This window comes from Lithobates pipiens, unplaced genomic scaffold, assembly GCF_037356315.1.
Source record: "Lithobates pipiens isolate NorthernLeopardFrog02 unplaced genomic scaffold, aLitPip1_a1.2 Scaffold_16, whole genome shotgun sequence".
In the NCBI taxonomy this organism is placed as follows: Eukaryota; Metazoa; Chordata; class Amphibia; order Anura; family Ranidae; genus Lithobates; species Lithobates pipiens.
Genome location: NW_027507748.1, coordinates 416506349 through 416578437, shown reverse-complemented (window position 1 = coordinate 416578437; position 72089 = coordinate 416506349). Strand labels below are relative to the sequence as shown.

The following is a 72089-nucleotide window of genomic DNA, read 5'->3' as shown; positions in this document are numbered from 1 at the left end:
GTACGTGTGACTGTGATCACAGTGGTAGGGGGTCCGAACGTGTACTCTTGCTTCTTAGTATGGCTCAGCTGTTGGACCACCTCTACATCTCCTACCAAAAAGGGTATGTAGGTTGCTGTGAAGAGAAAGAAGAGGTGCAAGCAACATTTCTTTTAACTCTGTCCAGAGTTTCAAAGAGTTTCCGAATATATTCTCCCTGTATTACTTCTAGGTCCCCTCTTTCTAACATAAGTGGTTGTCTAGCCCAAGAGGTGGGAAATGACCTACCCTTAAGGACCTTCTTTGAGGGGATAATTTTTATTTAAACCAAAACTGCTGGCAGGACTTTCTGCCACTTTTTATATGTGAATAATTTCCAATCAATTTTAAGTGCTTTCACTAAATCTTGGCACACTTTTGAAATAAAGGCAGGACCATTGTCAGAATTTATTTGGAGCGGGCATCCCCATCTAGGGATAATTTCCTGCATGATGATTTTTACAACTGTTTGTGCATCTTCTTTTGTGGATACAAATGCTTTTGTCCATCTTGAGAACATGTCTACTAAATATTCCTGTCTTTTACCTAACTTAGGCATATGGGTGAAGTCAATCTGTAAATGTGTAAAAGGTGTGGATGGATATGTAAGGTGTTCATGTTTTGCATTGTGTGCATTTCTTGTTGTTTTGGATGCATGTGATGCATCTGGCAACATGTGATTTGGCCAAAGATGGAAGACCGGGGATAAAGAAATCATTGTCCAATAATTCACATATGACCTGCCAGCCTCTGTGCCCTACCCCATGATACCCCTTAAAAATCCATGCCAGACCTGAAGGGCCTACAACATCAGAGTCCTACTATAGCTTCTAGTCTAGTTTTATTTTCAAACAGACAATCGTTCATTATGGAGGAAGCAAACTGGCAGTTGTTATAATAAGTCTCTATGAATAAGCTAATAGATAAACGCATTGGGGGCATTGCCTGGCTGGAGTCTGCGCTGAGGCTGTCATTCATCTAACTTCATGCAGATGGGCAGCTTATGAAGCTTTTCCTTTGACACAGTTGTAATAATAAGCCATGTGTTTTGCAATATCCAAAGCCATTTTTCCAGCCAGTGATGAGCCAATGTGTTGCAGAAAAACTGGTTCAGACTAGTTGAAACAGAGTTGCTTAACCCTCAGATTGCATTTAAAAACCATTGCACCATTAAAAACCATTGTACAATCCTCTGAAACCACCTTCATTTTGCCATGATACAAGATTTCCCAGGGCCAATATATGTGGAGAAAACTCTTCCCATAGGATGCAAACAGCCATTAAAACTGCATTCTAACCATTCCCTATTCTATCTAAAACTAAGCAAAAATATAGTCTAGAGTCAGACTTTAACACACAGCAGGAATCTAATACAGGTGTATAAAAAAACAGCTTGGAAATAAATGTGCTATCTAGTGTGGATTTGACTTGAAACACAATTTACAGAAGTGAGTGAAGAAATGCTATAGGCCTTGTATTTTCAAAAGCTGATAAAAGATCAAGGAGTTTTAGAAAATAGGTGATTTAGTATCAGCAATGCAAGTAAAGAAAGTCATTTCGGTAAGAGCTCTTAGATGAATGGGCAATATGAAAACCTAGCAGAACAAGACTTCAAGAGACAGTTGAGGTAAAAAAGAACAATAACTCATAGTGTTCTGTATTTTCAAACAAAATAATCTGCTACTCTTGTTTTATCATAAAGAGTACTGTACATAAAAAAAAAAAATAGCTACATAAACACACGAATGATTAAACAAATGAGATAATAGATGAACACTCACAAAAGTGCTCAGGCCTCCAAAAACATAAATTAACCAAACTTGTTCAAGAATCATATGAGCGTTCCCTCAGTGATGAATGTACTCACCACATGTCAAAGGTGACCAAAACGAATGATCAATGGGCACTTTTATATGAATCACTGCTGTTGCCCTTAATTACACTTTCTCTCCACTGCACTACACTTTCTCTCCACTGCATCTCTATTGAAGATTTAGTGAAGAGCTTTAACCCATTGATTCCATGTAAATTTAAATTCCCTCTAGCTTATTTTAGAATTGTTATATTGTACATTGTTACAAAGATGTATGCTTTTCCTACGTTCTTAAATTCCATTTAGTTTCCCTAATGTGGTATTCAAAGATAATTTTTAAACATCTTTGGATCATTTATGTTTTGGGAGGACTGAGAACACTTTGCCAGATGGAATGAGAATATTTCTTGGTAGGGATACTGTGCTATTGTTTATGGGATTGCTATGACAATTCTAACTGAATTTTGTGCTTTGTATCTGTTATCTAATGCAATGGTCTCCAAACTGTGGTCCTATGCTCGCTTTTATCTGACCCTTGGGGCATTATTCCCCCTCAAAGCACTGATAATGGGGCACTATTCCTCTCATTGACACTAACGATGGGATACCATTCCTCCCACTGACACTAATGATGGCACACTATTCCTCCTGCTGGCACCAATGATGGGGCACTATTACTCCTAATGACATCAGTATTGGGGCACTATTACTCCCCCTAATAGCAACAATGGGGCATTGTTTACTCCCACTGACACCATGACATTTTCTACTCCTGCTGGCCATAGTCCGATCCCACTGAAGTTTGAAGGCGTCAGGAACCATGAATCAGACAAAAGACAGAAGATGCAGTAAAACTCAAGCATTTTAATATAATGGCAAAAATGTTACAAATAGTAAACATAGTCAAAACATAACCAGGGTAAGGTAACCAGAGTGGGTAGTCAGAACAAGCCAGTAAATCAGGAAGCCAGAGATTAGCGTAGTCGGAGGCAGCAGACAGGATCAGGAACCAGAATGGATGTCAGCCAGGCAAGTCTTCAACAGGAACACAACAGAGAGTCTCCAGATATGTTTGACCAAGGTGAAGGCATGGAAGAAATGAATGACCCTTTGGGACTGGTATGAATATTAAGGGGTACCCAGCAACTAAATTGAAAAAAATAGCGTGGGGGTCCCCCTAAAATTCATACCAAACCCTTATTCAAGCATGCAACCTGGCAGGCCTGCAGGAAAAGGGGGGATGAGAGAGCACCCCCCTCCTGAACCCTACCAGGCCACATGCCCTCAACATGGGGATGGTGCTTTGGGGTCCCCTCAAAGCACCTTGTCCCCATATTGATGGTGACAAGGGCCTCTTCCCCACAACCCTTGCCCGATGGTTGTGGGGGTCTGCGGGCAGGGGGATTATATCGAAATCTGGAAGCCCCCTTTAACAAGGGGGCCACCTGATACCGACCTCCCTATGTGAATGGGTATCGGGTACATTGTACCCCTACCCATTCACTAAAAAAAGTGTCAAAAAAGTAAAAATGACAGGAGACAGTTTTGGATGATTCCTTTATTTTAAAAAAAGGATCCCCTGATGTCCACTCAATCACAGCACAGACAATTAGAGAAAAAAAATTAAGAAAAACCCCACCTCCATGGGAGGCATCCCCACGACTGCCCTCTTTTTGACTCTTATAAAGCTGAGGACGGGGCCACCCAGTGATGTAAACGAGCAAACCCGCCGCTCTGACATCACATGACATCAGAAGGGGCGGGCAACCCTTTTATATCACTGGCTGGTAATTTTTTCTCGGGACTGTCAGCACTGTGATTGAAGATGGATTTACATACTTTCACAGACAATCTCCTTTTCCCATCAGGACTTGAAACTCCACTATTTTTCTATTGGTGAATAGCCCATGGCCTTAACACAGCCATTTCCTTTTAAAAAAAAAAAGGAATTATTATCTAATGTCAAGCTATTCTGGAATGCTTTAAGGCCCACCCTCTGTCACATACCTGGTCATTGAGCCTGATGTGTAGAGGAAGTCCTCTCATACAACTTTGGCTCGAGGGCCACTGGTAGTAAGACAGCAGCCACAGGAGCACAGTGAGATATGAGTGCCTGTAATCAATCCAATAGGCTGCGCAGCAGCAGTCAGCAGGTAGAAGTGGCAGCAGAGCAGGCTGATCTCAAATTAGCTGGCACAATGCTTGGCTGGAGGCAGACTGTAGTAAGCAGCTGGAAGCAGGAATTAGATGGGAGCTTGCTGGACTGGAAGGTGAGGCAGGTTGGATGAGAAAGGTGCAGGGTCAGACAAGCCGAGTTGGTAACGGTTGGACAGATCAGGCATACATTGCAGACAATGAAGAAATAGATATGAAGGGTGCAAAGGGAACAATGTATGAATTAAATAGCAATTAAATCATATACAATGTGTATCTAATTTATAAAGTGCACAATAAAATGAACCCTCAGAAATGTCCATAATAAACATATGTGATCAAATCTTCTTGTGTCTACTCCAACAAAGTGAATAATAAAGTGCAAACGTGCTTCAATAAACCTGCTTAAAGTGCTTCAACAGAAGTGATAACAAAATGCGCTCACCAGATTGGCCACAAAGTGACCACAAAGCGTGACTTTTAGGAAGAAACCTACATTCATTATCTGCATTGTGGATTGGGATTCAGCTTCTCCATACACAATTGCTTGATTGGAATGGGATACATGAAGGAGATACAGCACTGAATTAAGGATTCCTTCCTAAAAGTCATGCTTTGTGGTCACTTTGTGGCCAAGGCAAGCACATTTTGTTATCACTGTTGGTGAAGCACTTTAAGCAAGTTTATTGAAGCACATTTGAACTTTATTATTCATGGTGTTGGAGTAGAAACAAGAATATTTGCTCACATATGTTTATTATGGACATTTCTTTTCTCATTACACTTTTAGAAGATAAAATGAGATACAGACTTAAGGTACAGTTTTATCAAAATTACAAATACATCAACTGATAGCTGATACAGGGAAAATAAGAAAAATCTAAATAGATATCATAGAAATAATAGCAAGTTGTAAACCCAATCACTAATAGTACTAGCTTCTGCACCACATTGCCCAATATCTCCAGTAGGAATGATCTTCGAGTTCGAGTCAAACTCATGTTCGACTCGAACATTGCCTGTTCGGCGAACAGTGAACATTTTGGGGTGTTCGCGGCAAATTCGAAAAGCCGTGGAACACCCTGTACAAGTCTATGGGAGAAATATAAAGTGCTAATTTTAAAGGCTAATATGCAAGTTGCTGTCCTAAAAAGTGTTTGGGTCGACCTGGGTCCTGCCCCAGGGGACATAGATCAATGCAAAAAAAAGTTTTAAAAACAGCCGTTTTTTTGGGAGCAGTGATTTTAATAATGATTAAAGTGAAACAATAACTTTTGTACCTGGGGGTGTCTATAGTATGCCTGTGAAGGGGCGCATGTTTCCCGTGCTTAGAACTGTCCCTGCACAAAGTGTCATTTCTGTAGAAAAAAAAGTCATTTAAAATCACTCGTGGCTATAATGAATTGTCGGCTCCCGTGATACAGGGAACACTCATTGAAAGTCATTGATAAAAAAAAAGCGTGGGGTTCCCCCAAATTCAATTACCAGGCCCTTCAGGTCTGGTATGGATATTAAGGGGAACCCCGCGTCAAATAAAAAAGCACCATGTTCCCATGTTGATGGGGACAAGGGCCTCATCCCCACAACCCTGGCCGGTGGTTGTGGGGGTCTGCGGGCGGGTGGGGCTTATCAGAATCTGGAAGCCCCCTTTAACAAGGGGACTCCCAGATCCCAGCCCCCCCTGTTTTAAATAGTAAGGGGGTACAAAAGTACCCCTACCATTTCACAAAGAAAGTGTAAAAAATTGTTAAATAAGACAAACACACTTTTGAAAAATTCCTTTATTAAAAATAAAATAAATAAAAAAAGATTCCCCCTCTCTTCGGTTCTTCTTGTTGGGCTGCTCCGCTAGTAAAAGAGCTAGCAGAAGATAGCGGAGGAGTCCGGCAAGAAGACCCCCAAGACAGAAGAAGACCCCCGAAGCTGTGCAATAAATTATTTTTAACCCTTGTGTGTTGTGTTTTATTTACATTTTTTTCACAGGTGAATGGGTAGGGGTACATTGTACCCCATACTCATTCACATAGGGTGAGGGGCGGTACCGAGGCCCCCTTATTAAAGGGGGCTTCCGGATTCTGATAAGCCTCCCGCCCGCAGACCCCGACAACCAATGGCCAGGGTTGTCGGGAAGAGGCCCTTGTCCTCATCAACATGGGAACAAGGTGCTTTGGGGTGGGGGGCTGCCCCCCCATGTTGAGGGCACGCGGCCTGGTACCGCTCAGGAGGGGGGGCGCTCACTCGACCCCACCCCTTTCTTGACCGGCGGGTTGCGTGCTCGGATAAGGGTCCTATATGGACCTTGGGGGGGACCCTAGGCCGTTTTTTCGGCGTAGGGCTTCCCCTTTCAGTCCATAACAGGTGACGGGGCCAGCGAGGTGTCAATCTCGCTGCCGAAGGCAGCGACATTGACTTCCTTCGCTAGTCCCGGCTACCTGGAGCTGCGTTCAAAATGAATGGACTTTCCTCCATGTGTGGGCAATTCATTCATTTCAAAAGTACGGCAGATAGTCCGGCGGAATATGTATGCCAGACCTAGTCCGTCGGAAAAGTCCCGTGTGTGGGCAGGTCCACTCGTTTGGAAATTTGGCGGACTTTCCGGCGGTTTGTCTGCCAGACTAAGTCCGCCGGATAGTCTGATCGTGTGTACGTGGCATAAGTCTGCAATCATGTTAACCAGCTCATTAAATCTCTGCTGCCTTTATCAGCAAGAAAATTTGATAAATAAGTCTGGATCTTTTCTTTTATGACTGGCTGTTGCATTAAAAACGTATTGAGTCTCCAAACTGGTTTTGTTCCTGGAGTGGAAGAGTCTGCTATAGACAGAGTTATCGATGCGTGATCAGACCAGGTTATTGAATTTATACCAGTTGATACAGTTTGTAAGAGAACCTGTTGGTCTACCAGAAAAAGATCAATTCTAGTATAAACCCCATGATTTGAGGGGAAGAAGGTGAAATCTTTCTCATTGGCGTGGCATCGTATAAGTTCTGTCTATAGATGGACTGTAACAAAGATGGCTGACACCTAGTAGTTTTAGTAGTCAAGTCCATCTGAGGGTCTGGGGTAATATTGAAATCCCCACATATAACTAACCGGCCCTTTTTACATACATCAAGCTTTTTCATCAGCTTATTAAAAAAAACGCACCTGTCGGTTAATAGGAGACTATACATTTGCTAAGTTGTAAACAATAGAATTCAGCTCGCATATCAGTATTATAAATCTGCCCAAAGGGTCTTGGACCTGTTCGAGTAGCGTAAAGGTGACAGTGTCCTGGATTGCTATTAGAACACCTTTCGTCTTAGTGTCTGCATTATCGGTGAACACATAGGGAAAGCTTTGGTGTGAGCACTTTGGTGGTGTCTGTTTACAGAAGTGAGGTTCTTGCACGCACACAATATCACTGTGGTGCAAAAGCACTTCTTTCCCCAGGAACTTTCGTTTTGTGGGATGATTAAGCCCCTCAGTATTAATTGAGATTATATTAAGTGGCATATTTGGGTATCAGGTAGTTATTCGGATAGTTCTGGACAAGATATAAAAGAGTTCCTTCATCCCATGCATGAAACAGCATTTAGGAAGCGTCCAATCCTTCCAAAGGCAGCAGTGTGCTGCAACGTGTACTTTGGGCATTAGTTCGGTCCTGAAAAAAAAATGTGCTCTGCCCGGGGACAGAGGCTTACAAGCCCATGCAGCCTTCTTTTAAATGTGAGATTTGGCACTTTTCCCCATGACTTGTTTCCAGTCTTGTTCCACTCTGTGTGGGGTGCTGGTGGTCATCCTGCCTCCTTCTCCATCCAGTAAGATGTCCCACTCTCTAAGCAAATCAATGCCTTTTTCTAAGGACGTTATGGTAAATGAACAGTTATCTCTTGTAAGTGAAAGTTTGGTTGGGTAACCCCATCAGTAAACTATCTGATGGTTGCGCAAAATCTTTGTCATGGTGTTGAGGCTTTTCCTCTTTTGTAGTGTCTACTGTGACAGATCACTGAAGTGTACTTGATGATATGGTGGCGGGACTGCCTCTTGCTTCCTCATGACTGCCATGAATTGCTCTTTGATATGAAAAAAGTGCAACCGAAGCAACACATCTCTAGCTGCTTGTTCAGATATGTAAGATGGTTTTGGCAGCCGATGAATCCTGTCAATTGTAACGTCGAGATCACTGAGGTCAGGGAGCAAGGCTTTGAACATTGTGGTGACATAGAGGAACAGGTCTGACTGTTGTACTGATTCAGGGATTCCTCTAATCTTTAGGTGGTTCCCTCTAAACCTGTCCTCCATGTCCACCATTTTTGCTGTAATCTCCTCAATGTCTGCCACTCTCTCATCATGAGCGTCCACTAAATCGTTAATAGTGACAGCATACTCCTCCATTTTTGTCTCAATATGGTCTACTCTGTTACCCAGATCTTGTATATTGCTATTGAACCGGTGTATACATGTGGCCATATCTGATTGTAATGTGCTTTGCAGTGAGAGCAACATGTCTTTTAACACTGTAAATAGTACAGGTTGATTCTGCGTAGGATAAGATTCAATTGACTCTGGCAAGTCCCTTGTGTCCTCCCCCGAGTCAGATGCCGGGCTGAATCCAGCCTCATCCAGCCAAAGCTTGGTTTTAGCGGGGCTACGAGAAGATGGGGTAGAGGGAGAGGGCGATTTCCCACCGGAGGAACCGTTAGTTGGAGAGTGGGTACCTTTTTTTTTGCTCTCTTCTGCTTAAATGTGGCCATCCGTGTCGAGTAGGCCTCGGTGCCATCTTGGTCCTCCCTTCTGCCGCTCAGCGGGTAAAAATTCGTTAGTTCGATCACGGTGTTGCCGGCGTCGCCCTGACATGGCCCTGAGTTGTGTGAGCTGTTCCGCCGTATGCTCATACTGAAAGGCTGCTTGGTGGTGTCGCTAGCCGTCTCTCTAGTCCCCGTTCGCGTGGAGCTCCGGGCTTACACATCCATTCAGCTCCTGTGTCAGGCCACACCCCATTATGGACATTTCTGATGGTTAATTTTATTGTGCACTTTACTAATTAGATACACATTGTATATGATTGAATTGCTATTTAATTGCATTTATTGTTCCCTTTGCACCCTTAATATATATTTCTTCAATGTTTATTAGTTTCTACTAATTTTAGGTTCAGCATTGGTGTAGCAGATATTTTTCAGGAACATGATGAAGAATTATGTTAATTTAGATCAGGCTTTCAGCCAACTTAAGCATGACATGGAAAAACAGATCCGATCTTGGTGGGAAATCACCACCCTTGTATTATTATATATAAAAGAAAATATTACTCCTAGAAGCCTGAGGTGGGATATAGGCCTTAATTACGGGATGGAAGACCCCAAACTTATGTTAGAATGGTATGAATTTTTCAACAAATGTGAGAAGAAGCTTATGGAGATAATTATCTATAGTAGAAGTATAAAACTTAATCTCCTGGCGACCAAGATCTCACAATCCAAAGAAAATCTGGCCCCATTTGTAGAATCACAAGAATACAAAGATAAATCCACACACCTAGAGAAACAACTCATCAAGTATGATAACGATATTAAAAAGAAAAAAGTAAAAAAAAAAAATCAAAGAGACATCAAGGACTATTAGGAAGGCAGTGTATATAGGTGACAAGGGGATGTGTTTAAATCCATATCCCGGGAACCCTCCGCGGAAAAAGAAGAAAGGTCCCTTATTGGTCAGGTTGGTCACACTCATCCTCCCCCTAAAGATAGGGAATTTGAGGCACATAGAAATGGCACTCTGGAATCTAGGAAAGGTCCTGGGCAGGATCTCCTTGGGAGAGGAGTACCCTCAGTGGGGGCACCTAGGAGACCGGATACTGAGTCTCCCCAGTATAGAGTCCCAACTGAGAATAGATGACACCCCTAGGAGACATGAACAACCAGGCTATTACCCACAGGAGACATCTGGTAATAATTATTCCTATCAAGGGGGCAATACTGATTACGATAGAGATGGCCCTTATTATAGAGATCCACTTCCACCACCACCCTACTATAGGCATAATGATATTCCCCAAAGGAGACCATTTAGAGGGAGACCCTTTAGAGGTGGAAATATATGGAGAGGTTTTCCCAGACCTCCTCCACAGGGGTATGATAATCAATACTACCAGCAGTCAGGGGAATGGAGGGATTGGAAGAAACCCTACAAGGCTACTTACATCCTCCCCACAAACACAGCAAACAGAAGGAGGAAAAGAGGCTGTAGAGGCAGACAAAAAAAGAAAGAGAGACAGAGTCGGATATATTTAATTCAGACACTAATTTGTCTGAATTAATTTGACTCATTTGTTTAATTTGACACTATGATAGACATTGAGAAATTTTCCAGAAAGCTTAACATAAAAAAAAGAAATTAGAAGCCAAATCTGGGACAACCCATGTCACACAAACCACTTAAAAGCACAATAGTCTGAAGAATATATCTATGTTTAATCCAAAACCATATAGACATAAATACATTGTTGTTTTTAAAAATATGGTACAGGAAGATGTTAGGAAGCTAAAAAGTGATAGAAAAAGGAAAACTATGTCGGTGTGTTACGGATTTTTAATAGTATCTTTGTATAACTTTTTTTGGTATTAATATCCATTTGTTTCCAAGCCTATGGTACCCTTAGGAGATAATGGGCTTGGGTATGTTCTTTGGGAGGTTATACACAAGTTGTCTATCGAGTGACATTTAATATCCATATGACTGGGTATAGGCGACCCTGTCCCTTACACAGCTATTTGGATATATAGATTGTGATATCACTCTTGTCCACTAGAGGGATCTGTGTTTTCGCAATACCTGAGGTATAATGTTTTGTAATACATTTTAAAATTTGTATTCATTTAAATTTGTTTAATTTAATTTTTAGATTTTAATTCATGCTAACCATGGTACTAGTGATACCCCCTTTTCCCTTATGTTCATATTCTATGAGACGATCTGCATAATTATTAGCTAGGATTATCTCCTAAGGCTGTATTCAGCTTGGGGCAGTTTTAATATTATTGTTTTAAAAATGTATTAAAAATATTTGTGATGATCTATTTGAAGTGATTGTACCTAGGGGTAAGCAGAATCCGCCTTTTATTTGTTTTTTGCTGAGTTCAAAAACGTTGTTATTGTTTTTGCCTATTGAAACCAGTTCATGATCCTGACCAATCATGGCCATTTTGCTGCTATTTAGGCTCCAAGAAAATTGAGTCAGACCCATTTCTTCATGACGCGTGCTCTAGCGTGAAATGCATAGAAGCGAGGCCTGACACCTACAATCACAGGAGCTCCATTTTTTTGTCTGCCCAGCTGAGATGCACCGCGCATATTGCGAGTTTTATACTGGTGTCGGACCAGCTTCTGCTTCCCCTTGAGAGGATTGTTTGTAACCTCATGCAGGACTATGTAAGTGTTCTTTTTAAGCCACAAAACATAAGCATAGTATTCACTGTGTTGGAGTAGACACAAGAAGATTTGATCACATATGTTTATTATAGACATTTCCGATGGTTCATTTTATTGTGCACTTTACTAATTAGATACACATTGTACATGATTTAATTGCTATTTAATTCATTTATTGTTCTCTTTGCTCCCTTCATGTATATTTCTTCAATGTGTATTAGTTTCTACTAATTTTAGGTGCAGCATTGGTGTAGTCAATTAGTATTTTTTTTCTTTTTGTTTTTCATTGTGGTGCAGACACCCTACACTTTCCCCCTTATAGATGGCAGACAGCAGAATGGTCAGTTAACAAGCACCTTGAGATCAATCACGCACAAAGACAAGCTGGGGTTGGGGCAGGTAACAGTCAAACACAGGTCAGAGGTAAGCCAGATCAAGATGAGAGGTCACATGGAATCAGGAACAGTACACAGAAGCTGCAGACCAAACAGCAATGAGCCCATACTGAAGCCTGTTTAAATAGCCTTCTTGGTGCCAGCATTAGTGGCAGATGCATGCATAGATGAGCGAGTGTGCATGCATATATGCGCAAGTGTGCCTTTGCTCATGATTATGCACATCTGCCAGGGCATCTGCTGATCTTTGCATTGTGCATATGTGTGCACTGAGATATACCAGAAGCACCACAGATATGCCTTCCCTGACACCCCCTTCCTGAACCCTTTTATTATATGCAAATCAGACACTGGATTGCTTCCCTTATACAAGACAAAGTTTTATCTAAATCTCAGATTTCCTTTGAGCACACTTGTCATTATACCCCCCCCCCCCCCCAGCTCTCATGTCTTTAATATACAGTATTCCCAACTCAATCAACTATCTGCACCTACTGCCCACACCTATGTAAAAAAATAGGAGGAAGATTTAAGAGCCCACAGATCTGCTGCAGACTGGCATGCCACTTGGTCTTCCATAACCTCCTGCACTAATAACATTACTATCCTTGAATTGGCTTATAAGGTAATGACCAGGTGGCACCTAGTTCCATTCAGACAAGCTCAAATATTCCCTGGAAATGCAGGACTATGTTTTAGGGAATGGCAGACTGTCCTACGTGTATGATGGATCTGCCCAATGCTGGGACATTTCAGGACCAGGGTATTTTAACTTGTACACACATTATTTCAAGCTCCATTCTTTAAGGTCCCATGTTGGCCCCTCTAATATATCTAAACATCAATTCAATTTGGTCCACTTTGTCTTACTGGCCTCCAAGTAAAAGATTGCTAAAGCGTGGAAAAAGCAATTTACCAAGAATTGAATTCTTACTAATAGCCATGATAAGTTTCTCAAAATGTAGAATTTGTGACATACCAACATCTGTCACTTTTCTGGCCGAATTTAGCCGCCACAAAAGAAACCTGCATACTAGTTTAATGCCTCCTATGGCATGCCCTCACTCTCCCCCTCCTTCTTACCTCTCCTTTATGTCATCTCTCTTCCTAGTTATACATTTCAGATGATACATAAATGTCTCATTAGCGGATACCATTGATCTTTTATTTTGTTTATACTGTTTTAATTCAGTTTTTTATCTTTTTAAACCAATTGTACAGGAATGATGACACATTTATGTGCATATTATCTATTTTTAGCCATTGATTTGTCAATATTCCATATGTATCTGTACACTCTGTTTATAGTAATTTTCTACACAGCAACATTAATAAACATAATGAAAAGAAAAGTGAGACCTTTTTTTAAATATCACTTTTTGCAGAAAAATGAGTATGCATCTTTCAGCTGCAGCTGTTCTCATTCAGTATACTTTTATATGAGGATGGAAAAGACTTTTACTAGGAACAATAATTGAAAGGAAATGTTCCTGTCTAGTCATGTAAAAATACATGGGATATTGTGGATCAAAAATGTATCTTACATTTATGTCTAATACAGTATATTTGTAATTGTCATGGTTATGCAGTGATCTTCCTGTGTTTGCTTACCTTCCCTCATGTCTTCAGACTAAGAAGCCAGCTACTTCCATCTGGTGGTTTTTATAACCTCTCCTCTAAGCATGGCTCCACCCCAGGCCCTATCAGGGAGCCCTATATAAACCTGTGCACTGCAGGCCTCAGTGCTGATCAACCATTGTGTATTCTTTGTGTGTTAGCTTCCTGTTTCCTGCCGTGTGCTCTGCTACTGTTTTCCGTTACCGACTTTGGCGTGTCTTGACTATCCTTGTTTGCCTGTGATCCTGACCTTTTGGCATGTACCCGACTATTCTCTTGTCTGCTTGTGGCCCCGACCTTGGCTTTGTCCCTCATCCCTATCCTCCTGTTGCCTACTGTGGGTGTGAGCTGGGGGACCCTGGGGGTCGCGACCTGGAGCCAGTTGCAGCCAAGTCCATCCTCACCACTGGAGGCTCTGGTGAACACCTGTTGGCTCTTAGGCCGCGTACACACGCGCGGACTGTTCGCCCAACTTTGTCCGTCCAACAGTTTCGGCAAACAGTCCGCTCAAAATTAGCATGGACGGACATGGCCACACACGACGAACGAACAGTTTGCTGAAACCGTGCGCGATGACGTATGTCACGTACGACGGGACTAGAAATAGGAGGTCCAAGACACAGCAAAGCACCCTTTGGGCTCCTTCTGCTGACTTTGCGTTAGTAGAAGTTTGGTTAGAGACGATTCGCGCTTTTCAGACTTCAGCTTAATTTGTCCGTTCACTGTGGCGCAGTCTACCTGTGAGGTTTGTATCTGTCTTTCGGTACGCGTGGATCAGTTGTACCTGTTATTAGGCGCTTCTGGTCCGCTCGTTTCTGGGTTTCAGGTCGTTCTTCATAGGTCTGGCTGTTCTTCAGTGCGTTCAGTTGAGCTTGTCTGTCCAGCCGACCGTTTCAAAGCCATGGAGTGTGGACGTACTCGGGAACGAGTTCGTGCTATATGGGGGCTTGGTGTTGGGGTTAATACTTTGACCCGAGCCCAGTCTGTGAACAGGGTGAGGAGGAGTTCATGGACAAAGAATTGGTTGCGCCAGCGTGACCAATTCTCTCATATGTCTTTACTCCGTGAGATCCGTGAGAATAATCCTGATGATTTCAGGAATTATCTCAGGATGACGGACCCCGTTTTTCACCGTCTGCTGGCTTTGCTGACCCCTTATATCAGCAGGCAGGATACCTGCATGCGGCAAGCCATCACTCCGGAGCAGAGGCTCGTCGCCACGTTGCGCTACTTGGCGACAGGGAGAAGCCTTCAGGACCTCAAGTTCTCGACAGGCATCTCCCCCCAGGCTCTGGGGATCATTATTCCAGAGACCTGTTCTGCCATTATTCGGGTCCTGCAGAAGGACTATATTAAGGTAAGTTTGTTATTTTAATATTGCATTGTATGTTTGTATTAATTTCATCATGACTTTTAATATCCATGACAGGAATATGATGTGAATGTCCCCTTTATATGAATGCATGCACTTTTTTTTATATTTTTTTTTTGGTGTCATTTTTTTTTCTTTAAATGTTTTTTTTTATTTTTTTTTCTTTAAATGTTTTTTTTTTTTTTTTGTGTCATTTTTTTTAGCATTTTACCCTTTTTTGTGTATACATCCTGTGTGTGGAGAGAGAGAGAGAGATAGATAGATAGATAGATAGATAGATAGATAGATAGATAGATAGATAGATATAGATAGATATAGAGAGAGAGAGATAGATAGATATATATAGAGAGAGAGAGAGATAGATAGATAGATAGATAGATAGATAGATAGATAGATAGATAGATAGATAGATAGATAGATAGATAGATAGATAGATAGATAGATAGATAGATAGATAGATAGATAGATATAGAGAGAGATAGATAGATAGATAGATAGATAGATAGATAGATAGATAGATAGATAGATAGATAGATAGATAGATAGATAGATAGATAGATAGATAGATAGATAGATAGATAGATAGATAGATATAGAGAGAGAGAGAGATAGAGAGAGATAGATAGATAGATATAGATAGATAGATAGATAGATAGATAGATAGATAGATAGATAGATAGATAGATAGATATAGAGAGAGAGATAGAAATATGGATTGTCAACTCATTAATTTAATTATCCCCCCCACTCAAATTTGTTTCATGTGTTGTATACTTAGTAATTAGTCCCCCCCCCCCACCCCACTTACCCACCTAATTTATGTCCCCTGGTCCATCAGAGGGCTGATTAATCTGTGAATTGGTCCGCCTATTTATATTTTTTTTGGTTTTGTGTCACTTTTTTTTTTTCTTTAAATGTGTTTTTTTTTTTTTTTTTTTTAGCTTTTTACCTTTTTTGTGTATACATCCTGTGTGGAGAGAGAGAGAGAGAGATATATAGAGAGAGATATATAGAGAGAGATATGGATTGTCAACTCATTAATTATTCCCCCCACTCAAATTATGTTCATGTGTTGTATACTTAGTAATTAGTCCCCACCCCACTCAAATTATGTTCATGTGTTGTATACTTAGTAATTAGTCCCCACCCCACTCAAATTATGTTCATGTGTTGTATACTTAGTAATTAGTCCCCACCCCACTCAAATTATGTTCATGTGTTGTATACTTAGTAATTAGTCCCCACCCCACTCAAATTATGTTCATGTGTTGTATACTTAGTAATTAGTCCCCACCCCACTCAAATTAGGTTCATGTGTTGTATACTTAGTAATTAGTCCCCCCCCCACCCCACTTACCCACCTAATTTATGTCCCCTGGTCCATCAGAGGGCTGATTAATCTGTGAATTGGTCCGCCCTACTTTTTTTTTTTTCTTGGCAGAAAACAAATTAGCAAGATTTCTGTTTAACTGTTGTTCCAAAATGTTTTTGAATTTTCTTTGTTATGAATTGTTTTTATTTAATGACTAATTTTTTTTTTTTTGTTTCAGCTTCCTTCAACGCCACAGGAATGGCAGACTGTGGCTTCCCAGTTCGCTGCCCGTTGGGACTTCCCCAACTGCGGAGGGGCCATCGACGGGAAACATGTGAGGATTGTGCCCCCACCCCATTCGGGGTCCTACTATTGGAATTATAAGGGGTTCCATAGTGTGGTGCTAATGGCGGTGGTGTCGGCACAATGTGACTTCCTTTATGTGGATGTGGGGAAGAACGGCCGGATGTCTGACGGAGGAGTCTTTAGGCAGACCGAGTTCTGCCACCGTCTTACCACTGGTGGCCTGGACTTGCCACCAGATGCCGAAAATGTGGAGGGGCTCCCGTTTGTTTTTCTGGCTGACGAAGCGTTTGGTCTGAGTGAACATCTCATGAGACCCTTCCCCCAAAGGACCCTCACCCCGGAGAGGAGGATTTTTAATTACTGGCTGGCCAGAGCAAGAAGGGTTGTGGAGAGTGCCTTTGGCATTATGGCCAGGCGGTTCCGTCTGTTGCTGACAGCCATCAACCTGGCAGAATATAAACTCAACTATGTTGTTCTGTGCTGCTGCATTCTGCACAATTTTTTAAGGAAATTTTCTGGTAACCAGTACCTGCAGCCTATTGGGCCTGAGGCCGGACTCAGGCTTCCAGAACTGACAGGGCTGGATCATGCCCTTCCTGGCTTAGCCCCCCAAACAGCACGTGAGGTGCGTGACCGCTATGTCAGCTATTTTAATGGTAGGGGGGCTATTCCAATGCCAGCTGACCAATAAAAAAAATATTTTTCTTGAAATATGTCTTGTCTGTTCAAATTTTTAAGTTTGGTTCTTGTTTGCTTTTCACGTTGCTTGTATCCTACATTGACCTAATTCAGGGATATGCAATTGGCCAACCTCCGGCTGGTGCAAAACTACAAGTCAATCATGCCTCTGGGTCTCATGCTTGTGGCTGTCAGTCTTGCTATGCTTCATGGGACTTGTAGTTCTGCAACAGCTGGATTTCCACTAATTGCATATTCCTGTCCTAGTGCATTTGTATAGCAAAGTGGTTTTTGACAATAGGAAATAAGGCCCTTTGTGACAGAAAACACAAAATGACTTTACAAACTGGTATTGAGTATTGAAAGAAGTAGACACACACATTTTTTTTTTTTTTTTTGATTTTTTAATAGTGCACATTCAAACCAGTGCCTCCTATTTCGATCTTTTTTTTGTGTTTTTTTTTAATTTTTTTTATTTTTTTTATTTTTTGGGAAATTGGTTTTTCAATTTTTTTTTTTTTTTATATATTTTTTTGTTTTTAAAAATTATTATTATTTTTTTTTTTTGGTAAACATAGAAACATATAAATATATCAAAAATACAATTATCACAAAAATTTAAAATAATAAAATCAGATTTTTAACTATTTACATAAAAGGGGTAAAGCCAAATTTTGAAGATGCACACCAAAAATTGGTAATGTCAACATGTGCTATGTACCATCATGAGTGATCAATGGACGTGTTTGGTGTGTGCAATCCCTTCCTCTCTCATACTAGAAGGAGGAAGGGTTTGCAAACACCAAATGCGTCCATTGCGATCCTCTGATGGCACATAGCACATGTTGACACACCGTGTGCATCTTCAAAATTTGGCCTCTAAAAAGCTTGTAAAAACCTTAAAAACTTTTGGGCAAGGAAATGAAGGACATGATCGATTGTGGTTTAGGGGAAAAGGGGCTTATATTCTCCCTAAAACATCGATCATGTCCTTCATTTCCTGCCTCATAGGGACCAGCTGCTGTTGAATGCCCAGGATTCGTTGTTGCGTGGCCAGGATTTCTTGTTGCATGGCCTGGATGTTGGTCTCCATTAAGTCGATCCTGGCATTCCAGACCATGATCTGCCCTATCAGCCTCTGGGCACTTTCCGCTGAAAAGGGCTCCGCAGCTTCTCCTACCACCACCAGATCATCACCTAAAAACATGTGTAGATAAAAAATTGGTTAAAATATACAGCCATTAATTGTTTACCTTAAGCTGGGTTGTCAGACACTCACTTTCACTTTGTGGGGTGTGTAACTCCACCTGCTCTTCCTCCTCCACATCTAGCCCTGGGCTGGGCTCATCCAGTGGAGCTACGGAGCTTGGTCCAGCGGAGGATACCGAGCTCCGTAGCTCCCTCGCAGATACAGGACTGGGCAGCTCCAATACCGACGCAGGGCTGGGGTTGGGGCTGGGGCTGGGGCTAATTGCCCAATCAGGCTGGCGAGGTCGGGGGGTCCTGGGCTGCTCCGCCTCTTGTCTGAGTCTTTGTTTTCCTATGAGAATGAAAAAAAAAAAAAAATACTTTTAAGCATAGTGATATTTGAGTTCAGAAATTTGAATATGAAACATTGGTTTGAAGTGGTGTAAAATTATTAGCTGGTTATTACAAGATCCTAGTTTAATACATCCTTAAAATGACTTTTTTTTAGTTAGGCTGTGTTCAGACTGCTGCGATGTGTGAACGCTGCAAATCTACTGTGGTTTCACGCATCACATGCGGAGTTCGCACTGCCCTATGTGACCTGCTGGGAGTATCAGTGTAAAGTTCTATTGACACCTCCAAATTAGTTATCATTTCACAGTGCAATCTTTAAACTCGGACAGGAATCGGACCACATGGTGTGAACACCCATGTGATCCGATTTGGCTGTGGACTAAAAAAAGGGCCATGTACAAGTTTGGTCCGGATGCAATGTAAATTCAGCCATACTACATGCATGGCTGAAATCGCATCACACAGAGATCACATGTGATTTGCACTGCAGTGCGGTGCAAATCACATTTGATCTCGTACATTGCAGCAATGTGAACCTAGCCTTTAACCAAACTGTGATACTGTATATCTTTTGTCCAAGTTTCACAGACGGACACACTCGAATCAACGCCTGGAGTACCTGTGTGTGATTATGTCAAAAATGTTCTATGAAGGCCCAAACTACACTTATAAATGTTTCCTAGTCCAGATGTTGAACCAGCATTTTATCTATCTATCCATCTAATTTTTTTAATTGAGTCTACATTGCACTGAATAAATTTATGAAACTTTATTAAAAATTTATATCCTATAAACTGAGCGTGACAATTCAGTTTATCATGAAAAAAAAAAAAAAAAAAAAATTAAAATCTAATCCAACACCAGATAAATTTACACCATACACAAATTCATGCTATTTACGCCCACATATACGAACAACCATATGCGCCATATTTTCATAAACTACCTACACGAACGATTAATATAAAATCCGCCAGATCTACAGTCACTATCTACACGAACGATTACGCTCAAATCCGCAAGTTTTACATACACTATCTACACGAACGCCTACGATCAAATCCGCCAGATTTACATACACTATCTACACGAACGCCTACGATCAAATCCGCCAGATTTACATACACTATCTACACGAACGCCTACGATCAAATCCGCCAGATTTACATACACTATCTACACGAATGATTACGATCAAATCAAACGATTATGTCCGACAGTCACGAGAAACGCGGAGTTTACTCACTTTTTTTCAGGACCTTTTTGATGCGGTCATATTGGTCCGGCTCCCTGGACTTGATGTCCGACCATCTTTTCCGCAGCTGGTCCTTTCCTCTCCGTACCCCGAATTTTGACTCCAAGGCTGTGACCACCTCGTCCAAGATGGCGCTTTTCCTTACATTTGGTTTTGGGTAAGGGCCATGTTCCCCATCATAATCCTCCCTTTGAAGGATAGCTACCATCTCCACCATCTCTTCGAACGCCATATTGGTGGCCTTATATCTCCTCCTTGCTTGGGGCCCACGGCTTTCCTCCGCGCTGCTCACGCTGCTAATTGAGCTTGCATCCGCCATTTTCCACTCTCATACACCCACAGCGGAAGGAGGGTAAAAGGGGCGGGGAAACACGGTCGCAAGGAACGTCAGGGGCGGGCGACGCAGGCGGAGCCTGAGCGCACGCGCCGTGTATAAAGCGGTACCACGAGGCCGTACGCTTGTCCGAACGGGAGCAGCGAGTGCTACACGCGACGGTAAGATAGTTATCATTTTATTTTCGGTTAATTTAAAGCCTGCGTTAGGGATATCCATATTGAATTTTATTCTTATTGATGTTTAATTGATTTCTATGTGGGTTGGTGGTTGAGTGGGCTTGGTGTTTTGTGTGGTAGTGTGGGGGTGGGTGTATAGGGGGTGGGGCTAGTGTGTGTGTGTGTGTGTGTGTGTGTGTGTGTGTGTGTGTGTGTGTGTGTGTGTGTTTGTGTGTGGGGGGGGGGAGTGGTTGTGTGTGGGGGGGGGGGCAGTAGTGTGTGTAGAGTGTGTGTGTGTGTGTGTGTGTGTGTGTGTGTGAGGGGTAGTGTGTGTGTGTCTGTGTGTGTGTGTGTGTGTGTGTGTGTGTGGGAGTGTTTGTGTGGGGGGGGGCAGTAGTGTGTGTGTGTGTGTGTGTGGGAGTGTTTGTGTGTGTGTGGGAGGGGTAGTGTGTGTGTGTGTGTGTGTGTGTGTGTGTGTGTGTGTGTGGGGGGGGGGGGGGGGGGGTAGCGTGTGTAGTAGTGTGTGTCTCGCCTACATTGTCACAATATAGTGTGCATTTGGTCTGACTTTTTTTTTTTTTTTTTTTTCTTTTCAGAAAATGAAAAAGTATAATGCAGACCCCTTTAAAGAGGAGGCCTTCCTCTCCACCTTTATAGATCTAGTGGAGTCCCACAGCAATCTGTGGGATACAAAACACCCCCAATACCCAATCCGTGCTGCCCGGAAGAAGACACTGGAGACAGTTTTGGCGTTTGTGAGAACCCGAGTCCCCCAGGCAGACACTACCTTTGTGAACGCCAAAATTCAGAACCTGCGTAGCGCGTATAGGCGGGAGCAAAGAAAGATCCTAGAGTCCCAAACATCAGGATCAGCAGCAGGTCAGGTCTATGTACCTAGGCTGTGGTATTATGACAGGCTGCGTTTTCTGGATGACACGTCAGAAGCCAGGCAGTCACTTTCGACTCTTCCGTCTACCCGTCCCTCCACCCTTCCCTCCGCCTCAGGTGAGCCATCCCTGGAAGATCCAGACCCTTCCTTGCTGGACGAGGTTGATGCGCCCAGCTGGAGCCAGGTATATTTTAGTTTCTAACGTTTGGATTGCTCAAATATTAATGATGTCAAGTTCAATGTTTGAATTGCTTCCAAATCTAGGATTTCATCACAAATTAAATTAGATAGAAGGATACAGTAGTTTCCACAAATGTGGCTCAAATCTTAATGAACTGATGGAAAAATGATGGTGTCAAAATGATAGCCTTTTGTATTTCAAGACAAATGTATTTGCAAGTGAGAACTGTAAAATTGTTAGTGATTGATGATTTCTAAATATAGACATATTTTAGTTATTGATTGCTTTGTTTTTTTACACAGGATGAGCTCACCCAGGAGGAGGCCGGGACCAGTGGTATGGAGGAGGAGGCTGGGACCAGCCACACGCAGGAGCTAGCTGGGCCCAGCAGGAGTAGGACTGAGAGCCAGGTCCCTCCCCTCCGCCTAGTCAGCAAAAGGCCCAGGAGGATGGGCCGTACAGAGGAGGAGTCCTTGGTGCTGATACGGCAAGCCACCCAGATTTTGACCAAACCCCCCAATCCGAAGGAGGCCTATGCCACTTATCTGGCTAGCAAGCTCCAAGAAATGGACAAACCCCAAAGAGACATGTGTGAGGCAATCTTCTTTGATGCCATACAACTGGGTCTGAAGGGTGAGCTCACACCCACCACGAAGCTCTACAAAACAGACCCTACTGCTCCTCATCCTCCTCCTCCTCCTCCTCCTACCACAACTCCACCACCAGAGGCACAGCCTCCAGCGAAGCGTGGAGGGAAGGCTAGACGGAAGAGTCGCAAGTGACTGCCTGGCTTCAGTCTGCTCTGAAAGAAGACGCAGGCTGTTGTAGTACCACAGTCTGGGGACATAGATCTCATCTGCTGCTGTTCCTGGTCTTTGGGATTCTAGGACCTGGTTGTGCTCCCTATGTACATGCTACGCAGGTTCGGAATTTTGGTGTCCACTCACTTGATGTGTGCCTGGGGGACAAAAGGCTTCACAAACGTCAAAATTGTCTCCAGTGTTGCCTCCCTTTTGATTTATTTTGGTTATGAGGAAAAATAAAAAATTTTGATTTAAAAAAAAAATTGTATGTTTTCTTTTTTTTTATTTTTTTTTATCAATATTTTTGTATAATTTTGGGTTAAAAAAAACAAAGTTTATTTGTGAGTAGGCAGATACATGTCAAAAGACTCTGGGGGTTATTTACAAAACACATGTTCATGTAAATATGCTAACTTCAAGTGCAATTTTTAAAGCACTGCAAGTGCACTTGGAAGTGCAGTCGCTGTAAATTTGAGGCTTAACATTTGAAATGAGGGGAAGCTCTGCTGATTTTGAACATGCAATCATGTGTAGGCTAAAATGATGGTTTGGGTATCTATCTATCTATCTATCTATCTATCTATCTATCTATCTATCTATCTATCTATCTATCTATCTATCTATCTATCTATCTATCTCTCTATCTCTCTCTATCTCTCTCTCTCTCTATATATATCTATCTATCTATCTATCTATCTATCTATCTATCTATCTATCTCTCTCTATATCTATCTATCTATCTATCTATCTATCTATCTATCTATCTATCTATCTATCTATCTATCTATCTATCTATCTATCTATCTATCTATCTATCTATCTCTCTCTCTCTATATCTATCTATCTATCTATCTATCTATCTATCTATCTATCTATCTATCTATCTATCTATCTATCTATCTATCTATCTATCTATCTATCTATCTATCTATCTATCTATCTATCTATCTATCTATCTCTCTATCTCTACTTGCATAGCCCTGCTTGGCCCAAAAAAATGAAAGTCCATCTTGTTTCAAACCCCCCACCCAAAAAAAAACCAAAAAAAAAAAAAAAAAAAAAAACAATAGTAGTTCCAAAAATATATAGTAATAGATTTTTTTTTCTGAAATAAATATAAATATATATATAAATATAAATATATATATATATATATATATATATATATATATATATATATATATATATATATATATATATTATATATATTATATATATATATATATATATATACCGTATTTGCCGGCGTATAAGACGACCCGGCATATAAGACGACCCCCTAAAAACCTGCACAGTTAAAATGTTTTGCCCGTACTCACCGTTTAAGACGACCCCCGATTCCGAGGCTTCCGACGCTTCATATCCCTCTTCTTCTTCGTTCTTGCTGGAGCCATTTCCTTCTTCCTTCTGGTGCTGGAGCCAATCACGGCGAGCAATGTATTCTAATAATGAATACAAAGCCTGCTGGGATTGGCGGAGGCTGTTACATCATCAGCCCGCGCCTCACTCTCAAAGCCAATCGGAGCAGGCTACTGTGTGTAGCCTGCTCGGATTGGCAGAGATTGCTGCTCCAATCCGAGCAGGCTCTGTATTCATTTGAATACATCGCTCACTGGGATTGGTTCAGTGGTATATACTGTATGTAGCCGAAGCTACATACAGTATTACCGGACATCTAGAAGGCATCCCAGCAGCTGACCCGGCGTATAAGACGACCCCTCCTTTTTGCTCAGTTTTTTTAAGTGTAAAAGGTCGTCTTATACGCCGGAAAATACGGTATATAATTTTTTTTTTTTTTTAATATAAATTGGGAATATATTTTTGATATAATTGGAAGATTAATCATAGGATGAGGATGAATAAAAACATGTAGTATAACTCTGTGTGAATATAAGCAGCAAAGCTACTTCACTTTTCTTGCATTACGAAGAAGAAAAGAACGGGCTATATTAAAAAAAACACAAAATTAGCAGCATGACGAATATGCTAGCTTCAATACGAACACTAGTTTTACAAGACCGAGCGCTTCCGCCCTGTAAATTCTTTCTGAGTATGCGCGGAACTTAGTTTGTCGAACAAGCCTACACACGGGCGGACTGTTCGCTGAAACAAGGTTTCAGCGGACAGTTTTTCGGAAATTCCGAAAAACCTTGTCCGTCCAACTGTCCGCTGAAACTGTCCGCTGAAAGCCCACACACGAGCGGACTGTCCGCCCAAACACTGTTCAGCGGACAAAGTTGGGCGAACAGTCCGCCCGTGTGTACGCGGCCTCAGACTCCGTGCCCCTGGGAATCTTACGCTCTATCCCCAGTGGGATCTGTCCCCCGTCTGCAGCAGTCAGCCGTAGGGTCCACAACCTTGCGGTGCATTCCTGATCCTTCGGTGTGCACCTGTCGACTCGCCTCAAGGTGACCTGACAGTAATGTATTTGTGATAATCACCAGGATCGCATACATATAGTATAGAATGCACGGAGCTCTTAACTCCAATTCAATGATGCTGAGTGCATGCAGTTAAGGAGCTTAAGTTTGGGTTCACGTATGTGCGGTTTGAAGTCCTGTTCACTATTGATGAGCCGAACACCCCCTGGTTTGGTTTGCAGCAGAACATTATTAAAGTTTATGGGGCACAACCCGGGGTGGATCTGGTTTGGGCAATGGGGCAATTGCCCCCTATGAAAATGCAGATAAGTGGGAAAGCAGCTCCGTGGGTGAGAGAATGGGAGCAGCTCCGCGGGTGAGAGAGTGGCCGGGCGGCTCCATTGGTGAGAGAGCGGGCAGGCGGCTCCACGGGAGAGAGAGCAGGCAGCTCAGCCAGTTAACGGGTGGGAGAGAGAGCGGCTGGGCATCTCGGTGTGTGAGCAGGCTGCTGGCTAATCAGGGAGCCAGCAGGCAGGGGAGCAGAGGTATGACATCATCTCTCACCGCCCCATGCCCGCCCTGCATCCCTGCAGTTCTGCCCTCACTGTGCAGGCAGCCGTGGGCAGCAGAGAGATTACATCATCTCTATGCTGCCTGACTTGTAATCTGCTGCCTGACTCTGGGACACAGCAAGAGACCACCTTAGCAGGAAAGTGACACAGCAAGTGACAATTGTAGCAGGCAAGTGACAATCTGCAACGTGTGTCAGGGGACAATCAGTAACGTGTGTCAGGTGACGTGGTAAGTAACGATCTGCAACTTGTGGCAGGTGACAATCTGCATCATGCGGCAGGTGACGTGGCAAGTGGCAGTCCGCAATGTGTGGCAGGTGATGTGGCAAGTGACAATCCACAACATGTGGCAAGTGACAATCCGCATCTGGTGACAGGCAACGTGGCAAGTGACAATTCGCAACATGTAGCAGGTGATGTAGCAAGTGACAATCTGCAATGTGTGACAGGTAATGTGGTAAGTGACAATCTGCATGTGGTGACAGACAACATGTCAGGTGACAATCTACAACATGTGTCAGGTTACAATCCACAATGTGTGGCAGGTGACGTGGCAAGTGACAATCTGCAACATGTGTAAGGTGACAATCCACAATGTGTGGCAGGTGACGTGGCAAGTGACAATCTGCAATGTGTGGCAGGTGACAATACACCATGTGTGGCAGATCAACATGGGGACAAGGTGCTTTGGGGTGGAGGGCCACAGGGCACCCCTTCCCCAAAGAACCCACCCCCCATGTTGAGGGCATGCAGCCTGGTATGTTTCAGGAGGGGGGGAGTGCTCATCCCCACCCCCTTTCCTGACCAGCCGGGCTGCATACTCGGATAGGGGTCTGGTATTGAATTTTAGGGGGACCCCCACGCCGTTTTTTCGGTGTAGGGGGTTCCCCTTAAAATCTGTACCAGACATAAGGGTCAGGTTTGCCCATTGCCAACCCATGGCAGTTTTGTTATTAGAGAGGCAAAATTGTTGCTTCTTTTTCACGCTCGCTGCAATAGGAAAATGTGGCATTTTCCATTGAAGCCAGCGCAAGATGTACAGTACAGAGATCCAGCACGTTGGGATCATGCTGGAAACACATTCTTGCAGTCAGTCTTCAAGGGATCTCAGATCCATAGAAAATTCAATAAGTTACATCAGCATCGGGAGCTTGATAGCTGCTGATGGAGGACTGATTGATTTTTTATAAATGTTAGACTATCAACGGAGTCTGTGGGCAGGCGCACTCTATGATCCGTTAAAAACCCTCTAGCAGCACTAAATGTGCATTTAGAAAGCATGCTGGATACGCGACAGGCCAGTAGCTTTATTGCATATTGGGCAAGTTTTGGCTCTGTTGCAAAGGTCTAGAAGTCTGCTCTTTATATAAGTTGTTAATAAGGGCTATTGGCGTTACCTCAAATAGTATTTGTGCTGTTAAAACTTAAATTAGTGACCCTTACCAATTCACAAAGCTAAATCTGTAATATTAGTGCAAAACTTTCCCTATTGTCTATATATATATGTGCTGGTGACACCAATAGTGTGCACCTGCCACATATATGCAATAGCCTCCACAGATAGGTATAAAGATATATATAAAAGGATCCTTAGGTCAAGAGTTATACAAAAACAAAAATAGAAAAATAGGGCCCATTGTGGGGTGCCTTGTGAATAATTGTGATTAGTTCCGCTACAATATAGAAAAAATGCTACACATTACAAGATTCCAATAGGCAGCATAAATTATCCATGTTAATAATACTTATACTTATTCCCCTTATAGCTCTCAATAAATAGTAGTGCAGTGCAGACCCTATGTGAACATATCACTGCGAATGCCAACTGGTGTAAATTAAACCAATAAGTGCATGAATCATCAACCCACAGATAAGTGATTCTTATATAGGCATTAGCAAAGAAATATATATGAAAAAATATATATGGAAAAAAGGGGATTTTTTAACCCCCTTTTTTTGACTTGTAAAGAAATGTGTGTGTGCAACTTATATGTGAACCATATATAGGTTATGAAAAATATACTCAGAGATATATATACATCCCATCCACGTAAGAAAAAGGAAAAATGAAAAAATAAAAATGAAAAAATATAAAAATATTAAGATAGAACTAAATAAAACATCAAGGTAGTCCACAATTATTCTTCTGGTAAATGTCCAACAGTGTGCAAAATTCCAGCTCAGGAGAAACAAAGAAGGTGACTTTCGTGATCATATATATTTTTTGGTGACTTCTGTGCTCGTTCCCCCTTTTGGGTCCCCACTCACCAGATCCACGCACCCCCTAGGGGGTTACAAGCATATAGGTTCTGCTCCGCTGTGCACTGTTGAGGGTTCCACCGGCCAGCTATATCCTCCACACTCTGCCACAGGGTTTGGTTCGTCGTGCAGGAAAACGGTCTATGCCAGGTGCGATAGTTCCTCAAAAGGGAGAAAAACCAGCTCTCATGGTATAGTATGTCGGATACCCAGGAAACAAGCTTTTTTAGGAAAAACTTTTACCACATTTTTTCCTTGAGTCTTTTGGGGATTTATTAAGTGGTACTCAAAAGGTCACAAAAAAGTAAAAAATAGTAAGAAATAAAAATAAGGGGTTCTAAAGACCACTTATTTTAAAAGGATTATTTTATTACAAAAAATGCATATAGAAAAATGTATCACAAATCAATCAAAAATAAAACATAAAAATAGAACCAATTTGAAAAGCAATACCACACACTTCAGCTAATGGGGGACGGGACACATATGCCTACAGGACAAAGCTGGTAATATGTCCCTGTTAGGCAAATGTTAAAAGAGAGAGGCCAATGTTAACACCTCACTGATGCCCCAGTATAGATGTGCATAGGTGGGGACTAGCCCCTGCTCTCTAGATATATTGTACCCCCTAAGGCTTGCTTATACAAAGCACAGGTGCAGGTAAAAATAAAAATGAAAAAATAAAAATAAAGTAAAAAGTATATGAAATAATGTCCAGCGCGCCTTAGCGCTGATTTGGGCAAAGTATCCGACTTTGTGAAAGACACAAACCCTGCGAGCGAGCGGCGTGCGTTCCAGCTGCGCTTTAACGGGTCAGACAAGCCGGAAGTGACGTAGTGTGCGCGGTGACGCTGTACGCGTTTCGTCAGAGACGTCTTCAGCAGCGATGCCCCTAGATATTCCAGCACTATACAATGCAGAAGCTGGCGATGGTTTCTTAAACCAATCATACCTTGGCACTGAGGACTTAAAAATTGTTTAAAGGCATCGGTCAGCCTGCCACCTTCTCCACCGCTCTTCCTCTGAATGAAGCCTCAGCAACATATTGTCCAGCACCAGGAAATAGTAACCTCCCAGGGTCTGAAAATGCATTACACAAACCTTTCTTCAAGGCCTCCTGAATATGTTTCATCCTCTGCTCCCTCTGCAAAGGCAGGATGAGTTCTGCAATTTTACCCTTGTAACAAGGATCAAGAAGGGTTGCCAGCCAGTAATGATCCCTCTCCTTGATTCCACAAATCCTAGGGTCCTTCAACAGGCTTTGCAAAATCAGGGAGGCCATGCAGCGTAAGTTTGCAGAGGCATTCGATTCTGAGTCCTCGGGGTCATTAAGGATCACATTATCTGTAACTATTGCCTCTCATCCACGTACAACTCTTTGGATTTCTGGGGACTAAAAACCATCCCTTGAAGACTGCTGCTGAGTGTTATCCTCTACATTCCTGTGTGTTTGGCGGGCCCACAAGAATGCTATCTAGATAAAGGGGGCCTTGAGAGGAAAGGAAGTCCTCCTCTTCTTCCTGCTCTTCTGCCTCAAGTGCCCTGCCCATGATTCCACGATGCGTGTGCTCCAGCAGGAAGACTAGAGGGACAGGGTCACTGGTGCATGCATTGTCGCTGCTCACCATCCTTGTAGCCTCCTAAAATGGTGACAGGACAGTGCATGCATCCTTGATCAGTAGCCACAAGCATGGCAAAAAGAATCCAAGCTCCCCAGACCCTGTCCTAGTGCCATACTCACACAGGTAATCATTGATGGATGTCTGCTGTGTGTGCAGACACTGCGGAATTGCCAAAGTTGAGTTCCACCTGGTGGGCACATCACAAATGAAGTGGTTGGTGGCCAGGTTGCCTTCCCTTTGAATGTCAGCCAGCCAAGCACTGGCATTGTATGACTGGTGGAAATGACCACACACTTTTCTGGCCTGCCTCAGGAGAGCTTGTAAGACTGGGTACCTGGTCAAGAAATGCTGCACCAATAATTGCAGGATTAGTGCCAAACATGGAACATGGGTCAAGTTTCCCTGTCACAGGGCAGCGAGAAGATCGGTGCCATTATTGCATACAACCATTCCTGACTGAAGGTGGCATGGCGTAAACCACCTCTGAGCCTGCCCCTGCAAAGCTGATAGAATCTCTGACCCAGTGTGGATCCTGTCCCATAGACAGACCAACTCAAACAATGCATGGCATCTTTTAGCCTGACTGCTTGTGTAGCCCCTTGAACACTTATGGAACACTGCTGGTTCATAGGATAAATTTGCAGAAGAGGCCATAGGGGAAAAAGAAGAGGAGGGGTGGAGGAGAGAGCTGTGGCAGAATCGCCACTAGCATTTTGGAGGCATGTTGGCGGAACAAGCTCCAACAACTCTGAACCCTGTACTGCATCCTTCTCAGCTGCCAGCAGAGTTACCCAATGCAATGTGAAGGACAGGTAACATCGCTGTCCATGCATTGCTGGAACCTGAGTCAGCGGCTGTTCAACGAGGCCAAAACATTGCCTTCCATGTGCAGGTAGAGAGCCAGAATGGCCTTTCTTGAAAAGAAATTGCATCTTGGAACCTGCCACTGTGGTACAGCACATTCCACAAATTCACGAAAGGGGGCAGAGTCTACCAGCTGAAAAGGCAGTTGCAGTGCTAGCAATTTGGCCAAGCTAGCATTTAGACTCTGGGCATGTGGATGGCTGGGACTAAATTTCTTTTTACGTTTTAGCAACTAGGGTAGGGAAATTTGCCTACAAAATCAATTGGTGGTGAACTGCTAGCAGATTAGCTGCAGGTACTTAGGACACCTATTGCTATACCTTCATTCCTCTCAGTGCAGGTTTTTGAGAGGACTGGAGGTATAGTAGAGTTGGAGCTCCCAGATGAAGAGCAAGGAGAAGTCCGCCTTTTTCTATGATGTGAGTCTTTCAAGTGCTGTTGCCAATGGACTGCATGGCAGGTCGTCATATGTCTGGTCAAGCATGTGGTGCCCAAGTGGCTGCTGTGCTGGCCATGCTTGAACCGCTTCAGACATAGGTTGCAAACCGCAATGGTGCAATATGCTGCACACATGTTTAAAAAGGCACACACCAAGGAACTTTTATAAGTCAGCAGGGAGTCAGCGGTGCCCTGCACCTGCAGAGCTCTACAGTGTGATGCAATAGGGTGGCTGCCCTTAAGCTTCCCTCTAGAGGACCTCCTGCCTCATTGGCATTCTGCCTCCTCCTCACTTTCCTCCTCTCTTCTCTCAGGCACCCAAGTACAGTCAGTGACCTCATCATCCCATCCCTCCTCATCACTAGAGCAAACTTGGCAGTATGCTGCATCTGGGGGATCATGACTGCCAGTTTCTTGTCCTTCTGTGGCACCCCCTCACTCTAGGCTCACATTACTCCCTTCCTCAACCTGTGAACCAACTTCGGAGCCTTCATATCACTGCGCATACTCCAGCAACATGTAACCGACACCATGGTGGAATAATTCTGGGGACTCCTCCATGCATGATGGTGGGGCTACAGAAGGAGTGACTGTAGACAAGGAGCCGGTGGAATAGGCTGCTTTGACAGCTGCATTGGAAGGCAAACTACTCTGAGCCTGGGTGACAGAGGATGAGGAGGATGAGGACGGCTTCATTATCCACTCCACCAACTCTTCTGCATGTTTTGGCTCAATAAAACAGCCAGTAGCAGAAAAAATGGGCAAGTGTGCCCCATGGCCACCTGCAGAGGATGCACCATGTCCACAACCACCACTGTTGACTATAGACACAGAGGCTGCTTGCCTTCTTTTAGTGGCCTGTGAGCGTCTGCCTCTCCTTGGTGGTTTCTGGACATGATGTATTTTTTGTTTTTTCAACACCACACTACACTGTATTATATACTGTGTACACCACCTGAAGTGTATTAGAAACTATACACCATGAATCCACTTTATATATACCACTTTATATATGGGCTACACTGAATTCAGAATGTGCATATATGTGTGTATATACATATATATATATATATATACACTAGATTTTAAATATATATTAATACACCGCCTGAATTTTATTAGAAGTGGAAAAGATCCACTTCATTTAGAATGCAGAAATGTCAGAGACTGTGCTTTAGGAGAAACGATGGCCCCTTTTCTCACTGATGTGATATGATTTGACCAACAATGTTAACAATGTAGTGCAGTGTTGCCTTCAGTTTGATACAGGTTAGCTGTATTTTCCTATAGTATAGTATAGTATAGCATTCTATTATGTTCCGTGGTTTTGGCGTGCTTTCTGTAAGCACACCAAAATCATGGGAGATAATAGAAGTTAATGGGAAAGTGCAGCTAACCTGCACCAAACCTGCAGGTACACTGCACTTCCCATGTTGTCCAGTCAAATCTCACTGCATCAATGTGAAAGGGACCTACATCAGCTTTGACTATACTGTGCTGTATGGACCTGCTTTTCCTTAAGACTTCAAGGGTGAATGTTGGAATTCTTCAATTTAAGGAAAATTACATTGTAACAATTATACGTTTTTTTATAACATTATATATTCTGTCGGAGAATTTGTGAAATTGTGACACAAAAGGAATGCGTGAATCACCCTTTTGTGTCTTTTTTTTTTTTATTCCAGTTATTCTGTTATGTTTGTATTCAAAGTTCTTTCTTTTTCCTTTTTCAACTCAGCCCATTCTTTACTATCTCCAAGAGATGCTGTTCCCTTAGTGCAGGTTTGTGTATATATACACAGTGACAAAAATAATTAACCAACAATAATTCTGGCTCCCACAGACTGGCTACAGTATGTGCTCATGTTGTACACAGATTAGTCCTGTCAATTTGAGAAGGTGCTCCTAGCAAAAACGTGTTATGTGATTAAAAGAAACCTGTCCACAGAATCTTTCTTCCATTCAAACCTCACCATCATGGGAAAGACCAAAGATCTGTGCAAGGCTGGAATGGGCTACAAGGCCATCAGCGAGAAGCTTGGTGAGAAAGAAACAACTGTTGGGGCAATTATTCGCACATGGAAGAAATACCAAAATAACCATCAATCGCTCTCGGTCTGGAGCTCCTTGCAAGATTTTGCCTTATGAGGTCAGGATGATCATGAGAAAATTGGTTGATCAGCAACGAAATACGCATGAGGAGCTTGTGAATGATCTCAAGGCAGTTGGAACCACAGTCACCAAACAAACCATTGGTAACACAATACGCTGCCATGGATTGAAATCTTGCAGCACCTGCAGCACTCCTCAAGAAGTCACATACACAGGCTCATCTGAAGATTGCCAGTGAACATCTAAATGATTCAGAGAAGGATTTGGAGAAAGGGCTGTAGTCAGATGAGAAAAAAATTGAGCTATTTGGCATTAACTCCACTTGCCATGTTTTGAGGAAAAAAATGCTGTCTATGACCCTAAAAGCACATCCCTACAGTCAAGCACAGAGGTGGAAACATTATGCTTTTGTGCTGTTTCTCTGCTAAAGGCACAGGTCAACTTTGCCACATTTAGTTGCCAATGGACGAGGACACATACTGTAAAATCTTGCATGAGAACATTCTTCCCTCACCCAGATCACTAAAGATGGGTCATGGATGGGTATTCTAGCATAACAATGACCCAAAACATACCACCATGGCAACAAAGGAGTGGCTCAAGAAGAAGAACATTAAGGTCATGGAGTGGCCTAGCTAGTCCGATAGAAAAAGTATGGAGGGAGCTGAAACTTTGAGATGCCAAGCAAAAGCCAAGAAACCTTAAGGATTAAGTGACGATCTGTAAAGAAGAGTGGACCAAAATCCCTTCTGAGACGTGTGCAAACCTGGTAACCAACTACAAGAAACTTCTTACCTCTGTGCTGGCCAACAAGGGTTTCTCCTCTAAGTACTAAGTCATGTTTTACTTGGGGATCAAATACTTATTTTACTCACTGAACTGCAACTCAATTTATAACATTTGTATCATGTTTTTTTGTTTTTTTTGTTTTGGTTGATATTCTGTCTCTATCATTTAAAATACACCTATGATAAAAAAATTATAGACCCTTCATTTCTTTGTAAGTGTGCAAATATACAAAATCTGCAAAATAAATATATCTACAAAATGTGTGTATATATATATATATGTATGACCTTCGCAACAACCAGCATCCTCACCTCCACTATCGTATGAGACTAGCCACCTGGTCAGCTGTTGCAACAATCGGTTTGCATAACCAAAGAATTTCAACAAAAACTGTCAGAAACTCAAGGATGCTCATCTGCCTGCTCGTTGACCTCATCTGGGTTTTGACCTAACTGCAGTTCATTGTCGTAACTGACTTGAGCAAATGCTCACTTTCGATGACGCCTGGCACTTTGGAGAAGTGTTCTCTTCACGCATTAATCTCGGTTTTCACTGTACAGGGCAGATAGCTGCCAGCACTGATCTATAGCAGCCAGCACTGATCGTTAAAAAACATAAAGACACGCTGGTTGTACTGTCAGTTGATGGAGTCAAATTCTGTATAACCAGTCTGCACAGAGATAGATTGAAATGTCTGCTGAATCGGCAGAATTTCAATCTGTCTATTGTGGCCTAAGTCCACCAGTCTCTGGGTTTAATAATATCCTCAAATCTTCTGAAAGGGGGGCTCCACTTAGGTGTAGAAATTCACTTTGAACTCCACCTTATTTCCAGAACTCTCTTTAGGGTCCTTTAACACTGAAGGCGCTGTACAGGTGTTTTAGTGCTAAAAAATAGCACCTGTAAAGCACTTCTTATGCCACCCCAGGTTTCCCAGTGGGGTGGTGCGCTTGAAGGACATTCTGAAAAGTCCAGCAAGCAGCATTATTGGGGCGGTTTGGGAGAGGTGCCCAGCCCATTGAAATGAATGCAACACGGCCGTTTTTTAACACTTTCTTTGCCCACTAGTGGGGGTTAAAAGTGCCCCACTAGCGCCACTAAAACAATGGTAAAGCGCCACTAAAATGAGCAGCGCTGTACCACTACCGCCCACATCGCCCCAGTGTGAAAGTACCCTTTGGTATTAGATGTGCAAACAAAAAGGTGAGACCACATCTAATACCTACAGAGAGTAATGGAAATAAGGTGGAGTTCAAAGTGAACTGTGTCATTACCTGCAGGGATTGGCATTTAGGGGGGGTTAAAGCAGGCAGGGATGAAATGTGATATCAACTATTCACTGCCTGTCAAATGCCTCTGAAAAGTGACCTGAGCATGGATCACTTTTCAGAGGAGTGGCAGTGGCTGCTGCAAGTGAATACAAGCATTTAGGCTCACACTGGTGTGCTGCGGTTTGGCTGCAGTGCGGGTGTACTGGCGGGTGTCACACTCCCTCAGACTTCTTTTAGGTTACTCATTGTTGCTGCATGTTCTGAAAGTGCACCAAACATGCAGCATGCAGGACGTTTTGTGCACTTTCAGAACATGCAGTAAAAATGTGCATCCTCTATGTCCCAGGGGCAACATGCAGGATGACTGTCAGTACACCAGCACTGCAGCCAAACGGCAGCATGTCAGTGAGAGCCCACATCATACCACCTAGCCCTAGGAGGGCATGGTACTGGCACAGGCTGCTAGAAAAAAACTCTTTGGCTGCAGAGAGGAGGAGAGAGGGGGAGCTCACTTACTTGGATGGTCCCAGCCTCCCAGGAGCCTCACTGGATTCCAGCCAACTGCTCAGATTGAGCAGAGAGCAGGTCCAGCCTCTGCCAGCCAATGGTGTGGAGTAGGGAGGGGCTGGGCGGGGCTGTGCTGCGTAACACAGACTGTCAGCCCTGACATGAAGACATTGCTGGCTCACAGTACTGGAGTCGGCCAGCTCAAGAACTGTGCATGTTGCGGTTTTGAGCTGACGACACAGCAGCCTTTGCCACTGCATATCAGAGCAGCCCAGGTGGCAATTGCATCCCTGCCCCCTGGCCCAACCCTCCCTTGCCTACTGGGCACTTAAACACCCCTCCTGCCCAGACCAATTTTCAGCTTTTGGTGCTCTCACACTTTGAATGACAATTACTCAGTCATGTAACACTGTACCCAAATTAATTTTTTGTCCTTTTTTCCCACAAATAGAGCTTTCTTTTGGTGGTATTTGATCACCTCTGGGTTTTTTATTTTTTGCGCTATAAATGAAAAAAGACCAAAAATTTTGAAGAAAAAAACAAATTTTTCTTTGTTTCTGTGATAAAATTTTGCAAATTATTAATTTTTCTTCATAAATTTTGGCCACAATTTATGCTGCTACATATCTTTGGTAAAAATAACCCAAATTAGTGGATATTATTTAGTCTTGTTAGAGAGTCTACAAGCTGTGGTGCGAATCATAAAAAATTGATCACATCTGGCCTATCTCATTTCTTGTGACCCGAACAAGCCAGGAAAGTACAAATACCCCCCAAATGACCCCTTTTTAGAAAGTAGACATTCCAAGGTATTTAGTAAGAGGCATAGTGAGGTTTTTGGTGTTGTAATTTTTTCCCACAATTCTTTGCAAAATGAAGATTTTTTTTTTTCCACAAAATTGTCATTGTAATAGGTTATTTCTCTCACATGGCACATTTATACCACAAATTATGCCCCAAAATAAATTCTGCTACTCCTCCTGAGTATTACCATACCACATGTGTGGGACTTTTTCACAGCCTGGCCACTTAGAGAGACCCAACATGCAGGGAGCGCCGTCAGGTGTTCTAGGAGCATAAATTACACATCTAACTTGTTGACTACCTATTACACCTTTGAAGGCCCTGGAGCACCAGGACAATGACACTGACGTGGCACTGATGGCAGATGGCACTGATACATGGCACTGATGGCAGGTGACACTGATGTGACACTGAGGACAGATGGCACTAATACGTGGCACTGATGACACTTGACACTTATGTGGCACCGATGACAGATGGCACTAATACGTTGCACTGATGACACCTGACACTGACAGATGGCACCAATATGTGGCACTGATGACAAATGGCACTAGGGACAGGTGGCACTAGGGACACATGGCACTAGGGACAGGTGGCACTGGAGACACGTGGCACTAGGGACAGGTGGCACTGGGGACAGGTGGCACAGATAGGTGGCACTGGGGACAGGTGGTACTGGGGACAGATGGCACTGTTAGGTGGCACTGGGGACAGGTGGCATTGATAGGTGGCACTGGGGACAGGTGGCACTGGGGACACATGGCACTGATAGGTGGCACTGGAGACAGGTCGCACTGGGGACAGATGGCACTGATAAGTGGCACAGGGGACAGATGGCACTGATAGGTGGCACTGGGGACAGGTGGATATGTGTGTGTATCTCACTGTGTGTGTGTTTTACACTGTTTGTGCACTGATGACACCTGACACTGACAGATGGCACCAATATGTGGCACTGATGACAAATGGCACTAGGGACAGGTGGCACTAGGGACACATGGCACTAGGGACAGGTGGCACTGGAGACACGTGGCACTAGGGACAGGTGGCACTGGGGACAGGTGGCACAGATAGGTGGCACTGGGGACAGGTGGTACTGGGGACAGATGGCACTGTTAGGTGGCACTGGGGACAGGTGGCATTGATAGGTGGCACTGGGGACAGGTGGCACTGGGGACACATGGCACTGATAGGTGGCACTGGAGACAGGTCGCACTGGGGACAGATGGCACTGATAAGTGGCACAGGGGACAGATGGCACTGATAGGTGGCACTGGGGACAGGTGGATATGTGTGTGTATCTCACTGTGTGTGTGTTTTACACTGTTTGTGTGTGTGTGTGTGTGTGTGTGTGTGTGTGTGTGTGTGTGTGTGTACTCACTGACACTGACGCTGCAACTGCAGCACAAAAGCTCTCCCTCCTCACACGCTATCTCTGTGTGAGGAGGGGAGCCGGCGATGAGAGATGATCTCATATGTTTACATATGAGATCACCTCTCATTGGACTAGCCGATCGAGTGCTAAATGGCCGCTGTGATTGCCCATTTAGCACGATCTGTGATTGGCTGTGTCCGAGGGACACGGCCAACACAGAACTTCCCCGATGCACTCCCGCGGCGGCGCGCATTGGGGAAGTAAACAGGAGGGGGTTCAGGGACGCCCTCCCGGCAGTTAGCGTCCACTCTGTAGCCGGCTTTTGGCTATAGAGTGGGCGCAAAGTGGTTAATAGGAAGTCCCTTCTCCTGGGCCACCATTGGCCCACTGTTCTGTCTATCATAGGAGATTCTCACTGTATGTAATCTGTCGGTGCTCGTCCCACCCCCCTCCCTGTCCCCTCTATGTTGGTAGATGGGCATCGATCAGGCTGCACTGATGGCAATGGTGAGGCTGCTGCATTAAAGGCAATGGTGAGGCTGCTGCATTGATGGCAATGGTGGGCTGCTGCATTGATGGCAATGGTGAGGCTGCTGCATTGATAGCAATGGTAAGGCTGCATTGATGTGGACTGATGAAGCTGCATTTATGGCACTTGTGAGGCTGTAGATGGCCATTGATCAGGCTGCATTGATATCAATGGTGAGGCTGCAGATGGGCACTGATCCTTATTTTGCTTCACAGTTCCTTATTTAAAATTTACGTTTTTTTCCTGAAACTTCCCTCTTAAAATGAATGTGCGTGTTATATGCATGTGCGTGTCATACATCGATAAATACGGTATGTATATATATATATATATATATATATATATATTTACATACATCAGTCTGATGCTAAAAGGTTCTTCTGCATGCATAAATTTGTTGGCAGCAGGCAATTTAGCCGTGCTGCTTTGCACTAAACCAGTAAAGGGGTCAGAAATGTTGCATATACTGGCTAAATTGCAAAACTTATTTCGTAGGAACATCAAAGGTATGAGATGGGAAGTTAGAGATAATATGGTCCATTTTGCAATTCTTTTCCTTTTGAGATGCCAAGGTGATACTGATGGTAATTTTATCTTGTTGATAGGTGACTGCTTCATCAACATCTTGCTATAGTGATACTAGCCCATATGCCTCAAACAATGGGTATATATTTCTGCATGTTTTTTTTTTTTTTTCTTTTTTTAGATGCTAAAAAACTGCATGAAGGATATTTTACAAACTTCACTTATCTCTAGTGATAGAGTGGGAATAAGGGATAGTAAATATTAACATGTGACTGTGAGTTTAACCACGTGCTGCCCGCCCTATTACAAATTGACGGTGGCAAAGTGGTTTCATAATCCTGATCGGACATCATATGACGTGATCAGGATTATGAGCCGCTGCGCCCCCCCGGGGGCACGCATCGCGGCGATCGTTGTTGCAGGGTGTCAGTCTGACACCCGGCAACTACGATCTCGGTAAAGAGTCTCCGACGGAGACTCTTTACCATGTGATCAGCCGTGTCCAATCACGGCTGATCACAGTGTAAGATCGGCTTTTCCTCACTCGCGTCTGTCAGACGCTGCTCCTCTGACAGGGGGGGTCTGTGCTGATCGATTATCAGCACAGCCCCCCCGAGGATGCCCACACTGGACCACCAGGGACGCCACCAGACCACCAGGGATGCTAAGCAAAAGGTAATCCTCCCTAGACCACCAGGGATGCCAGGCAGCACGATGGATGCCAATCAGTGCCCACAATGGGCATCACTGATTGGCATGCATTATTGTTTGGCTCTGATTGGCATCCATTAGTACAGTATAACACCAATGCTGCCTATGAGTGCCCACCTGTGCCGCCTATCAGTGCCCACCTGTGCTGCCTATCAGTGCCCACCTGTGCCGCCTATCCGTGCCCACCATGCCCATCTGTGCCGCCTATCCATGCCCATCTGTGCCGCCTATCCATGCCCATCTGTGCCGCCCATCCATGCCAATCCGTGCCAGCTATCAGTGCCAATTTGTGCCACCTATCAGTGTCAATTTGTGCCACCTATCAGTGTCCATCCGTGTCGCCCATCCGTGTCGCCCATCCGTGTCGCCCATCAGTGCCGCCTGTCAGTGTCCATCAATGCCACCTCATCAGTGCCATTTCACTGGTGCCACATCATTGGTGCCCATCAGTGCCGCCTTATCAGTGCCCATCAGTGTAGCCCCATCAGTGAAGGAGAAAACGTACTTATTTACAGAGTTTTGAAACTGAAACAAAAAAAAACATTTTTTTTTTCAAAATTTTCGGTATTTTTTTATTTGTAGCGCAAAAAATAAAAACCGTAGAGGTGATCAAATACCACCAAAAGAAAGCTCTATTTATGGGGAAAAAAAAGATAAAAATTTAATTTGGGTACAGTGTAGCATGACCGCGCAATTGTCATTCAAAGTGCGACAGCGCTGAAAGCTCAAAATTGGTCTGGGCAGGAAGGTGTTTAAGTGCCTTGTATTGAAGTGGTTAAACTAAAAAAAGGGGTAAAGAAAGTATCTTGTATATGACATTTCTGAACATAAAACTGCATTGTAACATTAAGTGCTTTTAAATACAAATATACACATAAAGATCCTGTGCTGTTGCAGAAAATAAACTTGCAAACATAGAAGATGTAAAGGATTATTCAATTTATCATTAGACATAAATTATATATAGCTATGATTATTAAAAATAAAATGATGACTGGGTCATTAATCTTGACAATGAAGTTTATCTGACTTGCAGTTTAACAGTGTAGTAACAAAAAGAGGGACGTAGAAATATAGGACAAGGCAAAACAATGAAAATGATTATGACAAGGATAAGTTGGGAAATACAGTACATGTATACAGTGGTGTGAAAAAGTGTTTGCCCCCATCCTCATTTCCTGTTCCTTTGCATGTTTGTCACACTTAAGTGTTTCGGAACATCAAACCAATTTAAACAATAGTCAAGGACAACACAAGTAAACACAAAATGCAATTTGTAAATTAAGGTGTTTATTATTAAAGGTGAAAAAAAATCCAAACCATCATGGCCCTGTGTGAAAAAGTGATTGCCCCCCTTGTTAAAACATACTATAACTGTGGTTGTCCACACCTGAGTTCAATTTCTCTAGCCACACCCAGGCCTGATTATTGCCACACCTGTTCACAATCAAGGCATCACTTAAATAGGAGCTGCTTGACACAGTAAGGTCCACCAGAAGATCCTTAAAAGCTACACATCATGCCGAGACCCAAAGAAATTCAGGAACAATTGAGAAAGAAAGTAATTGAGATCTATCAGTCTGGAAAGGGTTATAAAGCCATTTCCAAAGCTTTGGGAATCCAGCGAACCACAGTGAGAGCCATTATCCACAAATGGCGAAGACATGGAACAGTGGTGAACCTTCCCAGGAGTGGCTGGCCGCCCAAAATTACCCCAAGAGCGCAGCGACGACTCATCCAAGAGGTCACAAAAGACCCCACAACAACGTCCAAGGAACTGCAGGCCTCACTTGCCTCAGTTAAGGTCAGCGTTCATGCCTCCACCATCAGGAAAAGACTGGGCAAAAATGGCCTGCATGGCAGAGTTCCAAGGAGAAAACCACTGCTGAGCAAAAAGAACATCAAAGCTCGTCTCAATTTCTCCACAACACATCTTGATGATCCCCAAGACTTTTGGGACAACATTCTGTGGACCGATGAGACAAAAGTGGAACTCTTTGGAGGGTGTGTGTCCAAGTATATCTGGCGTAGAAGGAACACTGCATTTCATAAAAAGAACATTATACCAACAGTAAAATATGGTGGTGGTAGTGTGATGGTCTGGGGCTGTTTTGCTGCTTCAGGACCTGGAAGACTTGCCGTGATAAAAAGAACTATGAATTCTGCTGTCTACCAAGAGATCCTGAAGGAGAATGTCCGACCATCTGTTCGTGTACTCAAGCTGAAACGAACTTGGGTTCTGCAGCAGGACAATGATCCTAAACACACCAGCAAGTCCACCACCGAATGGCTGAAGAAAAACAAAATGAAGACTTTGGAGTGGCCTAGCCAAAGTCCTGACCTGAATCCTATTGAGATGTTGTGGTATGACCTTAAAAAGGCCGTTCATGCTCGAAAACCCTCTAATGTAACTGAATTAGGACAATTCTGCAAAGATGAGTGGGCCAAAATTCCTCCAGGACGCTTTAAAAGCCTCATTGCACGTTATCGCAAACGCTTGGTTGCAGTTGTTGCTGCTAAGGGTGGCCCAACCAGTTATTAGGTTTAGGGGGCAATCACTTTTTCACACAGGGCCATGATGGTTTGGATTTTTTTTCACCTTTAATATTAAACACCTTCATTTACAAATTGCATTTTGTGTTTACTTGTGTTGTCCTTGACTATTGTTTAAATTGGTTTGATGTTCCGAAACACTTAAATGTGACAAACATGCAAAGGAACAGGAAATGAGGAAGGGGGCAAACACTTTTTCACACCACTGTATGTGTATGTGTGTGTGTATATATATATATACACACACACACACACACACACACACACACACACACACACACACGGCTTTTTTTCTTGGAGAATAGGTGCAGGAACTCCTTCCCATCTGAGTCACCCCTTGTCTCTGCCCCAACCCACCTCTGACCACCGTCCCTTGATTTCACCCCCTACCCACCTACCAGTACTACCCTTTTAGAGAATACAGAACCAAGTATCATTTTGTGGTGCTAAATAATTTGTATGGAACATGTTGCAAAAACGAAAAACAGTAAAATAGATCCCCTGCAGCCAGCAACAATAGAATCTCAGCAATAGATACCCACACAACAATAGACTCCCCCAGTAACAATGGACTCTACCCCAACAACAATAGATTCCCTGCAGCAACAGTGAACCACCCACAACAAAATATCATGCCCAGTAACAAAATATCCACCCAAGCAACATGAAACCCCCCCTAACCCCAGCAGCAACGGCAAGTCTCCGAGCAGGCAGCATCAATAGATCCTCCAGCAGCCAGTAAAAATAGACCTCTCCCTCAACAGTAGATCCCTTCCAGCAACATAATACCCCCCCAGCAACAACAGATTCACACACACCCCATGCTATTACATACATTCAGTGGTGGAGGTGCCGGAACTGCGTTCCCCTACGTTCTCGCTGAAATATATATACATACATAAATACATACATACACACATATATTTATTTATATATTTATATTATAGATAGTATATTTACTGTATTTACTTGCTAACAAAGTGTGAAAATTAACCAGTTTAAAGTAACATATTTAATACTCCCAAAGTTTAGAAACTGACACTTCTGCCTCATACAAACAAATGGTTTTGCTGTCAGGCATAAACTCTGAAGGTTTCTCCAAGGGAATTCCGCCAGAATTCCACTCGAACTGTCTTGCATACACATGGTCACACCAAAGTCCCACCGTCAAAAATGCGGTGACGTACAACATGTACAAAGGGCTAGAAAAAGGAAGTTCAATAGCCAGTGCGCCACCCTTTGGGCTCCTTCTACTAATCTCGTGTTAGTAGAAGTTTGGTGAGAGTGATTCACATTTTTCAGCTTTCGCGCTTTTCAGTTCGTTACTGCTCTTCAGTTTGTGCTTATGGATTTGTATCTGCTTTTCAGTGCATGTAGTCAGTTCGCATCTGTTTTTCAGTGTGTTCTTGTCCGCTCATTTCTGATTTTCAGATCTCTCTTCACAGGCCTTCCTGTTCTTCAGTGCATTCTGTTAGTTTGTTCTGACCAGCCGACCGTTTTGAAGCCATGTTGCGGGTACATACTCATCGTAGAGTTCGTGCTGTGTGGGGGCTTGGTGTTGAGTTTCTTACTTTGACGCAAGCCCAGTCCATGATCAGGGTGAGGAGGATTTCATTAACCAAGAATTAGTTGCTCCAGCATGACCAATTCTCTCATATGCCTTTGCTTCATGAGATCCAGGAGAATAATCCTGATGATTTCAGGAACTTTCTCAGGATGACATACCCCATTTTTCACTGTCTGTTGGCTTTGCTTTCCCCTTATATAATTAACAGGACACCTGCATGCGGCAAGCCATCGCTCACAAGCAGAGGCTAGTCGCCATGTTGCGGTACTTGGCGACTGGGAGAAGTCTGCAGGACCTCAAGTTTTTCGACAGGCGTCTCCCCCCAGGCTCTGGGGATCATTATTCCAGAGACCTGTTCTGCCATCATTCAGGTCCTGCAGAAGGACTATATTAGGGTAAGTTTTCTCCTTTAACATCACATTCTATGTATCTAATGTTTGCTAATGTATTGTATTTCTCTCATCATTCTTTCATCATTCCCTAATTACCATGATTGGAATATGCTGTGAATGTCCCTGTCAGGTGCCTAGGGTTGGAGCACAGAATGCAGGGAGTGGCCTCTTGTAAGCCTCTGACTCAAGAACCCCTGGTAGTAGAGACAGGAATTCAAGAGTTCAGAGGGGCACAAATGCCTGATGGATGGCAGGTGTGGGGCTAGTCCAGACTTCTGAAGTAGCTGAAGAAAGGCAGGCAGGAACAGCAAGCTGGAACTGTTGACTGGAACACCGCAGACGACTGGGAGGAGTTCTGTAGCACAGCTGGGGCAACAGGTAGTGCGGAGGTTGTTCTGTAGTGCAGCAGGAGCACATGATCTGCAGGCTGCAATGAGGTGCACTGGAACCTGGCAGGAACACTTGAACAGCGGTGGTACGGAGGTGCCTTGAAGCTTGGCAGGAACTCTGGAACAGCTGACAGAGAGGAGATGTCCTGTAGTACAGCAGGATGGTTGTATCGGCAGGCTGCAGGAAGGTGCTCTGAGGTCAGGCAGGAACACAGGCAGAGTCAGACAGGCCGGATCAACACTAACGGGCAGAGCAGGTACCAAACGAAAGCAGGAGGGTAGTCGAGGTGCAGGCCGGGTCGGTAACAAGCAGGCAGCGATCAAACCAAAGGAAGAGGCAGAAGAGTAGTCGTACAGGCCGAGGTCGGAGGCAGGCAGCAAACAGATGTCGTCAGGAACAGGCCGGGTAGACAGGAATCAGGTCAACAGGTAACAAGTAGCAAAGGTCACAGGAAACGCTGTAGACTGAACAGCAAGAAGGCACAGTGACAGACTCCCTTAAATAGACCTCTTGGCACCAAGTACAGTCACACGGCGCACCTGCGCATACCCATGCACACCTGTGCGCGTCCGTGCCATCGCACACCCACATGCGCACGTTCACACTATCGTGCATCCGAGTATGTCCGTTCACGCTATCGTGCACCCTTGTTTGCCCGTTTGCGCTAACGCGTACCAGCGTGTGCTGGTTGGCTCTTCAGTTAGGGATTCTGCGGACAGGTCTTCCACATAATGCAGGATTATCCGGACATCTTTCTTGACAGTCCCCTTTGTCCTCATACAAGTTTTAATGCTCCTTTTTTGGCCTCCATGCATATTTGCTTTAACTAACCTCCCCAGCATGCTGTCCTGTGCCCATACATACCTAGCCTAGTCACTTAACAATGTATTTTGTCAGCTCCATTGTAGTGCTTTACCCTAAACACCCCCTAAAATGTCTACAAATGTTATGTGTGTCCTTAAATTCAGGCTTTTTTTTGGGGGTCCTAAACTCGGCTCGAACCCTGGGCCATCAGAGGGGGTGAGGAATCGCATAAGTGGACCTTCAATTTTGGTCTTGAAATACTCCTTAAAAGAAATGTTTTACTGATGTCAGTCAAGAATGTTTGTGTCTAATCTGCTTGAAATGTTATGTGCAAAAGTACTAATATTTTTTTTTCTGTTTTGACTCCACAGTTTCCTTTAATGCTACAGGAATGGCAGACTGTGGCATCCCATTTTGCCTCCCATTTTGCTGACCGTTGGGACTTCCAACCCAACTGTGGAGGGGTTATAGATGGGAAGCATGTCCACATTGTGCCACCATCCCATTCAGGGTCTTACTATTATGACTATAAGGCGTTTAATAGTATAGTGTTAACGGCAGTGGTGTCGGCACAAAAGGAGTTCCTCTATGTGGATGTGGGGAAGAATGGCTGTAAGTCAGATGGAGGAGTCTTCACCCAGACAGAGTTTTACCAACGTCTCCAGACTGGTGGCCTGGCATTGCCACCTGATGCGGACTCCAATTCGTCTTTATTGCTGATTAAGCATTCGGTCTGGGCAAGCACCTGATGAGCCCATTCCCCCAGAGGACCCTCACCCCGGAGAGGAGGGATTTTAACTACCGGCTGGACAGAGCGAGAAGAGTTGTTGAGAATACCTTCAGGATAATGGCAAGCCGGTTCCGCCTGTGTCTGACAGCAATCCATATGGCAGACTACAAAATCAACCACATCATCTTATCCTGTTGCATATTGCACAATTTTTTTTAAGGAAATATGAACAAAAATATATTTCCTCAGTTGGGCCTGAGGCTGGATTTCCTGAGAATCCCCTGACAGGCCTGGATACTGGCCGTCCTGGCTTGGCACCCCAAAGCGCCTGTGAAGTTCGGCAGAAATATGTAAATTATGTAGGTAGGGGTAGGCCATTAGGTAGGTAGGGGGGCCATTGCTATGCCAGACAATGTGTAAATATTTTTTAAATAAAAAAAAATCTGATAAAATCTTGAACTGAGTTTGTTTTTGGCTGTCTCCTAGTGCACTGGATTTTCCTTTAGTAAATATGCCTCATTTTCACTATAAACACAAAATTACTTCAAAAACTGGTATTGAGCATTGAAAGAAGAAGCCACACATTGTTGATTATAAACGTTTTTACAAAATTTTGATATCAATTTTTTTTTCTCAAGTTTTTTACAATTTTTTTCTTCTTTGGTTTAAACACGCATGTTTATAAACATGACATACAAAAACTCTGGAACTTACAAAGTTCAACGTAGAAAAACTGAAGGCAATATAGTGCCAAAAATGTCTTGATATTGCCTTCATCAGATGAGGTGATGTCACCCCTGTAAAAGCCAAATTTTGAAGATGCACACAATTTGGTAGTCAAAATGGGTATTTCCCTCCTGATCCTATGCCTAATGTCAACATGTGCTATCTCCCATCATGGGGGGATCAATGGACGTGTTTTGGGGGTGCAACCCCTTCCTCTCACCTTTGACAGAAAGTTATGAGGAAGAGGTTGCACCCACAAAATGCATACATTGATATCCCCCGATGGCAGATAGCACATGTTGACACACAGTGTGCATCTTCAAAATTTGGCTTTTAAAATGTCAAAAAAAAGTTTTTGTAAAGTCCAACAAATGTAAAAATGGGGACATTTGGAAGAAATTCAGATTCTACCTAATGCCGCGTACACACGGGCGGACTGTATGGCGTACTTAGTCCGTCGAAACACATTTCAGCGGACAGTCCGCTCGTGTGTGGGCTTCAGCTGACTTTTTCAGCATGCAGTCTGGCGTACTAAGTATGTCGGATTTTTCGAAATTCTGTCCGTCGTACTTTGGTTTCAGCGGACAATCTGCTCGTCAGTAGGCTAGTTCGACGGACTAAGAATGCCCAGAAAGGATTTACACGGCGGAAGGGTGCTTTGCTGTGTATTGGACTTCCTATTTCTAGTCCCGTCGTACGTGCTGTACACGTCATCGCGCAAGCTTTCGACGGACTGTTTGTACATCCGTGTGTGGTCAAGTCCGTTCAGTCGAAAGTATGACGGACTGTCCGTCGGATTGTATGACGGACTAAGTACGCCATACAGTCCGCCCGTGTGTACGCGGCATTACACATCAATCATGTTCTTCATTTGTTGTTCCATAAAATTAAGTTTCTTCCTTATGATGTCAATTTCACCATTCCACACCATGATATTGTTGATTAGCCTTTGTGCACTGTCACTTGTAAAATGTTCAGCTTGCTCTTCAACAACCAGCACATCACCAAAAAATGTGAGTAAAAACATGTATTATAAATATGCAGGCATACATATATTACATGAAGCTGGGGTGTCAGACACTCACCTGTTGTGGTGACAATCTCACCGACTTCCTAGACCTCTACTTCCTCCAGATCCTCGAGGTGTGTTGTTGTTCTGTGAGTTCCCTGGAGTCTTTTCTCCCCTATGAGAATGAAACAATAGGTATACTTAGCACACATATATTTGAGTCAAGAAATAGGAATACGAAACATTGCTGGGAAGTGGGGTACAATTGTACAATTGTCTGTTTTGGAGTTCCAAGCTGCAGACATGATTTTTTACCTTACCCAAGCTAGAATACTTACCTTTTTCTGTAAATTTTCACAAATGGAGACACCCCAAGTATCCACTGGAGCACCTGTGTGGGACACCTTAAAAAGTTTGTTCTTGTGTCCCACACTAGTGCTCCTGAGTCCAGATGTGTAAACAGCTGCTGAGTGTCTTCTCCTTACATTACACTGAATCAAGCTTGCATTTCATTCTAGTTACAAACACATCTATACATCAATGTACAAGACGTATTTTTAGACAAATAGGCATGACCAAATGTATTTAACTTGTATCTGCCCAAAACATCATATTTAATGAGTGAACAATGTTTCCTACGACCGATTAATGTGCCAACAAACATGAAAGTTGTCATTTTAAACTGTACAACAGTAACGAAAATCATATGGCGCAGCATGCAAGTAATAATAATAATCAGAACACACGACAACTACTTACTTTTTGGAAGCCCTACCCCAAAATTTCTGTGCAGACTCTTCACAACTTTCGTCATGATTTTGGCCTTTCTCACATTCAGGTTGGTCTACAGTCCATTCTTCCTCTCATAGTTGTTCCTCCTCAAGATGTCCACCATCTCCAACATCTCTATAAAGGCCACATTTTGGCCTTAAATCTTCGCCTCTGGGATCGGGAAGTTTCTGTCTCCGTGCTTTCCTCCTCCTCGTTGCTGGAATTCAGCTGCTCTGTCTCCGCCATGTCGCTCATACTGCGTGCAGAATGAGAAGGGGCAGGGAATATTCTAGAAAGAACATCAGGGGCAGGCAACGCGGGTGGAGTTTCATGCATGCGCAGTGTATATCAAGCTAACACGCATGTGGCATACATATGATCTGTGTGTGGAAGAAGGAGGAATGGAAGTGGCGAGCGTCTTAAACGAAGGTAAAATTTTAACTTGGGCAATCAGTGTCCTCTACTGATTCAAGATCGAGGCCTATATTGGGATAAGTTTACGAGAGTTTAGGCTGACATTAGTATTTTTGTCTTATGTATTGTCTTACAGCAAATATGAATCACTTTAAGGACCCAGAATTCATGGCCAGTTTCATAGACAAATACAGGGAGATGAGAAATTTGTGGCGAAACACAGCTTATGTTATAATAAACAAGCTAGGAGGTCATCACTGGAGAAACTTCTGGAATTTGTTCCCGATGTAACCATCTTGGAAAAGAAAATTGGGATCTTGAAGAACATGTATAAGAAGGAGCATAATAAGATCCAGAAATCACTCAGATCGAGAACAGCAGCAGCGCAAGTGTATGTACCCAGGCTGTGGTACTTAAAAAAACTGCAGTTTCTGGACGACCAGACTGAAGGCAGGGAATCACTTTCTAACCTTCCCTGCAGCCTTCCTTCCACCCTTCCCTCAATCCCAGCAGAGGCTGACGAGGAACAACCTGGGCCCAGGTGGAGCCAGGTATATTATTTTTAGACATATTTATTGTCCTATTATTAATGATGTTAACTAGATGTTATAATTAACAAATGAATGATTTAAAACAAAGAGATTTACATATCAATAGACAGTAGTGGCCAAAAATGTTTGGGACAAGAATGAAAAATGCTGGGGTCAGAACTAGGGATGCACCGAAATTTCAGCCGCCGAAACATATTAGCCGAAAATTGTGTTTTCGGCAGATTGCCGAAAGGAAAATCTTGCCGATAGTGGGGCCGAAAATGGGGATGGGGCCTGTGCGGGCTCCGCCCCCTGGTGCCGCCCATTGCACGGGTGTTTTCCTGGCTTGTCCTCCCTCCTCCCTCCTCCTTTCCTCCCTCCTCCTTTACTCCCGCCCGACAGAGCGGTGATCTCCGTGTGTCACGGAGCTGTGCATTGAATTGCCTGGGCGGCTGCAGTAACAATGTCCCTCCACCTGTGACAGACGGTACACTGATCCAATGGCGGGACATTGAATCAGCGTGGCGGGATTACAGGAGGTGAGACATTGCTACTGCAGCCGCCCAGGCAATTCAATGCACAGCTCCGTGACACACGGAGATCACCGCTCTGATCCGGGCATGGGTAAGTGGAGATGCATGTGTTACATTGGATCCTTAATACATATTTGGTGGCAGTGTGCCTTAATCATCCCTTTTTAGGACAAAGTAATAGAACTAATCAAATTGATTACAGAGACCACATTGGTACTTGATGCAACATGCTGCTTACTGCATATATCAAACTGGCCCAAAAAAATAAAAATAAAGTACAAGTCTGAAACTATCTACCTCTGGCCACTTGTGTGAATGTAGCCATGCTATATAAACCAGGTCACAGGACAAAGGCTGTACTCCCTTTATTGGCCATATAAAAAAAATAATAATAATCTTGATTTTGACCCAGCTAGGTTTTTATCGCCATGTGATAGAATGGGGAAGGGTTAAGTTATTGCTAGTAGAGGTAACGATATGAGCATTCCCAATAGAAGTCTGTTGGAACAGAACCAGGTAGGTTGCTTGGGGCCAGTTCACACCAGATGCAGTTCCGTGTGCTTTTTTTTTTTGCACAAAATGCATGCACAGTGTTTTCCATGTATTCCAATGGCTCTAGTTCACACCATGCAGTCAGTTTCCGCACCGGAAACTGACTGCATGGTGTGAACTAAAGCCATTGGAATACATGGAAAACACTGTGCATGTATTTTTATCAGGCAGGCTGCATCTGAGGGGAACTGGTGAGGCTGCTTTGATCTCCTGTACCATGTCTGCAGTCTCTGACCATATCCTGTACCATGCCTGCAGTCTCTGACCATCTCCTGTACCATGCCTGCAGTCTCTGACCATCTCCTCTACCATGCCTGCAGTCTCTGACCATCTCCTGTACCATGCCCGCAGTCTCTGACCATCTCCTGTACCATGCCCGCAGTCTCTGACCATCTCCTGTACCATGCCCGCAGTCTCTGACCATCTCCTGTAATATGTCCCCAGTCTCTGACCATCTGCTGTATGAAAATATTTTTTAAAAACAGTCATTTTCGGTATCGGTGCTGTTTTCTATATTGGTTTAGGTTTTCGGCCTAGTGTATTTTTCATTTTCGGTATCGGTTTCGGCACCAAAAAACCCATTCGGTGCTCCCCTGGTCAGAACGATAGTCTTTTCTATTTATTAACATTCAATTTGCAAGTCATGAGCTAAAAATTGTGTGTGATTGATGAAGCAAAAACTAAAATGATGTCCCTTTTTTATACACAGGATGAGCTCAGCCAGGAGGAGGGTCTGGAAATTGGAATTTAGGAGGAGGCCATGCTCAGTGTCAGCCAGGAGGTGGCCGGTCCCAGTGGCAGCCAGGAGGTGGGCAGGCCCACTGTCAGCCAGGAGGTGACTGGGCCTAGTAGAAGCCTCCCCCAATCCCAGGTGCCTCCCCTCCGCCATACAACAAAAAGGCCCAGGGGCCCAGGCAGGGGGCGATGACAAAGGAGGCAACACTGGGCCTCATTAGGGAAGCAAGTGATGTCCTCAGAAACCCCCCCCCCCCCCCCCCCGACGTTGAAGAGGCCTATGGCTGCTATCTAGCCATTAGATTGATGAAATCAGAGGTGGACCAATGCTTCCTCTGTGAGGGAATTTTTGGCGAGGCCCTTCAGAAGGGTTTGAGGGGCCAGCTGACTGAGAACAGCCATGTAGGGGGCGTGGCCCGAGAACGGCATGTGAGAGAACGTGCATCACGGAGCTCCCGCACTGATCCTTCAATGATCCTCTTCCCAGCCAGCTACAACACCCGAAATCGGGTTGAACCCTGTGCAGGAGTCCCTGCTGATGTGCCTGGAGTCACTGCCAAGGTCTGCGGAGATCATGATGACCCGAAAACATACGGAGGCCAGGACGCCGGATTTCCAACATGGCGCCGTGGCACCTCTCTCACAGCGTGCACGAGGCACGGAGAAGAATAAAGATGCCGGTAAGGCTCCTAAGACCCCTAAAAGTACAGCAAAAGAACCCACGAGGGACATGCTATACTATGCCCAGAAAATAGTGCCCCAGACAGTCCAGGGGAGTGGGGAGGACATCAGGTTTCGGTGAACACATAGGACATTTATTAAATGTCCTATGTGTTCACCGAAACCTAAGGTAGCTACTTTTCTTTTTTCCTGGTGTTGGTACGCAAGTTAAAAGCGGGACACAACAGCAGGGAAAAAGTCTCTTTTCTTTATTTTTTCTGACTATATGTTAGCTACGGCTTCGGCCTTGTAGACTCTGAGGAGTGACATAAGGACTTATTTCTTTCAGAGGGGCCCACTGCCACTATTTGGATTTATTCGGTAGTGACAGTGGATATGGTCATGTAACGGTATAAATAGTGGAGTTGGGAGGACATGCCTGCCACCCCTGCTGTGTTTCACACTCAGCAAGAGGAGGGGAGTCACGCGCAGGGCCCTGCAGCGTCCCCCAGCCAGAGCCTTTCTGACATGGAGGAGGAGGATGAGGGAGAGGAAGCAGTTCAGCCCTCCCTAGCAGACATACTAAGCGCAGTACAGAAATGCACAGCTTCAGTTCACTCTCTGCAGGATCAATTTGGTGGTCTGAAGGAACAACTGGGGTTCATTAGGCATGATCTACAGAAAACGAGGGAGTGCACTACCGCGGCTGAAGGCCGCATCAGTGAGATAGAGGACAAGCTGACACCCCTGTTGAGAGATACGCAAATCACAGCCAGGATTGCCAGAGCAAATGAACTTAAATCTGACCAAATTGAAAACCGCCTGAGACGGAACAATATCCGTATTGTGGGGCTCCCTGAGAAGACGGAGGGTAGGGACCCCACGGACTTTGTTGAACAATGGCTATTGGAGGTATTTGGGAAAGATGTGTTCACCCCATTGTACTCGGTAGAACGCGCGTACAGAGTACTGCCCAGGCCCCTTCCACCAGGGCACCTGCCCCGCACTATGATAGCCAGGTTACTTAACTTTAAGGATAAAGAAATAGTGCTGTGCCAGGCAAGAGAGCAACGTAATGTCCAATATAACGGGGCACGCATCTCATTCTATCCTGACTACTCAGCGGAGATACAGAAGCGCAGAGCCAGATTCACTGATGTTAAAAAAAGATTACAAAGGCTCAGGGCCACATACGCCATGTTATTCCTGGCGAAACTGCGGATTACGGCGGGGGGCCAGTCCCACTTTTTTGAGGCGGCTGCCGAGGCATCCGCTTGGCTGGATGCCAATGAACACATTATCAGACAAGTGGGAAGAAATGCAGCAGAAGGAGATTGACCAGACCTCCATATATAAACATGTTTGCATAGCTGAAATCATTACACTATTGGGCTGGGAAGCCGTTACCTACTGTTATTCCACATGCGATGAGAGCAAGTGAAGTTAATTTGAATACAGTTAAGTAGTATTTTGAACTGGAATACTCATTAGTTTGACCAAAGAGGCATTTGGAGTTTTGGGTATGTTCGAACCACGTTTTTTTACATGCACTTTATCCCGGTTTTTCTCCACTCAACCGAATGGAACCTACCTCTTCTCCTGTCGGCCGGAGAGACCATTCTCAATACTTGGGGAATGTTACTCTTCACGCACCCACGGGAACAGGGAGATTTTTTGCTTTGCAGCTATGATTCTCATTTTTTTGTTCTGTTATTGCCACAGCTTCAACTCAAGCAGGAACCGGCAGGCAGACAGGAGGAACTGTGTCATGTGTGAATTCACCTTCCATGCCCAAGCAGACTCCTTTATTTGGAACTCAGGTACTATGATTTTGTTACAATTGGCCCCCCACACTTATGCACACCCTAAAGCGCCTAGGGTACACATGATGCCTTACCCTACAATGTATATGAGAGGTTATTTCAATGTGTACTGTATCTTTGCTGTCCTGGAACATTAGGGGCATTCAGAATCCTCTAAAACGCTCCATGGTAACCACCATTCTTAAGAAATACTCCCCCCCCATCTATGCACTGCAGGAGACTCACCTGGTGTTGGAGACGATCTCCTGCCTGGGATTTTCCTGAGTGGGTAGTGCATTCCATTCTACTCGCACCTCTTACTCCAGGGGGGGTGAGTGTGCTGGTGCATCGGGCCATAGATTTCCAAATGTTGGACAAACTGATAGATGATGAGGGACGATTTGTGATACTACTGTGTAAAATTCACCAATTGTATTGTATAATTGCTGCTATATATGTGCCACCTCCTTTCACGACAGAGGTACTGAGGGTTCTGCTGGCGTATCAATTGGGCCACTCGGATGTACCCTTTATTATTGTGGGCGACCTCAATTGCTACATGGATCCAGTTATGGATAAGCATCCGCCTCCGGTGACTTCCAGCATGAGAGCTCGAACGGCATTGCGGAAGTTTACGGAGGAGTTTGGATGGGCTGATCCGTGGGGCAATCGCAACCCACTGCAGAAACAATTTTCTTGTTTTTCGAAAACCCACCTCTCCCTGTCGAGAATTGATCTGTGCTTCTGCTAAATATCTGGTGAGGGGTATATCAGATCATTCGCCCCTATTGGTTTCCTTGATTGCCAAGCCAGCTACAGATTTGCCTAGGGCACCATGGAAACTCAATGCGTTTTGGCTTAACCTATTTCCTTCTCATGAAAGGGGGTTGGCTGAGATCTCTGAGTTTTGGAGATGCCACCAGGATCACCCTGATTTAAGGCTGGCATGGGAGACATTTAAAGCGTTTCTCAGGGGACTCATGATCAATGAGGTTACGGAAATTAAATCTAAATCACATGTTATCAGGGAACAGACGGAACGGCTGGTAAGCCGACTAGAGGCAGATTACATTGCCGTCCCCTCTGATACGGCTAGGGAGGCGTGGTTTGCCACGCAGGAGGCGGTTACCCGGATTACAAGGGAGGAAGCTGATAGGAAAAGGTTTTTCAACAAGCAGGCCTTCTATGAGGAAGGAGAGCAAACAGGCCGCCTTTTGGCCAAAATAGTTAAGTTCTCCCAGACGTCTCCGTCTATTGGAGCGTTGCACACTGGGGGGGGGGGGGGAGGCTGGTAAACACCCAAACTCAGGTTATGGCAGAACTGGTGAGGTTTTACTCTGACTTGTACAAATCCAGGGCAACTTATTTGACCACTGACTTAAGTGACTACCTGCAGGGAATTGAGCTGCCTAAACTCTCTGATTCACACCGAGCACTCCTGGACTCTCCAATTAGTCTGGAGGAACTGCAAGGGGCTCTTAGCCTCTTTCTGAACTCAAAGACCCCAGAGGAGGACGGCTTCCCAATGGAAGTCTTCAAACAATATGGGGAGGCAATTCTGCCTCGCCTGTTGAGGGTTCTTAACTATGCAAGGGAATGCCAGAGCCTGCCTGACTCCATGACCAGGGCTAATATAGTTCTCCTTCTAAAACCAGGTGAAGACCCCTTAGACCCGGGCTCATACAGACCGATATCACTCTTACAGAGTGATATCAAAATCCTGGCCAAGGTTTTGGCCTTGAGGCTTAATGGGGTTATCTCCTCCATTATACACTCGGACCAGGCAGGCTTCATTCCCCAAAAGTCCACAGCCATTAATCTCCGTAGACTTTACCTAAACCTTCAAACACAGGGGGAGAATGTGGGCGACAGGGCCTTGCTCTCTCTGGACGCCCACAAGGCATTTGACAGTGTGGAGTGGGAATACTTATGGGCTGTCATGGGTAAGTTTGGCTTCGGTGAAGGGTTCCTGTCATAGGTGAAGCTATTATACTGCTCACCTCGGGCGACCATCAGAGAGGCGAGACACATTTCTGCCCCATTCACCCTGCATAGGGGCACTCGGCAAGGGTGCCCACTGTCGCCCCTCCTTTTTGCCGTTGCCATCAAACCCATGGCATCCTTGATTAGAGCAAATAAGAGGGTGCGAGGCTTCCAGTATGGGAGGTTTCAGGAAAAAATCATGCTATACGCAGACGATACCATGCTACTCCTGGGAGATACATCTGATTCCCTGCGGGAGGCTATGAAAACAATATGAAAGTTTGGAGTTTATTCAGGACTGACCATAAATTGGACCAAATCCTCCCTGCTGCTGCTGGATGCCAATCCGGACAGTGGAGGTCGGATAATACATGACATGCCGGTGTCCACGGGTATGAAGTACTTGGGTATACAGGTCACGACAGAACCACTTGACTATATTTCCCTTAACCTCACCCCACTATTAAATAGAATTCGAAACAAAACCAAAATTTGGTCCCGTCTTAAGATGTCTCTGGTCGGAAGAGTCAACCTGATAAAGATGATCTTTATGCCCCAACTTCTATATATTCTGCACAATACCCCTATGGTAATTCCTCTGAAGTTTTTTCACATTATCAACTCAATTTTTAGAGATTTCATTTGGTTAGATAAACCCCCAAGGATAAAACTAGAACAACTACAAAAGTCCAAGGAGGCAGGGGGCCTCGCCCTCCCTAATCCTTGGGCCTACTACCTGGCAGCGCAGGCACAGCATATAGCCAGGGCTATGCCAGAGGGGACGGGAGGAGAGGACCATACGCTTGGAACCAATTAGGGCCCTGATGTGCTTGGCTTCCGGCCATGGCGATGTACCCTCGGGTACGGAGGCCTTGGCTTACGCAAAATCAAACAAACGATTGCCCACTTACGCTCTTATGCAGAAAATCTGGAATAAACTTCGACAACCGCTGGGAGTAGAGGGCTTCACTGAGTACAGCCCAATATAGGAGAATAGGCACTATGAGGAGCTACTATTGCTGGATTGTGGCGCTTGGTAGACATGTGCATTCGTTTTCGTCCGAATGCATTTTCGTCCGAATTTCAGCAATTTTCGTTTTCGTTTTGACAAACGATAACGAAAGCACAAAATCCGAAAAACGAAAGATCCGACATAAATAAATGCTTTATTTTCGTTTTCATTGTTACAACAGTTCGATATAGAATAGGAGATTCGACATGACTCTGACAATAACAATCTGTCTATAGAACCTGTGGTCGAATGTGCCTAACCTTACCTCTATTAGTCCAAGATTATATAGAGAAAACATTCGACAGAGAGAAAAGATTCTGCAAGTTACTGTCCTAAAAAGTGTTTGGGGACCCGGGTCCTGCCCCAGGGGACATGGATCAATGCAAAAAAAAGTTTTAAAAACGGCCGTTTTTTCGGGAGCAGTGATTTTAATAATGATTAAAGTGAAACAATAAAAGTGTAATATTCCTTTAAATTTCGTAGGGGGGGGGGTGTCTATAGTATGCCTGTGAAGGGGCTCATGTTTCTGGTGCTTAGAACTGTCCCTGCACAAAGTGTCATTTATGCAGGAAAAAAAAGTCCTTTAAAATCACTCGCAGCTATTATGAATTGTCGGCAAATTCAATTACCAGGCCCTTCAGGTCTGGTATGGATATTAAGGGGAACCCTGCCTCAAATTTAAGAAAAAAATTGACGTGGGGTTCCCCCTAAATATCCATAACCAGACCCGTCAGGTCTGGTATGGATATTAAGGGGAACCCCGCGTCAAATTTTAAAAAAAATTGACGTGGGGGTCCCCCTAAAAATTCATACCAGACCCTTTATCCGAGCACGCAACCTGGCAGGCCGCAGGAAAAGAGGGGGGGACGAGAGAGCGGCCCCCTCTCCCTCCTGAACCGTACCAGGCCACATGCCCTCAACATTGGGAGGCTGCTTCGGGGGTCTGTGACCCCTCAAAGCACCTTTTCCCCATGTTGATGAGGACAAGTGCCTCATCCCCACAACCCTGGCCGGTGGTTGTGGAGGTCTGCGGGCGGGGGGCTTATCAGAATCTGGAAGCCCCCTTTAACAAGGGGACCCCCAGATCCCCCCCCCCCTGTTTGAAATGGTAAGGGGGTACAAAAGTACCCCTACCATTTCACAAAGAAAGTGTAAAAAATAGTTAAATAAAACAAACACACTTTTGAAAAATTCCTTTATTAAAAATAAAAAAAATAAAAAAAAGATTCCAGCGGCGGTAATCCACTCTTGCTATCCAGCGACGGACGGTCATCTCTCCAGCGATGGCTCATCTCATCCAGCGCAGCGAATACATCCTTCTTCTGTCTCCGCGGAGGAGACACTGCAAGGATTCCGGCGGCCTGACGTTTCTTATATACGGAGGGCGGGGCCACCCATCACCTGACCCCGCCCCCTCTGACACAAGGGAAACCCAGGGTTCCCTGTGACGTATGGGTGACCCCCGCACCCCTCTGATGTAACACAGGCAGGTTTCCGTTACATCAGAGGGGGGCAGGTCACCCATACATCACAGGGAACCCCGGGTTTCCCCTTGCGTCAGAGGGGGGTGGGGTCAGGTGACGGGTGGCCCCACCCTCCATATATAAGAAACGTCAGGCCGCCGGAATCCTTGCAGTGTCTCCTCTGCGGAGACAGAAGAAGAATGTATTCGCTGCGCTGGATGAGATGAGCCATCGCTGGAGATGACCGTCCGTCGCTGGATAGCAAGAGTGGATTACCGCCGCTGGAATCTTTTTTTTATTTTTTTTATTTTTAATAAAGGAATTTTTCAAAAGTGTGTTTGTTTTATTTAACTATTTTTTACACTTTCTTTGTGAAATGGTAGGGGTACTTTTGTACCCCCTTACCATTTCAAACAGGGGGGGGCGGGATCTGGGGGTCCCCTTGTTAAAGGGGGCTTCCAGATTCTGATAAGCCCCCCGCCCGCAGACCTCCACAACCACCGGCCAGGGTTGTGGGGATGAGGCCCTTGTCCTCATCAACATGGGGACAAGGTGCTTTGAGGGGTCACAGACCCCCGAAGCATCCTCCCAATGTTGAGGGCATGTGGCCTGGTACGGTTCAGGAGGGAGGGGGGGGCGCTCTCTCATCCCCCCTCTTTTCCTGCGGCCTGCCAGGTTGCGTGCTCGGATAAAGGGTCTGGTATGGATTTTTAGGGGGACCCCCACGTCAATTTTTTTTTAAATTTGACGCGGGGTTCCCCTTAATATCCATACCAGACCTGAAGGGTCTGGTTATGGATATTTAGGGGGAACCCCACGTCAAATTTTTTCTTAAATTTGAGGCAGGGTTCCCCTTAATATTCTTACCAGACCTGAAGGGCCTGGTAATTGAATTTGGGGGACCCCCACGCTTTTTTATTTATTTATTTATTTATTTTTTTTATCAATGACTTTCAATGAGTGTTCTCTGTATTAGGGAGCCGACAATTCATAATAGCTGCGAGTGATTTTAAAGGACTTTTTTTCCTGCATAAATGACACTTTGTGCAGGGACAGTTCTAAGCACCAGAAACATGCGCCCCTTCACAGGCACACTATAGACACCCCCCCACTATGAAATTTAAAGGAATATTACACTTTTATTGTTTCACTTTAATCATTATTAAAATCACTGCTCCTGAAAAAACGGCCGTTTTTAAAACTTTTTTTTGCATTGATACATGTCCCCTGGGGCAGGACCCGGGTCCCCAAACACTTTTTAGGACAGTAACTTGCAAATTAGTCTTTAAAATTAGCACTTTAGATTTTTAATGTTGGAGTCCCATAGACTTTAACAGGTTCTAAAGTATGCTATATACTAGCTCCGTCGAATCTTCTTTATACATTCGACAGACACCATAAGCCTTCAAAGACAGATTCGACCGTAATTCATGTGGATTTTCGGACAAATGCAATTTTTGAACGAAAAACGAAAAAAATAAAAACGAATTTCTGGAGTAACTAAATAAATTAAGTTTTCAGACGAAAACGAAATTCCGAAACGAAATATTTTACTCTGCACATGTCTAGCGCTTGGTGGAAGAGATATGGGGTTACGCATTTGGAACAAATTTTTACAGCAGGGAGGCTGACTCCCTTCCCCAATTTGAGGGAGAGATTTCACCTCCCACAGTCCATGCTCTTCTACTACCTACAACTGCAACATGCAGTGAAGGCGCAGGCTGGGGGGACCCTGTGGACTCTTTCACCGACCCTGATCTTCCGATCTATGGCTAACGTATCACAGTTCCAGGGCTTTATATCTAGAACTTACTCTATGGTCCTTACTGCCTGCCTCGGAGGCTTTCTGCAGCCGGCACTAAATAAATGGAAGAGGGATTTTGGTACATTTGAGGATGAGCAGTGGGAGGAGGCACTACAGGCAGTATAATATTGTTTGGTAAATGTGGCCCAGCGGCTATCTCAATTATATATTGTGCTCAGAGTACACTACACACCTGACAGACTGTTTAGGATGGGGGTGCGACAGGACTCAGGCTGCCCCAGGTGCGCGAGAGATCATGGGGATTTGATCCACCTGCTGTGGAGATGCCCCAAACTGCACCTATTCTGGACAGGGGTATTGGACACTATTAACAGAGTGTTTCAGACTACCATACCCTCAGACCCAAAACCGTGTCTACTCGGGATCCTAGACGACGTTTCCATGGGGAATAATAGTAGACAGGCCATGGCCAGGGCCCTGTTCCAAGCACGAAAGATGATTCTTCGGCATTGGAAAGCGACGAGCTTCCGGGACTGGGGGAGTAGATTGCCCAAATGGGGGACACCATTAGTATGGAAAAGTATGTTTTTCAACATAGAGGGCGACCGGAAAAGTTTGAGAAACTCTGGGCACTCTGGTTGGATACTCCCAGCCTTTCTCCGGTAGATCTGGTCATGGACAGACTGCTGAGATAAAAGCAGGGGAAGTGAGATTTGAGTTGGGGGGGGCACTAACTGTTAGACACCCACTGTAGGCAATTTTGTATGGGTGAATCGAGGCACAGCCAGGATATACAGTGTCAATATCTAAGGTGGTTGGGACAATATGGCATGAGAAGTTGTGAAATAAATGCTTGAATATTCCTTTTGTAGAGGGGAATAAGTTTATGTGCTGTGACAAGAATCTATGCTTGAGATGTAAGCTGCAAGTTGTACTTATATGTTTTTGTTATTTAATAAACTTTCTCTGAGAACAGCCATGTATATGAGCTTGCCCATTTTCCTCCTCCTCCTCCTGCCACAAGTCCACCACCAGAGCCAGAGCCTCCAAGGAAGGCTGGGAAGGCTGCAGGGAAGCGTGGAGGGAAGACTGCAGTGAAGAGAAGAAAGTGATGACCTGGCTTCAGTCTGGTCTGACAGAAGATGCAGGCTGGTGTAGTACCACAGCCTGGGGACATATATGTCAGCTGCTGCTGGTCTTAACTCTGGGTGTCCTGGATCCAAATTATATGGACTCCTCAAGCTAACAATTTTATTTTCCACAGACTTGATGTGTGCCTTGGGGTCAAAAGTCTTCGCAATTTTCAAAAGTTTCTACAGCGTTGCCTTCCTCTTTATTTTGTTACCCAGAATAAATGGAGATTTTAGTTTGAGTTTGAGTTTGTTTGTGAGTAGGCAGGTCCATTTCTAAAAGACAATGTCAAATTAACAAGGGACACCAACCTCCTTGAGGTTAATAAAAAAATACAAGAGAATAATGTTATTGTGGTAACTTGACACGCAAAAAAAAAAATTATATATGGATTGGAGATCACTCGAAAATAATTTTTCAATAATCCAAAAAAAAGGAGATCTTGAGGAAATAAAAAAAGACTATAAAAAATAATTCTAAACATTATTATGGAGATCGGCTTTTAAAAATTAAAAGTTTATTAATGAGATCACGAGAAATAATCAAGAAATATGTTTGTGAGAACTCTGTGTGAATATCAGCAGCAAAACAACTTCATTATTCTAGCATTATAAAGAACAAAAGAATGCACTGCATTAAAAGATCACAGAATTTGCTACGTGAGAAATTTGCTATTTCCTTTACAATTGCTATTCTTATCACATGCTTCCGTCTCGTACTTGCTTCAGAGCATGCATCGTTTTTGGTAGGTTGGAACAGTCTACAGACGAGTGGTTTTCCCGATAGGAATTGGTTCCATCTGAAAAATATAGAACATGTTCTCTTTCTAGGTCCATCAGAATTTTCGACATAAAAAGTCAGATGGGGCATACATGTGGTCAGAATATACAATGAAAAGCTCCCTTCTGACTTTTTCTGACGGACATTCCACTCATGTGTATGTGACATTAGAGAATGCATCTACAATAGATTCTGCTATTTACCCCTGAGATACTGTATAAATTAATTTACTCAGTCTTGCTCATGTTGATTCACCTTGGAGATAATTATATTTTTAGTGTTGCAAAGGTTAAGAAACTGTTTGAATTGAAGTGATGAATTCATTTTTTTAGCACTAGTGTAATTCTGTATGACAGCCTCTCAACAAACTTAAACATACTGTTCCATAATGCTTGGGTTCAAACTTAAACTAGAAATCAATCCTAAAAGTGAGAGGTGAAACATTTGTCACATATTCCAGCTGTTCAGGGCATTGCTCCAAGAGTTATTGGCAAGTGTGTGACATTCAATTGACTTATAGACAGCAATTACAACTTAAGAATCTCTAGATTTATGTCTGTCTATTGCCAAATGTGCAATTTGTGTATTTTAAAGATCATTTAAAACACTGAATAATAATAAAAAAATGAAATATATCCAGCACACTATTTTAATATGTAAACCACATATCCATATAAATCATATTTCATTCTTGTGACTCTAATTATATAAAGAAGCATACATGAAGCAAGGAAAAATAGGTACTGTGTTAATGAATTTACATATTCGTTTCATCATACATTTTAGTTTAACTGTGTGCTTTATATGTGTGGTAAGAAGTAAAAATGTATATAATTAATCATTGACTTAAACAGACATAGCTAATTATCTCAGGAATGTACTATTTTTATTATGTCAAATAAAAGTGCTATTGCAAATTTTTGTAAATGCATTTTTTTATTGACTACTTACCTTATCTCAATATATCTTGTGATAGTATGCATTATAATGTGCATAATTTCTCCTATTTAAGATTATCTGAAATCAATATGCTGCCCCATGATCCATGTTTTCTCTAAACTCAAGTGTGGTTACGTGCTATTATTTTTATTCTTAGCCACAATGTGATTGGATGACAAACTCTGTGATACCATGGTAGATCAGAAATGCTCCAAGCCTGCAGGATCCATCTATAAGGTTTACACTCTGTTTTCAGGTGCTGGCAGAGACAGACCACGTCTTGCGGCAAAAAAATATAGCATACCAGTACCCCTGCATACTGTATTCAACTCCAATGTGAAGTGAATGAAAGACAGGCTTCATCTCACATTCCTGTCTAATGGTGATGCCCTCTAACATGCTTCACCCACACTGGGCTTAATCACCGAGGTCTGTAAACTCAAATGTTGTTATTTGCTATTTATTTTTACTCTTACATATGTAGCATAATACCTGCAACAGTCTGAGTGTTTCTTTGTATCATAATGTCTTTCTCTCCTGCAACTGGATCTGTCCATTTCCAAATGCTGAAATGTATTTGCACAACTGTTTTATTGTTTGTATTGTAAAGCGTTGGCTTTTTAGACCATTTTAGTTGATATGATAATATTAACACCTCTTAAATAGACACCACAAATGCATTGTGGTAAGCAGTGTTAATATCTTACCATAAAGGCATGAGGCCAGATTGCTGGAAGCATTATACTCAGTCACCTGCCTGTGATGACTAAGCCCTAACTCCTACCCTTTTGGTTGCAAGAACAAACAAAACTGCAGTATTGCAAAGATAATTAAGAGGATTAAGAATTAAGAACAGATTTTCTTTTAATGTCTGGCATTGGCAAAAATATAATGTTGTTATTATGTAACCACAAATAAAGAATGTGTGATGAACAACAAAAATGCTTATTTAACAAGAAATACATAAAGTTAAATGAAAGCAATAAAAGCAAATTCAAATAACAAAAATCAATTACCCTCTCTGTCTAGCGTTAAGCTTTTTTGGCTATGATGTTAATATTTCCAAACTAATAAAGGTTGCCCTAAATTTCATGTGCCTGTGTTATGGTTAGGGATACACTGTTTAATAGGGATGAGCTTCGAGTTCGAGTCGAACTCATGTTCGACTCAAACATTGCCTGTTCGCCTGTTCAGCGAACAGTGAACAATTTGGGCTGTTATTGGCAAATTTGAAAAGCCGGAACACCCTGTACAAGTCTATGGGAGAAATCTAAAGTGCTAATTTTAAAGGCTAATATGCAAGTTACTGTCCTAAATAGTGTTTGGGGACCTGGGTCCTGCCCCAGGGGACATGGATCAATGCAAAAATAAGTTCTAAAACGGCAGTTTTTTCAGGAGCAGTGATTTTAATAATGATTAAAGTGAAACAATAAAAGTGTAATATTCCTTTAAATTTCGTACCTGGTGGGTGTCTATAGTATGCCTGTGAAGGGGCACATATTTCCCATGCTTAGAACTGTCCCTGCACAAAGTGTCATTTCGCAAGGAAAAAAAGTCTTTTAAAATCACATTCCATTGTCGGCTCCCGTAATACAGAGAACACTCAATGAGTGTTCTCTGTATTACGGAGCGGACAATTCATTCATTGATAAAAAGCGTTGGGGTCCCCGCAGTGTCTCCGCAGTGGAGACAGAAGACGGATGCATACATGGACAGCTCCGGACTGAAAATCACCCGTCGCTGGATCAGATCAGCCATCGCTGGACCCCGGAGAGATGATCATCGATCGCTGGATAGCAAGAATGGATTAGCACCGCTGGAATCTTTTTATTTATTTATTTATTTTTTTTTTTTTAATAAAGGAATATTATTATTAACCATTTTTTACACTTTCTTTGTGAAATGGTACTTTTGTACCCCCTTACCATTTCAAACAGGGGGGGCAGGATCTGGGGGTCCCCTTGTTAAAGGGGGCTTCCAGATTCTGATAAGCCCCTGTCCGCAGTCCCCACAACCACCGGCCAGGGTTGTGGGGATGAGGCCCTTGTCCCCATCAACATGGGGACATGGTGCTTTGAGGGGTCACAGACCACCAAAGCATCCTCCCAATGTTGAGGGCATGTGGCCTGGTATGGTTCAGGAGGGGGGTGCTCTCTCGCCCCCCTCTTTTCCTGCGGCCTGCCAGGTTGCGTGCTCGGATAAAGGGTCTGGTATGGATCTTTAGGGGGACCCTCGCGTAATTTTATTTATTTTTTTGACACGGGGTTCCCCTTAATATCCATACCAGACCTGAAGGGCCTGGTAATTGAATTTAGGGGAACCCCACGCTTTTTTTTTATCAATGAATGAATTGTCTGCTCCGTAATACAGAGAACACTCATTGAGTGTTCTCTGTATTACGGGAGCCGACAATTGAAAGTGATTTTAAAAGACTTTTTTTCCTTGTGAAATGACACTTTGTGCAGGGACAGTTCTAAGCATGGGAAACATGCGCCCCTTCACAGGCATACTATAGACACCCCCCAGGTACGAAATTTAAAGGAATATTACACTTTTATTGTTTCACTTTAATTATTATTAAAATTACCGCTCCTAAAAAAACGGCCGTTTTTAAAACGTATTTTTGCATTGATCCATGTCCCCTGGGGCAGGACCCAGGTCCCCAAACACTTTTTAGGACAGTAATTTGCATATTAGCCTTTAAAATTAGCACTTTAGATTGCGAACGTTCGAGTCCCATAGACTTTAATAGGGTTCTAAAGTTCACACGAAGTTTAGGTCTGTTCGCAGGTTCTGGAGCGAACCAAACAGGGGGTGTTCAGCTCATCCTTACTGTTTAACATAAAATTATACCCAATAATAATCTCAGTGCGCATCCAAAAAACGAAACAACAAACAAAATAAGTATAAAACGTGGGTTGCGCTAACTGTTTCAATTCCACACTATTTTACGTTATTTTACAAAACCCACAAAGTGCCGTGCATATATGAAAACCTCCCTAGAAAATATTAAATATTACGAAAGTGCTATATGCCAATATAAGTCAAACACATACCAAGTTTTGGCACCACTGCAGAGCTACCCACTTTACCTGTGTTGGGGGCTCGCCACTCCTGCTGTGGTGTCAAGTAATTAAAGTGCAATACAGTGCCTCAAAACACCAAAAAATATTATATATCAAAACGATCAAAACAATCAGTTACAGGGTACTATGGATATCCCAAGTGAGTGATTACTCAAGTATTAAACAGTTAATTCAAGTGCACAATGCATGTTCTAAGTGCGCGATCACTCCAGTGCTGATCAACTCCTCCTAATTTAAGGTGCTTCTTTTTATGTATAAGGTGCTTCCTGTATTCACCACCAAGTGATTCCATCACCACCAGTTGAAATGGACACTCACCAGATAAAATCTGTATATGCGCCTTTAGTTCATTTAGGCTAACCACTCCTTTTAGGGGTTCTACCAACTGCCTCTCCAAACAGGAAATAGAAACCTCTTGTGCTAGTTTTTCTCCCAAAAAATATATAAGGGGCCATCATAGTGCAGTATATCAAACAAATTTATTTGAAAGTGTTAAAATGACAAAATTTACACTCACATGTGCTTGTGCCTGAGCCAGCACCAAGCATGTCCAGCCGTGTACATGGGGATATAGGTTAAAATCTGTCCCTCTATACTCCCAGTTCCCTCTGGATTGCAATGTGCGTTCCACGGTAATCGAGTGCGCTCCAGACTTCTTCCTCGTACACCGGAAATGGTAAACAGAGATCCCAGCAGCCTCTACACGTTTCGCAAGGTTTGTTGCGTCATCAGGAAGGCCCAGAATTTTGAAGCTGTAGCATAAACCAATAATGAGTTCCCATACAAAACCATCAACAAGCTAAGAACAGTGTTGCACAACTCCCAAAAATATATAGTGACTTCCAATACAAACAGCAATCAAAAACATAAATAGCACCATTAATTGTAATCACCTTGAATAGATTTGCATATATATACTGAAAAGGATAGCGACCACTTATGTGCCACCTAAATGTTAAGAATAACACCACTAAAGATATAGCTGCTGACCCTTAATGTGTCTCAACGTGTAAAAAAGTTAGAAGTAAGTATAAGGTGTTGCGCTAAATCCCCCAATGATTTACCAATATGAGATTTCAGAAGAAATTAAAACTCAACACAAAATACAACAATAATCTAAAATGATATGATGAATATATAGTGTTAAATCCAGTGAACATAGTTAAATAATGATAAAAAATAATACCATCAGTGGCATTTTATATATATATATATATATATATATATATATATATATATATAATATATATATATATATATATATATATATATATATATATATATATATATATATATATATATATATATATATATAAAATTACTAGGGATGGTGCCGAACGGACCCCTGTTTGTTCACACCAGAACTTTCAGAACTTTCAAACACCACAAAAGTTTGGACCCGAATAACAAACCCCATTAAAGTCAATGGGACCCACATGTGTCCAAAAAGTGCCCATTTTGAAGGCTTATATGCAAGTAATTGGGCATTCAATGGTTATAGGGGTCCAGGTCCTGGCATGAATCAAAATATTTTTTTTTTTGGTGAAAAACTTCATTTTTAAATAAGCAATTTTTTTTTTAAAGCGACAGCATACAAAATAAAAATTCCTTCCAATATAGTGCCTGGGGGCTCCCTTTAGTCGACCTGTAAAGTGGCAGATCTGTAACATGTTTAAAATCTGCTGCAGCAATAATTGCATTTAATTGCCCACAAAAAATGACATTTCCCTGCAAGCTATCTTTTTTTTTTTTTGCTCAGCAACAGCTGGGGAGCCAGTGTGTATGATGAGGCCACAATATAGTGTGCTGGAAACAAGATTCAAGTTTTTTTGGATACATTCTGGTATCATTTTGCCTTTTGGATAGAAGTAACGGGTGTGTAAAAATTGGTCTTTTGGTGTCGGTGGCTCCTTCCCACCGTAACACTATAGAGGAAATCTTGATGAAAGCAAGAATTAGCCTTGCTGTAAAAAAATAACAATGATGATGGGCATCTGTCAAACAGGTGCAGAAAAATTGGTCTTTGGGTGTCGGTGGCGCCTTCCCAAAGTAACCCTATAGAGGTACTCTTGACAAAAGCAAGAATTGGTCTTGCTGTAAAAAAATTGGTCTTTGGGTGTAGGTGGTGCCTTCCCACCATAACCCTATAGAGGTACTCTTGATGAGGTACTCTTGATGAAAGCAAGAATTGGCCTTGCTGTAAAAAAAATTGCAATGATATGCACCTGTCAAACAGGTGCTGTAAAATTGGTCTTTGGGTGTTAATTGTGCCCATGAAACCCATACCCAAAACATTCTTCCACATGAAACAATTGAACACCCTCAAAGCTAGGCAGCCTCAAAGTCCTGCAGAGATTTCACATCCCAAAAAGACTTAATCTGTGACATCAGCATCAGGGGCTTCATAGCTGGTAATCCAGAACTGATTCATTTTTATAAATGTGAAATGGTCTACGGAGTCTGTGCAGAGATGCATTCTATGATCAGTAATGAAACCTCCTGCAGCCCATTCTGAAAGCATGCTGGATACAGGGCAGCCCAACAACTTAATAGCATAATGGGCAAGTTCTGGCCAGTGGTCTATTCTCATGACCCAGTAAATCAGTGGATCATCAGCTGGAAAACTCCCCATCTCTGTTTTGGCCCCAAGGTAATTGTCCACCTTGTGATGCATATATATTTTTGTTCTCACCATTGTTTCTAATGGGGCTCTGCATTTACAGTAGGTTTATTTTTTATTTTTTTTTATCACTATTTTTTTTCTTTGTTTTATTTTTTGATTATTTAATTGCATTCATTATTTACGGATAAATCAATTACGTTATTCATTCACGGGTTTGTTATCAGCGCTGCATCTATTTTGTTTTTATATTTGTATAAGAAGTACTTGCTACTGGCTGCTTATATTATACTATATATTTCACCTTGGTTTTAGTGCAGCGTTTGCTGAAGGGCTTTTTGAAATGTATTGCTAACAACCTTGCCCCTATTGTTAAACAGATTTAACCACTTAAGCCCCAGACCAATTTACAGCCAAAGGACCAAGCCCCTTTTTGCGATTCGCCACTGCGTCGCTTTTACTAACAATTTGCGAGGTTGTGCGCCATGGCTCCCACACAAAATTGGTGTCCTTTTTTTCCCACAAATAGAGCTTTCTTTTGGTAGTATTTGATCACCTCTGCAGGTTTTATTTTTTGCACTATAAACAAAAATAGAGCGACAATTTTAAAAAAAATGCAATATTTTTTACTTCTTGCTATAATAAATATCCCCAAAAAATATATAAAACAATATTTTTTTCCTCAGTTTAGAGCGATACGTATTCTTCTACATATTTTTGGTAAAAAAAATCTCTGTTAGCGATTATTGATTGGTTTGCGCAAAAGTTATAGCGTTTACAAAATAGGGGATAGTTTTATAGCATTTTTTTTAATATATTTTTTTCACTAGTAATGACGGTGATCAGCAATTTTTATTATGGTGGACACATCACATTTTTGACACATTTTTGGGACCATTGTCATTTATACAGCAATCAGTGATATTTAAATGCACCAATTCCTGTGTAAATGACACTGGTAGTGAAGGAGCTAACCACTAGGGGGCGAGGAGGGGTTATGTGTGACGTGTGTTTGTTTTTTTTACTGTTGGGCGTGGCTTGGCATATGATGTCACTGAGAGAAGTGCCCAACCGTGGGTCGCGCTCGCGACACGCCGGCTGCACGCTCGCGACCCGGTCATGGAGCTCAGGACCGGGTCGCGAGCGTGCAGCCGGCGTGTCGCGAGCGCGACCCACGGTTGGGCACTTAAAGAGGCACATACAGGTACGTGATTGTGCCCAGCTATGCCATTCTGCCAACATAAATGTGCAGGAGGCAGTCCTTAAGCGGCTAAAGCCAACATTTTAATTTGTAAAAAACTCCCACTATCAGCGGCAGATCGTTGTAACTTAATAAAAATAATACTCCTGCCACAATTTCTTTATCTTCTCCACAGCTCTCCAGTTTGGATCTATAAAATATGGTTTCACAAGGTAGACAGTATATTGAGAGAACTAATTTGGAAAGGGGGCCCATCGCGTATTAGCCTTAGTACACTGCAACTTCCAAATAATGAGGGAGGGGTAGCCCTTCCACACTTTTTTAGCTACAACTTTTCCAGCTACAACACATGGGGGGATGTGAAACAGAGAGTGAAGGGGCGAGACAAGAAGACTTTCTTTAGTAAACTGACGCATAAGTCTTTGATTGAAGTATTGGAGGCGGGAACCTTCTTGAGGGGGCTCCCTACCCTCGACTTGATGGCAAGAGTTTGGGAAGTGGCAAAAAAAATCTTGGGTTATAGAGGATTTACAGAGTACTCTCTGTTATGGGATAATAACAAGCTGGGTGAGGTGCAGAAACTGGGTCCAATCAGAGAATGGGAAGGACGAGGTTTAAAGTTTCTCTCACAGATCTATCATGATGGAAAGTTAAGATCCTTTCAGGATTTGAGAGATCAATTCGTACTCCCTAGGGCCGCGTACACACGGGCGGACTGTTCGCCCAACTTTATTCGTCAAACAATCCGACAAACAGTCCGCTCAAAATTTGCATGAACGGACTTGACCACACACGATGAACGAACAGTCCGCTGAAAGCGTGCGCGATGACGTGAACGGCACGTACGACGGGACGAGAAATTCGACGTCCAATACACTGCAATGCAACCTTCGCCGTGTAAATCCTTTCTGAGCATGCGCGAAACTTAGTTTGTCGAACAAGCCTACACACGAGCGGACTGTCCGCTGAAACCAAGTTTCAGCGGACTGTCTTACGGAAATTCCGAAAAACTTTGTTCGTCAGACTGTCCGCTGAAACTGTCCGCTGAAGCCCACACACGAGCGGACTGTCCGCTGAAACACTGTTCAGCGGACAAAGTTGGGCGAACAGTCCGCCCGTGTGTACGCGGCCTAAGAAATCCTTTTTCAGGTATCTACAGGTGAGACACGCTTTGACAGAACAGTTTAAAGGGAGGACAATAGAATGAAGCACTATGCCCCTACTACAGAAGACTAACTCACGAAAGGGTTTAATATCTAAAATATATTCAAGTATACACAAAGGGAGCCAGGAAGGGTTGCAAACAAGGCCCTATAGGAAGAAATCGGAGAAAGATGTGGGAAACATATCGGAATCGCAATGGGAAAGGATTCTTGCTCCATGGGTATCATTCTCCCCATCCCAGAAGATGTCACATCTTTTTTTGTTATATAGAGTTTACTTTACGCCACAAAAACTTTTCTGGTTTGGTTGGAGGCAAGATGACACTTGCCCAAGATGCGGTAGAACAGGAAGGGACCTTATCCATATGTTTTGGAGATGTCCAAAACTATTCCGATATTGGAGGGAGGTGGTGGATACTATTGCCCAGGAGTTTAAAATCCGAATGGACATGAATCCCACTCTTTGTGTACTGGGGTGGATAGAGGGAGAGGGTAGACCTAAAGATACCCAGTTAGCAATGTTGAGATGCCTTTTCCAGGCTAGGAAACTCATTGCCCAGAGGTGGCAGTCTTCTGCCCCCCCATCCTGTAGGGAATGGGAACAGAGTATGGAGGTGGTAGTTCTCAAGGAAAGGACAACATATATTAAACAAGGAAGATTTAATAAATTTGACAAGATTTGGAGGATGTGGAATGAGAAATAGCAATTTGGAAGAATAACGTAATATGGGTGAAGCTCAGTAATATAGGTGGGATCAAGGATAAGTATTTGGCTGAGGGATGAATGTAGTGGTGAGAGATAGAGGCATTGGAAGTGTGGTATGTGAGATTAGCGGAGTAGGTGTGAGCAAGTGAAAGATCAATACAAATAAACACAGCCGCCCATTAAGGGGGAGTTTAGATGCTCCCTCTATTACTTTCCTTGAAGAATGTAAAATGTATGGGAATTATGTATGTTTTGTAAATTTGAAAAGAAAATAAAGACATAAAGTTAAAAAAAAGTAGTTGAAATCTGTACGTGCACTTTAATCAATGTAAAGAGGTGTTTGGTGCACTTTAATTTGAGTACTCACACTACACAGACTCACTCCACGGATACACTATAATTTCCTGCAGTATAATGCGCCAAATGTACAGTGACGCACAGAACTATATGGTGTTAAACTGGCAGTAACGCACACAAAACTATATGGCGTTAAACTGGCAATAATGCACAAAACTATATGGCGTTAAACTGGCAGTAGCGCACAGAGAAGTAAATGGCGTTAAACTGGCAGTAACGCACACAGAAGTAAATGGCGTTAAACTGGTAGTAACACAATCAAATAGACGATGTTCAACCGTCACTATAGTGACACTATCTGAACTGTCCCTAATCTAGCTATACACTAATGTAAAGATTACTGACGCGGTCTCACTACACTACAGTGAAACTATCTGAGCTGTCCCTACTCTAGTTGCACACTGTGCAAAGCTGAATGATGGTCCTCCTCACTGCACTCACACTATCCCTAGACTGACACTAAACTAATATTCTACACTGACAATTAAAGCAAAATAGCACACTATAGCACACTAATGCCCCGTACACACGAGCGGACTTAAGTCCGACAGACTTCCAAAGGAGTTCCGTCAGAGTTCTGCTGGAATTCCGACGGAGTTCTGACAGACTTTTCGGCCGAACGGACTTGGCCACACACAATCACACTAAACTCCGACGGATTCGAACGTGATGACGTACGACTAGACTCGAATAAGGAAGTTCATAGCCAGTAGCCAATAGCTGCCCTAGCGTCG

General features: G+C 43.4%; 1 protein-coding gene across 1 annotated transcript; it reads right to left on the bottom strand.

Annotated features, from left to right (window-relative positions):
• Positions 1-17866: 17866 nt before the first annotated feature.
• On the bottom strand, positions 17867-48169 carry LOC143984167 (uncharacterized). Its single transcript, XM_077484470.1, has 5 exons — positions 48072-48169; positions 47250-47327; positions 31753-31901; positions 18358-18618; positions 17867-18275 (listed from the first exon to the last, which is right to left on the bottom strand). Exons 1-5 carry the CDS (start codon positions 48167-48169, stop codon positions 18040-18042), a joined length of 822 nt encoding a protein of 273 aa, XP_077340596.1. The 3' UTR covers positions 17867-18039.
• Positions 48170-72089: the final 23920 nt, after the last annotated feature.

Bases quoted from the DNA above. Each gene is read 5' to 3' on its own strand.
- LOC143984167 (XM_077484470.1), bottom strand. From the start codon at position 48,169: ATGGCGGAGACAGAGCAGCTGAATTCCAGCAACGAGGAGGAGGAAAGC. The intron at 31,902-47,249 runs GTGAGATTGTCA...CTTAAATTGAAG, and splicing joins AGTAGAGGTCTAGGAAGTCG to AATTCCAACATTCACCCTTG. The intron at 18,619-31,752 runs GTTAGCTGCACT...TCATTCTCATAG, and splicing joins TACCTGCAGGTTTGGTGCAG to GAAAACAAAGACTCAGACAA.